This window comes from Pleurodeles waltl, chromosome 12 (assembly GCF_031143425.1).
Source record: "Pleurodeles waltl isolate 20211129_DDA chromosome 12, aPleWal1.hap1.20221129, whole genome shotgun sequence".
NCBI lineage: Eukaryota > Metazoa > Chordata > Amphibia > Caudata > Salamandridae > Pleurodeles > Pleurodeles waltl.
In genome coordinates, this window is record NC_090451.1 from 420,902,842 (window position 1) to 420,974,930 (window position 72,089).

General features: G+C 45.5%; 1 protein-coding gene across 1 annotated transcript; it reads right to left on the reverse strand.

The window, feature by feature from the left end:
* Positions 1-6,911: 6,911 nt before the first annotated feature.
* Positions 6,912-12,287, reverse strand: MAF (MAF bZIP transcription factor). The gene has a single exon (XM_069216861.1). It carries the CDS (start codon positions 11,821-11,823, stop codon positions 10,765-10,767), a length of 1,059 nt encoding a protein of 352 aa, XP_069072962.1. The 5' UTR covers positions 11,824-12,287; the 3' UTR covers positions 6,912-10,764.
* Positions 12,288-72,089: the final 59,802 nt, after the last annotated feature.

Here is a 72,089-nt window from a genome sequence, read left to right on the forward strand (position 1 = left end):
TGCGAATCAGAAATAGCGATTTCTTAAAAATCGCTTTTTCTGACTCGCAAAAGGCCTCTTTGATACATCTGGCCCATAATGACAGCTGCCATTTTTTTTATATGTGCGGAGGGGGCTTGAATAGAGTCCCCCTTCCCACCCTATTCTGGGACACAGAGACCCCATCCCCCAGGGCCATGTATATTATTGAATGAGAGGGGACTAACAGCACTCCTCCCAAAGCCAATGGTGTCCAAAGGGACCATTCCAATGGGGCCGAATTTGTGAAAAAGGGGAAGATGGCACCTCTCCTCAAGCCTCTGAAGGCCCTGAAGTCCCCATCCCTTGGGGCCAAGTAATAAAATGAAGGGATGGGGTGCATGGCCCCCTTCCTGGAGCCTTCTTAGGCCTTGGAGACCACGTACCCAAGTGCTGTTACTTAAATAAAAAAGGAGGGGTCCGTGCAGCCCCCCTCCCTGAGCCTCTATAGAACCCAGGGACTCCATCCATGGGACCCACTTGCTTACTGAGTACTAGGGAGTCCATTCCTAGGACACAGTAGTTTCCTTGCCCGCACTCGCGGGGATGAGGAAACATGTATTTACTCCCAGCTGGCTGGAGTATTTTTAAATATCCCACCAAATGGGAATAAACACTAAGGGCCTGATCTAGAGTTTGGTGGATGGGGTTTTTCAATCACAAACATGACGGATATTCTGTCTGCTGTATTAGGATTTCATAATATCCTATGGGAATCATATTATGGTGGACAGTATATCCATCACAAATGTTCCTGCCGGATGGAAGCAGACATATGTTCTGTTTCCCTGCTTGCACTAATACGAACAGGGAAACAGAACCGATATTGCTGTCTTGGTGGGAGCAATCTTGGCTCCCGCACTACATGGGGAACAAGCTGGGGCCAAAAGGACCCTCTGGCTCCTCCTTTGGCAGCCCAAGATGTGCTCTGGGGTGCCTGGGCAAACACCTCCCATCCCATGTGGCCCCCTCCCCATTGTATTTGGGACCGGAAGATGAAGTTCTCTAGGTCTAGTGAGCCTCTGGGAGCGGGACTGCATGTTTCCATCCACTTAGATTTTGGTCCTGGTGGATGGAGTCCCTGAGACCCAAGAAAGTTCAGTGAGGGGGGTTGCATGGCACCCATTCCTTTTTTAAGGTTTTGACCCAGAAGATGAGGTCCCTGTAGCCTAATAAGACTCAGGGAGAAGGGCTGCATTGCCTCTCCCTCTTTTTTTATAGTATTTGGCCCCAAGGTATCGAGTCCCCGGGCCTATTATGGCTGATGATGGAGGGCTGCATGCCCTTCTCCCCAAATGAATTGTATTTGGCCCTGAGGGATGGGATTCTCAGGCCTTTTAAGAATTGGAGGGCACTCACCCCCTCCACTGTTTATTGGAACTGGACCCTGGGACTTGGATGGGGTCCCTGGGACAAATTAATGTTTCAAGAAGGGGTTGAACATCCAGCTTCCCATATTACATATGATTTGACCTCAGAGTATGGTGTTCTCTGGCCCTGGGACACAAAGGCTAACCCTACTCTAACATGGGTTTGGCAGCCTGCTAGGGGTTTGGCCACAGGGTCTTTCAGGAGGCCAAGCACTGTGGCCAACCCCTGGCTGTACATGATCAAAGGTAGCCTGTGGGGAATTGGACACAAGAACTAGCTGCAAGACCAGAGTATTGCTTTAAATGTGTGTGTATGTGTATGTGTGTGTGCGTGCACATGTGTGAGAGAGAGTGAGAGTATGTATATCCGGTTACTACACTGTTGATTAATTTATATAATGGTTATGAGGGCTTAAGATAATCAGTATTTTCTTCTCTTTCCCTCTTGTCTTTTACGCAGAAATACACAACATCAGAAAGTTTAGTAAAAACCATCAAAGGGAAAATTATGCAAGTCCAACCCTTTTCAAGTGAGAAAATGTTGCATAATTTCTGAGTAACCTTTACTCTATAACAAAACAACAATTTATTTATGATTTCAATATAAATTACTGGGAAAGTCTGCTTTGTTTTCTCACTTGCAACCTATTTTGATGTACACCATGCATTCTAGTAACCTTCACAAACACACTTATTATCAATATAATTATACAACAAAGATGACTAAACTCTTGTTTCAAATCCATCATTTAGAATTGTATGAGCATATGTTTTGTTTGTCTTCTCATTATCAATTTAACGAAGTGCTGATATTTTGTAAAACCATTCACTGTGAATATTAAGGAACTCTGGCATGATTATAAGAGGGGGCATATCTTCATAATTGTTATGTGATTGATTATGACATTATATCAATTTTACAGAAGGCTGTTTTGCGCAGTTGTCAACAATGAAATATTCCATGATTCAAAAACACTGTATTTTCCTTTTAACTATGTATTGGTCTGCTAGGAGACTTCTATTTTTACTGCTGCCACACTTTCCTGATTCCAGATATGGAAATCCGCTGAAACACGTAGCAAAAAGACTCTTCCAGTTGTACACTTCTGGGGGCCAGAGAAATATTTTGATGGAATATGATCGTCCTGTTTACTCTGCTTTGACTTTGGTGCTAAAACCACTCAGAAAAAGCCTAAGAAAGGAAAGGCATTGTATTTTAGTTCATCTCTTTGCAAGTAAATCCTGATCGCAAGTGACCTCTAATTTTCTATTCATATTTCTATTTAGGGTAAATACCAATTATAACGCACAATAAAATACAAGGGTTGTTCCCAAAAACTATTTCTCTATTTTATGTGATGCTTTTATCCTTTTATTATATTTAGTGACAAATAAAATGTATCATACAATTTATATCAAAACAGGTTAGATGATTTTGGAGAAATTAATGCCTTCTTATTTACAATATAGGTAATTCGTGTAAAATAATTGCTTAGTTTCATATAATTGATCGGTTTTTGGTGCACTGCTAACGTTTATAGTAAACTCCTACAAGGCATATAGGTGAAAATTATTTTGCATGTCAAAAATATTTTGTAATGTAAGAGAGCAAGTATGCAATCTAAAGTCATGGTTGGAATAATGGTTTTGGATGCTTTGGTTCACCCTTTGTAATCAAGTGCTACAGCCTGCTATTGCTACATGAAATAAATAATACACCTAGCCAAACCAGATATATACGAAGGGCAATATATTTATAGATCCATTTTATAGATTATTAAAATAGGTGCATTTCACTAAGTGGTATTTGTGTCAGACATATTATGATGATGAGCCATACATCATATAAATTTACCAAGATTGAAAATCACTTATTCATCATTCAGACTCTCGGCCTGTGACCACTGCTGTGCTTTGCCTACTGCTTTCTGATATTCTTCAGGCTTTCTTGCCTAGTTCATCAGGTCACTCCTAAACACGTTGTACCATGACACGACTTGCACATGCAGCACCTGATACATTATGATGGATTTCTCATACTTTTACGTAGTGGGGAAACTAAAAAATGAAAACAGAAAATCACTTTTGAGATGAAATGTTGTACAAAGTGTGGTTAATATATGCATGTCTAGAGCACTGGGAATTTTAACTCTGTACTAACTGTATTTTGTTAGTCAAATGAAGATTAAAAGTTGAAGTGCATTGGTATTCTTACACTGGAAATCTCATATCATTAAATTTTAACAAAATCTAACTCTGTAAAAACCTTTTGGATTGCTTGGAAATATAATTAATTTCATTCTATTACAACATTACATTAATTGATTCAGGAACTAATGAGCACGTTTTTACTTGTTTTTGTCATTATATATATTGTATGTTAAATAGAACAGAAAATGTAACTTTCCATGGCAAAAGCAATACATTGTTCACAAACTACTAGAGCTCAATTAAGGACAGAGTTTTGCCCCCTCAAGAAAGTTTTAATTAGTTGTTTCTTTAGGAGTATAGTCTGGCACATATAGGTTTGAGTTAGGTGAAGTCTGGAATTTGTTTGACAATTGAGGTTATTTTAGTCCATGGACTAATCTACTGCATTTGAGTAAAAATCTATAATTGCATGCAAATAAGAAACATGAAAATACACCTTTGCTATATGATCTGTTCATCACAGTAATGTATTTTGTTTTCACAGCGTCAGAAGCTGCTCTCTTTCACAGACATGAGCTGTTGTTTTGGACTGCCATTATGTTGGAGAAACGGGGTCACATTGTGCAATGAGCAGAGCATCCAACTTTGTGGACATTGTCTACTCTGTTCACTAAAACAGAAAACATGCCTTTTTTTATTCCATAAAGGCATGGATCTGACAAATATGAGTGGCCTTTGATACTTAATAGTTGCCAAGATTACCCAGTGTTGTTGTTTTTCATTAAACCCCAATTTGCAAAGAGGCAACAAAGATCTGGACTGCACACTACTACTCAAGTGATGTGTCTTTATGCCTCCAGTCTGCCAAATTAACCTGGTCACCTTCTTCAAACTCGGTTTCTCAAAGTGCTCCTAAACTAAATTTTATAAATAGGTGAAATGTTACATAAGGTTTCTATTAAGTTCTAAAGGGTGGCAATATTGAGCTGGCACGTGGAAGTGATGTTGTGCAACCCAGAAAATTACTGAAACTAGTATACGAACCTGTATACTAAAGATTGTCAAGATACTACAAAAAGCCAGAACAGTGACACTAACAAGAACTACCTAATCTTCATATTTCCTCTCACAATACAATGTGGTTCATGCTGGACAAGCATGATGTAATATAACCTATACATGATGTATTAGTTTGGCCTGAAAAAAATGATTTTCTCAGACTTGGTTTTCAAAACAAATAGCACAAGCAGCAAGAATCAATGTTAAATAAGGCAACAAAAAATGATTATTTTGTTTATGATTATTATTCTTAAATTATACATAAAAATGTAGGTATCTTTACAGGTGATTGCACATCCCATGCACTGACCCTATATATTTTGACCTTTACTTGACAAGAGCCAGGGCATGGAATGTCCACATACAAAAAGACACCTACATTTCTAAGTACAAAACGCCAGTTAAACATATAAATATTAACAAAGTTATAAAACATTTTGCATCAAAATGTGTGTTTTAACTGCATGCCCTATTTTGGCTGACTTTACTTATAGTAATGGGAAATTCATATACATTGTGTAAGTGGTGTTCTTTCACAGCCCCAAGAGAAAGCGCTTGGCATAGCTGAAACACAGATTGAATTCTCTGCATCTACCAAGATGTTGCTTTCAAAATGCAAACTATGCATTTCGCCAAAGAAATTTGTTATAATGAAGAGGCATTTTTTCAGTCCAATGTACATAAAAGATCATTTTATCAACAGCAAAGAATTATCTAACATTAGAAACATATAAGGAGTTAAAGAGTGTTTCCTGTGAGATGCGCACACAATGAAATGAGAGTAATGTGGTTGTTAACTGGAGAAGATACCGCTCATATACAACATAAATCATTTCCGTGATGAATCCTACGATATTACCTACTCTACATTCGATTTTTATTCTATAATGACATTGAGAAAAGGCTATCACAAGTTATGAATCATCCTACTTCACAAAATTCCACATTCAACCATACCATGTAAAATTCAGTGTGGAATTTACAAAATGGTGAACTTTAGTAAATTTGTTGAGAAATGTTTTGAATTAAACGTACTTTCTTTCACTATTTAATTCTGCTCTCCTTTGCAGTAATTCATGCATAAATATTTTTAGAATGGACTATCAATAAACAACTGTTAGTCATGTATATGAAATCATATTGTCAGCGCATGTGAATCAATTTCAGACGGTCCTTAAACCTACTTGCATGACAAATTTATTGCGGATTCTTACAACTGCTTTTCTTAATTAGCAGATCATATTAAATCAGGGAGGCACCAAAAAAGTTAAACATTTACATTATTTTTTGAAAATACATTGTCTCCTGAACTTCTAATATGTACAACAAAAGCAGCATGGATGGAGAGTGGAAAACGTATAAAAAATATTACCTAGCTCATTTCAAGGTATGAGCCATAATAATTGGATAGATAAGACTACAAAAGAAGCTGCATATGTATACACATTTTTACTAACAGCACTTTGTTCTCAAGCTAGCTAATAAATTAGAACAACTAAATAGTAGCAGAAATAGGACATCATTACTGATGTGCAAATGAATCAATTGGTGTCACTCTCAGATATCAAGGGCCTTCACAAAAAAGTGGAACTAAGTCAAGGTACTAAACCGCAGAAATAAATTAATTTAACAATTGAACAATTTTACATATATATACAGCAATGATCTCTATTTGCCAATACAAATCACTCTGTTAACGAAAGAACCAACAGATTCCAGTAGATACTCATCTTATTCTTCAAGGAATGCTTAGAAATGTTACCAGTGCCATACAGAGATATCACTATGAATGCAAAAAACTCACAATTTTGCAAAGTCTTCAAATAAATAAACAAAATGACAATATATGTTGAGATGCCCATGTTCTTTGTAATTGATCTTTTTGGGAATTGCTAGTGACAAAATGTGCCATGTGATGCTGCTACCTGTCCATGAACTGCTGGATGCCGTTAAACCTACTTTCAAACAGTGTCCTGCAGAATGGGGAGCACAGATGACAGATTAGCGTTTAGAAACTTAAATGCAAAAACAGTATGTCACAATGCCTTCGGACATGACAAAGAGCAGCAAATGGACTTAGCATTTAAATGCTTTAAGAGTGGAATTCACTTTTAGGCCATGGCCCTTGCTGAGGCCCTGCAAGCTATTTTCCAGCTTTGAAAACTTATGGATCCAATCACACACTGAAAGGCTGTAGTTGGGGTTAACCACTATATAAGATGCATCACATGAGGGATGTCACTCTATAGTACACATTTTCATTTGTTATGTTTCTTTTAAGCCAGTGTTGTGAAATAAACACAGGAAACTTGATGACTGTCTTCACTTTCTTTTTATTAAAAGGTTAGATCTGCCTGTAAAAATGTTTAATTACACTGTACATCTGTATCACACGGTCAAAGCTGGTTGCTTTCCCTTTGCAGGTACAGAATCTTTGCTACAGAGATTAGCAGCACTTTCTCCAATACCACTATCCCTTTCACTTGAAAAATTCAATTCAATAAAAAATATCAACATTTCAATTTGAACTCCATGGAGAACAGACTTTTGAGAGTCAGAAAATGCTTTTGGCGTGTACATAGTTTTTCCTTTGTTTACATTAGATGATCCTGCTGTTTTTTTTTCTGTGCATATTTAATGGAAGACAAGATAAATTTACATGAGCAGGTAACTTTCTGATCAACCATGTGTAATCAGATTGCATTGTAATTATACATTACCTACAATGTAGGTTAAAGTGAACTGGAATATGGGATTGTGGGCCTTCATTTAGCATGTGGTGCAAAACGAATGATTAAATGTTAATGAGGAAAGCTTTTGCAGTGATCTAAAGTAGCAAAGTAAAAAACAATATTCCATAGCGATGGTTAGCCATATTAAACTTGCCTGCAGTGATGGGCTATCATTAGGCAACATTCTACCTATACTTGTGTCTAACCTTTTATACAAATTATACTCTAGGTTGTCTTCATCGAATTCCATAATATGCAAAAATTGACAGTGCAGAGGAAATTTAATTTTACAAGTTATTATATGGTTCAGGTTTGAAGGCGTGTCATTTGCGAAATCTCTGCAAATGGATTGTATTCCTGGATGTAACAGGCTAGGTTGGTGTTCATTGCTCGTTCTGTGTATGTTTAACTACAACAGCTAAAACCACCTTTTTTTAGTTTTGTGTGATTTATTTTCTAAGCCAACAAAGGCTAGCCACAGAAATTAGATAGTCACACTATTGCATCATGTCAATTGAATCCGAAAGGTAGACTTTGCCATCAATCGTCCTGGAGACCATAATGCGTCAAAGTAATTCACTTTGAACTGCCTGATTTTTAACTGATCACTGATGATCAGCGAAAGGGGTATTTTGCAAAGTACAAGAAATTTAAGTAAAAACTGTCAATAAAAAGCTGGGACGAAATATGTTATTGACATGTATAAAGGGCAGGTCATATTATACCCCAATTATTGCTTTATAAAATAAATTAATGTCTGAAAAATATTTCCAGTTATCATATGCTTGCAAGAGTGAGTCTTTTATTTGGGCATCTCTCTGGATGTTATCGATATGTGAACATATATGTTCACAAACAGATGACTTTTTAGATGGACATGTTCAAAAAAGTAGAATGTCTGAAATAGTCAAGGTTATGGGTACACAGGCAAGGAAATACACTCTGCCCTTGCTGTGTTACTATGGGATTTATTCAGCTCCACTGTCCGATGCCTGATGGCTTAAAATGTGGAGCAAAATAGAATATAAAGGTGCAGGTTGTACGCAGTGAAGACTCTTAAACTTTTCCACCTCATTAAATTACTCTGAGATATCTTCATATGTCATTTATGTGGCCTGTGGATTGGTCATGTTGTCACCAAACTAAGATTACAGTCTACATGCAATACATGTACAAATTATGTAATTTCGTTTTCCAGTCTGTATACATGTGAACCCAGTATAGATTCAAAACCTGCATTTTGCTTTTGTACGCTGGATGACCTTTTAATAAAACCATAAATTTGCAAGTAAGAGAAAGCACATAAAATCAACACCATATTAGTAACTCAACGTATAAAACAATTTTGCACAGCAAAATATTTGAGAAAAGAAAAAGATCTGTAAAGGTGGTTTTATATTTATTGTGGTATCCTTTGCTTTCCATTTTAAAATACAGAAAGGGTATAAATCCCTGAACATAATTTTTTACTGATTATTGCCTTTATGTATGTGGAATTTGTGAATTACAGAAAATCCAGTTCTGAACCACAATACAACTGTAAAAAAATCTGCATCATCTTAAACTGTGCAGTAATGCCATTTGTAACTGCATAAAACTGTGTTAGCGTTCTAAACATGTTTGCAATGGTTTATTGTATGCTTATAGGTTATATCTTAGTGCAATTCAGTCCCAAATACTTCAGTTTTGAAAAACAAAAAACATACATTTTGAATGTAAAATACCCCCATAAATATAAACTGGGGTGCCCCTTTTTTAATACTTTGGTTTTCAAATACAGTCAGTGGTATAGCAAGAACTACACATACCCAACTTATGTTTAGGTTGCAAGCACATGCTGCATAAACTACTTTTTTAACAGCCCGTTTCAAATTCTACCCCTTAACATCACAACAGTAAACGATTTAGTGCATCAATCTTAAAAAAAAGTCTACATCTAAACAGATCTAACGTTTTTCAAATGTTTCTATAACATTCCTTTATCTGTAGCATATACATTTTAAAATGGCCAACAGATTGTAAGAAAACTAAATTAAATTATGGCCTATGAGACAAACCCATAACATTCCACATTTGACAGAAACCAAATGCAAAAAAATGGGGCAGATCTTTAAAAAAATAAGTTTTAGACTGTTCAGGCAACATGATGGTGTGGGTGCCACAATGAGAACTTGTTCTTTTGAAACACGCTCCAAAGTTCTGTTTTTTGCCACATTAAATTATCAAAATCCATATTGGACATATTTTGATAAAACACTTTCAGTGCATTTACATGGAAGTCTGGGGATTTTGCATAACTCAAAACAGTTCAGAAAGACAGATGCAAAGTTTCACAGAGAGGATCTGAGCTGCACTTTTTTGCTTTTAAACCAAAAAAGTGGTGAGGCATTTAAAGAAAAAAGGATGGATGCCATGCCATACAAGTCTTTAAACAGTCAATTTCCCAAGCAAAATGAAAACAAAGAAAAAATCTCAATAATTAAACCGTACATGTCCAGCATGCAGGGCTTTTTAATAATATAATGTCTCCTTTGTCATAAAGTCTTTTCTTTCAAACATCTATAGTCCATTGCTGCTAAAAAAAAAATAGCAAGCATAATGCATGAGATGATTATGGTGTTGTAATTGGAAAATAAAGTCTTACTTTTGGCAGAACCAGGGCCAAAAACTCACATGTACATCGAAGGGTTGCTGCAAAGTTGAATTTGGCAGGTTGATCTAGTTTCTAGTTCTTTTAGCACACAAAGGGCTAGAAGGGTGTGAATTCATCAAGCGCAGTTTAAAATTTTCACATTCTGCTAGCTCAAAAATCTGTCAAGGAGAGCTCGGGAGGTCCACTTTGGGAGGTCGGGTTGGTCACACTGAGAGGTCTTGATGGTCACATATGATGTTCAGCGTAGCCCATAAAACAGCTCTGGATAGGTTCGCTGAGAGACCAGGTTGCCTGGATCAGGGTGGCCACATGAAGTGCTCAAAAGGTGGCCAGACCAAGGTGGCCAAATGAAGTGCTCAGGCTAGTAGGGTAGCAGTGTCAGAATGGTCAGGTGGAGAGATGAGGTGGTTCTCGCTGTGAAGGGAGTATTTTTTTTTTTTTTCTATTATTCTTTTTCATTAACAAAGTTAGCTCCAACTTTATGAACTTTAGCGGATGGCCAGTTTCAAAAAGAGCGTCAATTGACCAACTGAGTGCTGAGGCTGGTTCGATCATTACAAAGCAAGCCAAATTAAAAAAAAAATAAGTACGAAAACAAAAAGAACTGTCATGGTAAAAAAAATCAATATGAGAAGCTTTAAAAAAGCCCAACAACTCATAAAGTATATTAAGTTCTGTTTTTGTTTTATTTTAATTTTAAAAAATGGAAAAATTCAGAAGTGACAAGCTTGGTTCGGGATCAACCCCCAGCCAGGGTGCGAGGAGGGTGTGTACTGGGCACTCACATGAAATATTCGGGCGAGGAGGGGTTTTCGGTGCTGCTGGCCGAGCCGCGCTCCCGGAAGCCGTTGCTGAGCAGCTTCTCGTACTTGTCCTTGTAGGCGTCGCGCTCCCGCAGCAGCCGGGAGATCTCGGCCTTGAGGTGCTCCACCTGCTGCAGCAGCTGCGTCTTCTCCGACTCCAGGACGTGGCGCTGCTGGACTCGCTTGAAGCGGCAGGACTGCGCGTAGCCGCGGTTCTTCAGGGTGCGCCGCTTCTGCTTCAGCCGGATCACCTCCTCCTTGCTCACCCCGCGCAGCTGCCTGTTCAGCTCCCGCACAGACATGCTGACCAGCTGGTCGTCCGAGAAGCGGTCGTCCAGGTGCAGAGAGGATCCCCCGCCGCCGTGGTGGGAGTGGAGCCCAGCCAGCAGCGACCCCCCGCCGCCTCCAGGGGGCTGCTGCTGCCCGCTGCCCGGCTGGTGCTGGTGGTGGCCGCCACCGGGCAGGTGGTGGTGGTTGTGGTGATGGTGGTGGTGGTGCGGTGCCCCGTTCTGTGCTGCGGCGGCTGCGATCACCGCTGACACCACGGCGGCTGCCGAGCCCATCTCCTCTCCGGCCATGGGGGCGCCGGGGAATTGCTGCCCTCCCCGGCCGAATCCATCGTAGCCCTGGAGTTGCTGTTGCTGCTGGGGCGGCGGTGGTGGGTGGTGGTGGCCGCCGTTGCTGATTAGTGCCTCGACCGCGTCCTCCGGGCTGAATCCGAGAGCCTCGGGGTTGAGCTGCTGCGGGTAGCCGGTCATCCAGTAGTAGTCTTCGAGGGGACTCTTCTGGTCGCTGCCGGAGCCTGGGCTGGGCGCCGAGAAGCTCGGCGAGGGGGGCACCGAGCTGCAGGGCGTGCTCATCGGGGTGGACGAGAGCGATCCCCCGGCGATCAGACGGCCGCACTGGCTGATGATGCGATCGCTCTCCACCGGCTCCTTTTTCACTTCAAACTTCATCAGATCGAAGTCATTAACATATTCCATGGCCAGGGGACTAGTGGGCAGGTCGGAGCTGGCCATTGCCAGGTCTGATGCCATCCCCGCGCTGCTGACAGCCCTCCAGGAGGGGTGCAGGGGGGCAGCCACCACCGGCCCGCTCCACTAGCACTTTTGGGTGCTCGTTCCCCCTTTTTTCCTTCAGTCTTTACCGAGTCTTTGGAGGTCTCTCAGGAAAGGCTGGTCCCACCGCAGAGTCTTTCGCACAGAAGCATCAACGCTGCACTTTCTCTCCCAGTGCAGTGAAGGCTGCCTCGAGAGCTGCAGCTGGAAGTTCAGATTTAGTTAACACTTCATGCCGTTTTCACCCCCCTCTCTCCCAGGCTGCAAAAGTTGCCAGGAGAGATACAGTTGCAATAGGGGCGGGCAGAGGAGAGCAAAACAAGTTCACGAGGAGTGCGAAAAACAGCGAATTGCTACAAGAAAGCCCAGGGTTATTTTAAAGTGATCCCCCAACAGGAGAGTTTAAAAGCATTGCTGAGTTTTATAGCTGCTCTGACGTCGGGTTTCAAATGGGAAATTGACTCCGGCTCGGGGCCAATGGGCGGTCGGGATCTGGCCCGGTCATTAGCATAATGCTCGAGAAACAAGGAAACTTTCCGAGCTGTCGATCAGGGTCGATCAGCTGACTGTCAGCCGGGACCGGCACTTATTAACCCTTTCGGGGTGCAGCATCCGCACGCGTATTGTACCCAAGGACGCCGGGGGACAGGGGGAGCTGTTCTGCTGCAACCCAAAAGCCTGCGCACCATCCATCTTTACTACACTTTACAACGTGCTGCCAAAACGCGCTCATTTATCACTTTATATGGCAAAAATATCCTGTATTGTGTCTCTGTACACGTACTATCTGCACACGGTAACTGCATTCGGTTTATTTGCCATCATCTGTTTTTTTTTTTTTTGCTTCACGTTTTAGTGCACTCAGTCTCCCCGTTTGTCTTGGGGTATTATGTGCACATATCGGATTCTTTGCATCATAAATTGCAATGTAAACGTGGAAACACTTTACCGCCAAATTCCATTAGGAATACGAATAAACGGCTCGCGTGCTCCCTCCAAAAGATATCTTTTAAAACGGCTCCTTTATGTATCAACGTTTTGGCTGTGGGGTTCTGCGAGAGAGACCCCTAAAGGCATCATGTAAAGGAATTTTGCCAAGACAAGATCGGCAGCGCTCCTGTGCTGGTCGTGGCCATGTAGATATGGGGTTAATTCAAAGCTGAGCTGCCCGCGAAGCTCCCCTCTTGCCTACGGGGGAGGGTTCAAGGCGCTCTAAGCAGAGTGCATGGATTTATGGCGCACCCTGTCCACCTTACCCAATGAAGAATAGGGTAGCACTGCTAATGTTTTAATCACTCCCTGATCGGTACGTTTTATCGTCCCACGAAGCTGACGAACGTTTCCCTACCTACCAAGGATGACCTTGGCACTGTGACCCCTAAGGAAAGCTACTGTCAAGCACCACATGGCCAAGAAGTTAGTTCTTAGGGCCATGGTCATGCACTCTTCACGTCTAAACGCTATTAAGAAAGAAGAACAGAGCCTCTCTCTTTCATAAGCTTCAAACCGCTTTAATTGCGGCCTGGTAGTTTTTTTTTACTTAGATAAAGGTGTATATTGATATTTTGCTACAGGAATCTGCTGTTTGCGTGCTCCTTTGCAGACTATCTACTCTGGGTTTTGGAGCCCTTTACCCATTAGACAAACCCGTTCTGTGCACGCTTAAGGCGGTGTAAAGTCTGCTCCCTGTGTGTTTCCTGTGAGCTGATTTGCACGGACCTATGTTGCTGCTTATGTTACGAGCGAGAACAACCTTACTTTGTTTGGTGTGTTCACCTCCCAGACACACACCCCTCGTGGCACAAACACCTCCGGAACTCTTCTCAGTGCCCACCACCCACCACACTGACACGTGAATGCATGTTTCTCGGCTGCCTGAATTTTGGCTTTGGTTTTATTTGCTGAGGTGGGAGTTGTCATTGACAGAAGCACCCGACTTGTTGTTTTAAACAGAGTAAAGGGGTAACTGCTTAAATAACACTACCCTCTGATGAGCATATGCCGCATCAAAAGCTAGCTTTAGTTCTCGAGTTAAGACGCACCTTTGTGTGAGCAGCTGACACACGTGACAGGATCTAGAAGTGCACCCGGAGCGCGGTTTTAGGAGGGTTGTGGTACTGGCTCTGCTTAGTTAATTTCATACAGCACGGCTGAAAGTCGATTACCCTCCCCTCCCCCGTTTTCTTGTAAACCTTCACAGTATGAGATCCAGCGAAAGAGCGAGAAGACAATATTCTATTGTGTCCTAGCTGGTTCACGCCTCCACAGCGCCACCTATTGGCCGCTGGTGGTCTCTTGGTTCCAGTCCAGGCACGCAGCAACCCTGGAGTTAGTTAAAGGCTTCGGTTAGTGCACCTTGAAGACAATGGGACTTGCTGCTGTGTACCCTAATCTCTTTCTGTTGGTTAAAAAAAAAAAGAAACATTTATTCCAGGTACATGGAGACGAAGGCAGAAATAATTAGCACTCACCTTAAATGTTTAAGTGATATGTCAATGAAAAATGCAACTTTTATATATCAGACTTCAATAAAGAGAAGGAAATGTATTAATCTATCTGCCTGTTTTCTATTTTTCTTTTCTGGCATATCTTGCAGGCATATCAGAAGAGTTGAATTTGTGTACGTCAGCTCGGCAGTAAGAAGGCTTCGGTGTCGCGCTCTTTAGAGGGTTTTTGACTTGAAAAATAAATGTCCGTAGCTTGGCTTCTCACAGCCACTTGGTCACACATTAAACGGGCAACTTGGACATTGCACTTCAGCCAACCCCGTCGTCCCTTTCAGGTTTTCTAATTATAGCCGATCCTTTGAATCTGTCTTCAGGCGGAAGAGAAGCCCTCGCCTATGCAAGTTAATGCGGACGCCGCACGAGACTTGCATGCTCCGCTTTGTACGAAACAAAGATAGTTTGCGCCAAAACGAAGGCAGCGCCTTGATTTTGGAATACGGCGCACCGGCTTGACAAACAAACAGATGTGTTGTATCTTCTTTCGGTATGCAAAGAAGGCATTGACAGTGAGGTGGCGTGGGTTCATTTTAGTAAGCAAGTCATAAGCGTTTTTGTGTAGCCAGTCGTTGACGATAGTGACGTGTTTTATATAGTGCTGCATACCGCGCTGCCACGTGATGCGCTTTATATAGTGCTCCATACCGCACCGCCGTTTACGCTCTGTATGAACAGACCCTATTGTTGCCCTCTTTTCGGTAAACAATCAACCAAACTCGGAAGAACGAGATGGTCTTGCTAGCCTTTTACCTAGTGACCTGCAGATCACAGCAGTTGTCACTGCTAACCGTTCATCTCACTGAGCCATCTGCCATATTCTGAAGAATGACTGAAGCAGTGCAGATATATTTAGTAGGCCGAGCCCTGTATATGAGTTCGCACATGGATAAGTAGTAACGTGTTTTCAGCAGAGTTGTCACAATGGTCACAGTCAACAATGAGGCGCAAGTTATTTCCTCTGTGGTGTCACTTAGAGCGCGGAAGTGAGAAAACATCCCCTTCTCCATACTTAACACATGTTCTTTCTCCCGGGTGTGCTGTTCTTAACACAACCAAGGAAAGGAGCGACAAGGCATTTTATGGGGAATCTGCTCTGCGAATATGTGGAATGCACCTGCAGTGATGTTCTTGCAGTCAACAACCACATTAGAAAGAACTGCAACAATGTCACAGAAGTCAGCAAGAGCTGTAAAAAAGGTTTGCTTTGCACAAAAGCTTCCCAAAAAGCTTTACTCTCTGTATAGAGTTATAAACGACTAACAGTGAACACCAAGGACGTTTTTCACCCTCGGTTCTCAGGGACATCAAATATACAAAGAAAGGGAAGCTGGAGTTGTCTATGATGTCACTCTGAACTAAAAAGTGAAAAGCCTCCCTGTTCCTCACTGTTACCCATTTACAATTCTACGATATGCACGGACACCCCAAATCACTTGTCCCTACTTTTAGCAGCTAGACTGGGGTGAGGAGTCACGTGGGGCTACACATACAAAGACCTCACCTGCATCAGCTCCTTGCACCATGTAAAACCTGCTATTCCGAAAGCCACCCACTTAATTTTGGCTACCATTTGCCCTGCAACCAAAGCAAAAGAGTATCGGACATCCTTCAGCCCCCCCCACACCACCCTCAGTTTTATCCCCAAATAAGAAAAAAGTTCTCTGTGTCCTGCTCCCGTCCATCACCACCCTTTCCGTTTGCAGTCCTACCCTCATCCAGATGAAAAAATGGTGTTCTGCCACCCAAACTTCCCTCTCATGAATCCACACCCTCCCAGATATATAATAAGAATACCTAGTCTCCTGTCACTCACCACTATCTGTGCCCCCCAAATCTTTCATCTCTGCTCGACATCGGTGCAGAGTGCCAGGGTTGCATTGATGGGCTCTGAGAGCCCCGTCAGCATTGCGTAAAAGGCCTATATGACGTACAACAGTGGGGAGACAACATTTACCTCACTATTTCAATATCAAAACATAAAATAACCAGATTTATAATTTAGCATTTACTCTACTGGCGTTTAGTGACAGACTTACAGTTTTTCTTTTTCCAGTCGCCGTCTCTTTAATATAAGAAAGGTCTTTTATTTGCTTTATTTCTGTTGTTTGTCTCAAGTTGTCTGATACACGTAGCTTAGCTGGTGAACTTTGTTACATACGAGCTTCGCTTTTCACTTCTATGATGTATTTACACTGAAGAACCGTATTTTAAAAAGGCTTTTCACACTAGTAGATGCTTGAGGGATCCATCTATAATGTTACATTGGTTAACATATAGGTGCCATTTACATTTCCTCAATTTTGGGGTTTGTACAATAGCTTTTCTTTTTCTTTGTTATTGTTGCGAATGAAAACATCTAATTTGGTTTCAAGAGCTTAACAAAACCATCAATTGTTATTAATTGCTCTCTGTGTTGTAATGACATTTCTTACAATTTGAAATTACCTTTTTTTTATTTTGTTTTGATTACAGTCTATAAACCGAAACATAAAACACACAAATTTGGACATCAAGTTAAGGCTAAAATAATTAAGAATTCGATTTGCTAGAGTGCATGCGATCAAGCTGCAATAACATGAGGTAGAAACCAAAAATAACATTCTATACATGAACTGATTAGGCAGGGTTTTAATTTCTAAATGGTCAATAAGCTGTTTACACAACCTGTTAGTAAACTACTTTGCACGAATAGATGTGATCACCGAAAAACAATACTTATATGAACCCATTTAATTAAGGTTAATTAAACCTGACTCGATCCTAGGTTCTTTTATTAAAAAAAAGTCCTTAAAAGGGGCAGAATGCACATAGTAAATTCAAAAGTGAAAAGGGTGCGATACAGTAAAGACAGTTGTGCAGTATGTTGCTCATTTGTATAACATAATTCCCTCGGTGGTGGTGGTGGGGGGTGTGGTTGACCAGCAAGGTTGATGAAATGGGCCCTAGTCATGTTTTTTAGGGGTATCTGATGTACTTGCACATAATTATGTGAAAGGGTGGCAACATCATGGGCAAAGGTGCGAAATGCAAATCTGTCATTTGGTGCTATATTTGGTGAAATATCCGTTTCCCGTCAGTGTTTGATGCATGAATGATGATCCTGCTTAAATTAGGAGCAAAAACTAAAGCACAGCAAACAAACACCGCTCATATTCTGTTTGCATGTGTTTGTGCTCAATTCTTATTGTGAATGGTATATTTGCAGAATTAATACAAATGGCACATAATTATACAAAGAGGCATATTGGCAGAAATTCACCTTGCAAGTGTAAGAAGAAATTCCCAACATTATACGAATTCCTTTTATATAATTTACATTTTACCCAGGACTACTTTATGTATTTTTTATGGAAGAAGGTGAAAGGGAATTTCATTTCTTCAGAGTAGGTAAAATTATTGTATTTAGTTTTCAAATAAAAACATCATTTTCATTTGAAATGTCTTTCTGTTTGATCAATTGGCCTTGGTCTTTAGTTACAGCGTATTTCAGGACTTTTTAAATTGCCTCTTTTCTTTTATTATACATTTGGTAAACACTACCGTTTTTAGGAAAGAATGCCCAGTTAGAGGTTTTTCCTTTGAAATATTGTGAAGTCATAGCAGTGAAAATGTCCCATAGCTGTAGAAAGAATGTGAGTGGAAAAGTAAGTCAAAATTACTGTAATGTGCTGGACAAATAGAGAGAGGTTCATGGAGGTGTGGATGGATACAAGGGAGCAAGAAAATGAGGAGGTGGCACAAACCTATGAGGTCGTTGCTTGAACTAAATGCTCTTAGAGATTTCATTGCAAAGATGTTTGATCTACAATATATTTTTTACACTACAAGCAGCAGTGCTTAATTTCTAATGGAATGAGTGCCAGTGCCCAAATCTCTGCTCTGAAAGCAGCTGCCGCCAAAATTAAATGTTAGTCCACTGAATACCAAGGCTGCCTAGTCTTGAATTCACCTCATACATATTTAATCCACAACAGACACACTACACTGTCTCTCTGTCTCACTCTAACTGGTGCATGCTTTCTCTCCTTATAACTGGTTTTGCATCTTTCTCCAATTCAGTCTTTCTGCTCTATTTTGTTTTTCCATCTCTTGAAGAAAAATAAGTGACAGTCCGGCAAAATTAAGTGTTGGTGGCCCCTTCGGCAACCACCTTCTCAAATTAAGCACTGACATGCAGCAGTTTCTCACTTCTGGATAACTTGAAAAACATTTATTATAACTTATGGCCCATGTTGTATTGCACTTTTTCTGCATGAGAACAGTGCCGTAAATTCATTATTATTATTCTGCGGTCATCTTGAATCCCTGTCTTTTTTGTCTACCTCCACCTTCACCCCTGGTGCTCAAAAGGAGGATCAGTTACTTGGGGAATATGTTGAGGAAAAGGAAATGTTTAGCCTCTTTTTATATGAGCGAGCAAGTCGTTATCCTGATACTAGTTGTTAAATTATTCCAAAGTTTTACATCTATAAAAGAAAAGTAGTGGCCTTCAAGTGAATGCTGGAAATGCAATGAATGACTACTAAATTGGCTTAGGAGGGACAGTGAGAGTAGGCAGGGCAATGAGCAGAAAACAAATGTCTTCAGTAAATGGACTTGTGTTTGCATAGGTGTAATGAACTTTGCAAAGGGTCTTTAAAATTATACGTCTCTGAATAGGAAGCCAGTGAAGATCTTTTAGATATAAGGAGATCGAAGCACCTGGAGGAAGAATCAGAATCAGATGAGTGGCAAAGATTTCTACCTTTAGACTTTGGCCCTCATTATGACAATGGTGGTAAATCCCACTTACCGCCGTGGTGACGGCTGCCAACATACCGCATGGTGGCAAACATCTGTTCACCATATTATGACACACACACAACAAACGAACAAAATACTGCCACAAACACATATCCGCCAGACCAAAGGTCAGTGTTAAACTGTCGGTACAAACAACCATACCATTATGCCAACAAGACAACGCCCACCACATTATGACCCATGAATCACCACGGGGGACATTCAATGGTGGTACACACCGGCACGCTCAGAATGGCCACCCAAATACAAAACCACACAACATTGTCCAAAATTAAAATCACACACCTGACAATTATACACACACCACACCCACCCACAGCACTATAAACACAAACCCTCATTACTCACAACCCTTTACGGACAACAAAAATTGCCAGGAGACAGACATGAAAATCACTGAGACAACCATACAAACTCACCACAAACACCCATTCATCTGTCACGCACCCAACACCCCACCACATTACTCAACACCCCCTGCACAACACAAACCACACAACACCCAAGTTCCCACTAAGGCACCCCGTTTCACAGATGAAGAGTTGTGGGTTATGGTAGAGGAAACAGTCAGGATAGAGCGGCAGCTGTTTGGAGCACAGGTACAGCAAATATCCATTGCCAGGAAGATGGAGCTCTGACGAAGGATCGTGGACAGGGTGAACGCCATGGGACAGCATCCAAGAACAAGGGACATCATCAGGAAGAGGTGGAATGACCTTCGGGGGAAGGTACATTCCATGGCAGCAAGGCACCAACTCAACATCCAGAGGACAGGCGGTGGACCCCCATCTCCTCTCCCACAGGTCACAACATGGGAGGAGCAAGTCTTGGCAATACTGCATCCTGAGGGACTCACTGGAGTAGACTGAGGACTGCACACTGGTGAGTCAACTTTTGCTACTTATCACCCCCCATACCTCCATGCCATCTCACCCCCTCACTCCCATCACTCCACTCCATCCCACACAGTGCACCTACACATCTGACTAATCCCAATGCCAAGCCCTACATGCAATACCAATGCATGTACAGCCCTCCCAGCCCTGCATGTACACCCATCACAAAAGTATGCACAGCATGGAGAACTAACAAGTCGCCAATACATCACCATACACAAACAAAGTTGGCAAGGAAACAGCAACGATATAGGGGAAGCTAGGGGTGTAGAATATGTCACAGACATGAAGCATAATACATCACTTACATCCCCACAGGTGCCCCAGCCACCCCCACCAGCGAGGAGGTGCCATGACTAACCAGTCCCCCATCAGAAGGTGCCCCCAGTGATGACAGTAACTCTGGACTTCAGGATCTGGATGAACAACCTGGTCCATCAGGGACCACTGGTCAGTCAGACACCCCAGCCCACTCGCAGACCACCACAGAGCCGCCCCCTTAGTATCTAACACCACAGCACCCACCCAACATCCCCACACCTCTGTCCCTAGGACACGTCAATCAGCAGTGTGCCCACCTGTACAGGGACACCAGGCCACACCTCATACCCAAGACATTCAGGGTCCTGGGGTCAGTGGCAGTGGGCACACCGTTCAGGGGACAGAGGCACAGGGGAACAGGGATGCTGGGAGGACAGCTGTGCAAAAGGGGGAGGACAGGCCCAGGGAACTGACTCTCCAGAAGGCACTCACTAATGTTCTGGGGGCTTACCAACCCTCCCAGGACAAGATGGGCCAGATCCTTACCAACGTGCAGGAGAACAAGCAGCTGCAGGAGGTACACCATCAGGCGAGCAGGGAAGATGTTCAGGCCCTCAACACCACCATGGTCTCCATAGCAGGGGTGCTGGCTGACATGGCCAACATCATGAGGGAACAGACAGCACACCAGCGGGCCCTAACCACTATCCAGTCCACTGACCAGCCCTCCACATCTGCTGCATCTAGTGGACAGGAGGCCCTGCCACAGGACCAACAGGCAACCAGCACCCCTCCCCCTGCAGAAGGTGAACCACCCCACAAAGGGTCACCCAGGCAGAAGCCAGACCCACTTGCCAAGACCACCACCAGGAAATGAGACCGTCCTAAATGTCCCCCTTGTGTCCCACCCTGTCACCTTATCCACTCTGAACTGCCTTTGCTCCCTTTTCTATGGACCTTTGGACACTGGACCTATTGTAAGGAAATGCCTCCCTGGCATGGTTACTCCCTGACTTTTTGCCTTTGCTGATGCCAAGTTATGATTTGAAAGTGTGCTGAGGCCTGCTAACCAGGCCCCAGCACCAGTGTTCTTTCCCTAACCTGTACCTTTGTTTCCACAATTGACACACCCTGGCATCCAGGTAAGTCTCTTGTAACTGGTACCTCTGGTACCAAGGGCCCTGATGCCAGGGAAGGTCTCTAAGGGCTGCAGCATGTCTTATGCCACCCTGGGGACCCCTCACTCAGCACAGACACACTGCTTGCCAGCTTGTGTGTGCTAGTGGGGATAAAAATACTAAGTCGACATGGCACTCCCCTCAGGGTGCCATGCCAACCTCACACTGCCTATAGGTATAGATAAGTCACCCCTCTAGCAGGCCTTACAGCCCTAAGGCAGGGTGCACTATACCATAGGTGAGGGCATAAGTGCATGAGCACTATGCCCCTACAGTGTCTAAGCAAAACCTTAGACATTGTAAGTGCAGGGTAGCCATAAGAGTATATGGTCTGGGAGTCTGTCATGCACGAACTCCACAGCACCATAATGGCTACACTGAAAACTGTGAAGTTTGGTATCAAACTTCTCAGCGCAATAAATGCACACTGATGCCAGTGTACATTTTATTGTAACATACACCCCAGAGGGCACCTTAGAGGTGCCCCCTGAAACCCTAACCGACTGCCCGTGTAGGCTGACTAGTTTTAGCAGCCTGCCACACACCAGACATGTTGCTGGCCACATGGGGAGAGTGCCTTTGTCACTCTGTGGCTATTAACAAAGCCTGTACTGGGTGGAGGTGCTTCTCACCTCCCCCTGCAGGAACTGTAACACCTGGCGGTGAGCCTCAAAGGCTCACCCCCTTTGTTACAGCACCCCAGGGAACTCCAGCAGGTGGAGTTGCCCGCCCCCTCCGGCCACGGCCCCACTTTTGGCGGCAAGGCCGGAGGAGATAATGAGAAAAACAAGGAGGAGTCACTGGCCAGTCAGGACAGCCCCTAAGGTGTCCTGAGCTGAGGTGACTCTGACTTTTAGAAATCCTTCATCTTGCAGATGGAGGATTCCCCCAATAGGATTAGGGATGTGCCCCCCTCCCCTCAGGGAGGAGGCACAAAAAGGGTGTAGCCACCCTCAGGGCTAGTAGCCATTGGCTACTAACCCCCCAGACCTAAACACACCCCTAAATTGAGTATTTAGGGGCTCCCAGAACATAGCAAGATAGATTCCTGCAACCTAAGACGAAGAAGGACAGCTGAGCTGAAAACCTGCAGAGAAGACGGAGACACCAACTGCTTTGGCCCCAGCTCTACCGGCCTGTCTCCCCACTTCTAAAGACACTGCTCCAGCGATGCGTTCCACAGGGTCCAGCGACCTCTGAAGCCTCAGAGGACTACCCTGCATCTAGAAGGACCAAGAACTCCTGAGGACAGCGGCTCTGTTCCCCAAAGACTGCAACATTGCAACAAAGAAGCAATTTTGAAACAACACACGTTTCCCGCCGGAAGCGTGAGACTTTGCACTCTGCACCCGACGCCCCCGGCTCGACTTGTGGAGAACAAACACCACATGGAGGACTCCCCGGCGACTACGAGACCGTGAGTAGCCAGAGTTGACCCCCCTGAGCCCCCACAGCGACGCCTGCAGAGGGAATCCCGAGGCTCCCCCTGACCGCGACTGCCTGCTTCAAAGACCCGACGCCTGGTAAAGACACTGCACCCGCAGCCCCCAGGACCTGAAGGATCCGACCTCCAGTGCAGGAGCGACCCCCAGGTGGCCCTCTCCCTTGCCTAGGTGGTGGCTACCCCGAGGAGCCCCCCTCCTTGCCTGCCTGCATCGCTGAAGAGACCCCTTGGTCTCCTATTGAAACCTATTGCGAACCCGACGCCTGTTTTGTGCACTGCACCCGGCTGCCCCCGTGCCGCTGAGGGTGTACTTTTTGTGCTGACTTGTGTCCCCCCCAGTGCCCTACAAAACCCGCCTGGTCTGCCCTCCTAAGATGCGGGTACTTACCTCCTGGCAGACTGGAACCGGGGCACCCCCTTCTCCATTGAAGCCTATGCGTTTTGGGCACCACTTTGACCTCTGCACCTGACCGGCCCTGAGCTGCTGGTGTGGTAACTTTGGGGTTGCCCTGAACCCCCAACGGTGGGCTACCTTGGACTCAACTTTGAACCCCGTAGGTGGTTTACTTACCTGCAAAACTAATAAACACATACCTCCCCCAGGAACTGTTGAAAATTGCACTGTCTAGTTTTAAAATAGCTTATTGCCATTTGAGTGAAAACTGTATATGCTATTTTGCTAATTCAAAGTTCCTAAAGTTCCTAAGTGAAATACCTTTCATTTAAAGTATTGTTTGTAAATCTTGAACCTGTGGTTCTTAAAATAAACTAAGAAAATATATTTTTCTATACAAAAACCTATTGGCCTGGAATTGTCACTGAGTGTGTGTTCCTCATTTATTGCCTGTGTGTGTACAACAAATGCTTAACACTACCCTCTGATAAGCCTACTGCTCGACCACACTACCACAAAATAGAGCATTAGAATGATCTCTTTTTGCCACTATCTTACCTCTAAGGGTAACCCTTGGACTCTGTACATGCTATTTCTTACTATGCAATAGTACATACAGAGCCAACTTCCTACATTGGTGGATCAGCGGTGGGGTACAAGACTTTGCATTTGCTGGACTACTCAGCCAATACCTGATCACACGACTAAATTCCAAAAATTGTCATTAGAAACTGATTTTTGAAATTTGAGCTATTTTTCTAAAATTTAAAAAGTCCTGCTAGGGCCTTGTGTTAGTCCGTGTTAGCATTTCTTTTAGAGTTTAAAAGTCTTATAAAAGTTTGAATTAAGTTCTAGAGATATTTTTAGATTCTTAAAAAGTATTCCAACTTTTAGAAACATAGGGGGTCATTCTAACTTCGGCGGGCGGCGGAGGCCGCCCGCCAAAGTTCCCCCGCCAGAATACCGCAGCGCGGTCAAATGACCGCCGCGGTAATTCTGACTTTCCCGCTGGGCGGGCGACCGCCAAAAGGCCGCCCGCCCGCCCGCCCAGCGGGAAAGCATCAGCAACGAGGAAGCCGGCTCCGAATGGAGCCGGCGGAGTTGCTGGTGTGCGACGGGTGCAGTTGCACCCGTCGCGATTTTGAGTGTCTGCCAAGCAGACACTGAAAATCAATGTGGGGCCCTGTTAGGGGGCCCCTGCAGTGCCCATGCCAGTGGCATGGGCACTGCAGGGGCCCCCAGGGGCCCCACGACACCCTTTCCCGCCAGCCTGGTTCTGGCGGTGAAAACCGCCAGAACCAGGCTGGCGGGAAGGGGGTCGGAATCACCATGGCGGCGCTGCTTGCAGCGCTGCCGTGGAGGATTCCCTGGGGCAGCGGGAAACCGGCGGGAAACCGCCGGCTTCCCTTTTCTGACCGCGGCTTCACCGCCGCGGTCAGAATAGCCCCAGAAGCACCGCCAGCCTGTTGGCGGTGCTTCCTCCGTCCCCTACCCTGGCGGTCTCGGACCGCCAGGGTAGGAATGACCCCCATAATGTCTAATGCAGAAGAGAATGTGATGGAACTCAACGTCACCCCTTACCTGAAGGTTGGGATGTCAGAGTTAAGGTCTCTCTGCAAAATAAAAAAATTAGAACTGGTTCAAACCCTACCAAAATACAGCTCCAGGAGCTTTTGGCAGAGTTTGCCAAGAACAACCCCTCTGAGGATGACCTCCCAGAGGGGGAAGCTAGTGATGTGGAGGAAGTCCCACCTCCAGTCCTAGTTAGGGAGGCCAGGGCTCCTCAAACCCTGACTCCAAATGTGATAGTCAGAGATGCTGCTTCTCTCACAGGAGAGTCCAGCACCTCTGGAATCACTGAGGATAGCCTCAGTGAAGATGACCTACTGTTAGCCAGGATGGTCAAAAGATTGGCTTTAGAGAGACAGCTCCTAGCCATAGAAAGGGAAAGACAAGAGATGGGTTTTGGTCGCATCCATGGTGGCAGCAACATAAATAGGGTCAGAGATCCTCCTGACATGTTGAAAATCCCAAAAGGCATTGTAACTAAATATGAAGATGGAGATGACATCACCAAATGGTTCACAGCTTTTGAGAGGGCTTGTGCAACCAGAAAAGTAAACAGATCTCACTGGGGTGCTCTCCTTTGGGAAATGTTCACTGGAAAGTGTAGGGATAGACTCCTCACACTCTCTGGAAAAGATGCAGAATCCTATGACCTCATGAAGGCTACCCTGATTGAGGGCTTTGGATTCTCCACTGAGGAGTATAGAATTAGGTTCAGGGGGCTCAAAAATCCTCGAGCCAGATCTGGGTTGATTTTGTTGACTACTCAGTAAAAACACTGGATGGTTGAATTCAAGGCAGTGGTGTAAATGATTATGATGGGCTGTACAATTTATTTGTGAAAGAACACCTGTTAAGTAATTGTTTCAATGATAAACTGCATCAGCATCTGGTAGACCTAGGACCAATTTCTCCCCAAGAATTGGGAAAGAAGGCGGACCATTGGGTCAAGACTAGGGTGACCAAGACTTCCACAGGGGGTGACCAAAAGAAAGGGGTCACAAAGACTCCCCAGGGGAAGAGTGTTGAGACATCCAAAGGGAAAAATAGTAAAGAGTCTTCTATAGGGCCCAAAAACCTGCTCAGGAGGGAGGGCCCAGAGCCTCTTCACAATCCAATTTTGGGTACAAGGGTAAAAACTTTGATCCCAAAAAGGCCTGGTGTCGTAGCTGTAATCAGCCAGGACACCAAACTGGAGACAAGGCCTGTCCCAAGAAAGGTTCCACTTCTAACTCTACTCCAGCTAACACTGGAATGGTCAGTCTCCAAGTGGGATCAACAGTGTGCCCAGAGCAAATCAGGGTCCACACTGAAGCTACATTAGTCTCTGAGGGTGGGGTGGATTTAGCCACACTGGCTGCCTGGCCCCCTAACATGCAAAAATACAGGCAGCAGCTCTTAATTAATGGGACAAGTGTAGAAGGCCTGAGGGATACAGGTGCCAGTGTCACCATGGTGAAAGAGAAACTGGTTTCCCCTGGTCAATACCTGGCTGGACAAACTTATCCAGTCACCAACGCTCACAATCAGACTAAAGTACATCCTATGGCTATGGTAACTTTAGAATGGGGAGGGGTCAATGGCCTGAAACAGGTGGTGGTCTCCTCAAATATCCCCGTAGACTGTTTGCTTGGAAATGACCTGGAGTCCTCAGCATGGGCTGAGGTAGAACTCAAAACCCATGCAGCCATGCTGGGTATCCCTGAACAGGTGTGTGTCAAGACAAGGGCACAATGCAAGGCTCAGGGTGAAAAAGTGGTGTTGGAGCCTGGGAAAAGGGCCCAACCCTCCAAGAGGATAGGAAAGAAAACTGGGGAACCATTTTCAACACAACAAGAAAAAGAGAACCTCTCTTCCCAGGAAGAAGTTCTGCCCTCTGATGGAACTGAGCCCCTGGAGTTAGAACTTTATCAGGTTGAGCTCCTAGGCCCATGGGGACCCTCAAAGGAACAGTTGTGTAAGGGGCAAGAAACCTGTCCCTCTCTTGAAGGCCTTAGGCAGCAAGCTGCTGAAGAGTCCAATGGCAAAATAACAGGAACACATAGAGTCTATTGGGAAGATGGACTCCTTTACACTGAGGCAAGAGATCCCAAACCTGGTGCCACTAGGAGAGTGGTAGTGCCTCAGGAGTTTAGGAAGTTCATTCTGCCCTTAGCTCATGACATTCCTCTTGCTGGGCATTTGGGACAGACCCAGATGTGGGAGAGACTAGTCAACCACTTCTATTGGCCCAACATGTCCCAGAAGGTCAAGGAGTTTTGTGTCTCCTGTGCAACCTGTCAAGCCAGTGGTAAGACAGGTGGACACCCAAAGGCCCAACTCATTCCACTTCCAGTGGTGGGGGTCCCCTTTGAAAGAGTAGGTGTGGACATAGTGGGTCCACTTGAACCTCCCACAGCCTCAGGGACCCAATACATACTAGTAGTAGTGGATCATGCTACTAGATACCCTGAAGCAATTCCCCTTAGGTCGACTACTGCCCCTGCAGTAGCCAAAGCACTCATTGGTATTTTTACCAGAGTGGGATTTCCTAAGGAGGTGGTGTCTGACAGAGGTACCAACTTCATGTCAGCATACCTGAAACACATGTGGAATGAGTGTGGGGTGACTTACAAATTCACCATACCATACCATCCACAAACCAATGGTCTTGTTGAAAGATTTAACAAGACATTGAAAGGCATGATCATGGGGCTCCCTGAAAAACTCGAAAGGAGATGGGATGTCCTCTTGCCATGTCTGATTTTCGCCTACAGAGAGGTACCTCAGAAGGGAGTAGGGTTTCCCCCTTTGAACTTCTGTTTGGCCATCCTGTAAGGGGACCACTAGCTCTTGTAAAAGAAGGCTGGGAGAGACCTCTTCATGAGCATAAACAAGATATAGTGGACTATGTACTAGGCCTACGTTCAAGGATGGCAGAGTATATGGAAAAGGCAAGCACAAACCTTGAGGCCAGCCAACAACTCCAGAAGTTTTGGTATGACCAAAAGGCTGCTATGGTTGAGTTTCAGCCAGGGCAGAAAGTCTGGGTTCTGGAGCCTGTGGCTAACAGGGCACTTCAGGACAGATGGAGTGGCCCTTACCCAGTGCTAGAAAGGAAGAGTCAGGTCACCTACCTGGTAGACCTAGGCACTAGCAGGACCCCCAAAAGGGTGATCCATGTGAACTGCCTCAAACTCTTCCATGACAGGGCAGATGTCAATCTGTTGATGGTAACAGATGAGGAAAAAGGAAGCTGAGAGTGAACCTCTCCCTGATCTCCTCTCCATAGATCCAAAAGATGGCTCAGTTGATGGAGTGATCTATTCAGACACCCTCTCTGTCCAACAGCAATCTGACTATAGGAAGGTCCTGCAACAGTTTGCTGAGCTCTTTTCCGTAACCCCTGTCAGACACACCTGTGTACCCATGATGTGGACACAGGAGACAGCATGCCTGTCAAAAACAAAATTTTCAGACAGTCTGACCAAGTTAAGGAAAGCATCAAGGTGGAAGTCCACAAGATGCTGGAATTGGGAGTCATTGAGCACTCTGACAGCCCCTGGGCTAGCCCAGTGGTCTTAGTCCCCAAACCTCACACCAAAGATGGAAAGAGAGAGATGAGATTTTGTGTGGACTACAGAGGACTTAATTCTGTCACCAAGACAGATGCCCATCCCATTCCAAGGGCAGACAAATTGATAGACAAACTAGGTGCTGCCAAATACTTAACTACCTTTGACTTGACAGCAGGGTACTGGCAAATCAAAATGGCACCAGGAGCAAAAGAAAAGACAGTATTCTCCACACCTGATGGGCATTATCAGTTTACTGTTATGCCCTTTGGTTTAAAGAATGCATCTGCCACCTTCCAAAGGTTAGTGAATCAAGTCCTTGCTGGCTTGGAGTCCTTTAGTGCAGCTTATCTTGATGATATTGCTGTCTTTGGCTCCAGCTGGCAGGATCACCTGGTCCACCTGAAGAAGGTTTTGAAGGCTCTGCAAGCAGCAGGCCTCTCTATCAAGGCATCCAAATGCCAGATAGGGCAGGGAACTGTGGTTTACTTGGGACACCTTGTAGGTGGAGGCCAAGTTCATCCACTCCAGCCTAAGATCCAGACTATTCTGGACTGGGCAGCTCCAAAAACCCAGACTCAAGTCAGGGCATTGCTTGGCTTGACTGGGTACTACAGGAGGTTTGTGAAGGGATATGGATCTATAGTGACAGCCCTCACAGAACTTACCTCTAAGAAAATGCCCAAGAAGGTAAACTGGACTGTAGAATGCCAACAGGCCTGACACCCTGAAACAAGCAATGTGCACAGCACCAGTTCTCAAAGCTCCAGATTACTCCAAGCAGTTCATTGTGCAGACTGATGCCTCTGAACATGGGATAGGGGCAGTTTTGTCCCAAACAAATGATGATGGCCTTGACCAGCCTGTTGCTTTCATTAGCAGGAGGTTACTCCCCAGGGAGCAGCGTTGAAGTGCCATTGAGAGGGAGGCCTTTGCTGTGGTTTGGTCCCTGAAGAAGCTGAGACCATACCTCTTTGGTACTCACTTTTTAGTTCAAACTGACCACCGACCTCTCAGATGGCTAATGCAAATGAAAGGTGAAAATCCAAAACTGTTGAGGTGGTCTATCTCCCTATAGGGAATGGACTTAATAGTGGAACACAGACCTGGGACTGCCCATGCCAATACAGATGGCCATTCCAGGTTCTTCCACTTAGAAAATGAAGACTCTCTTGGGAAAGGTTAGTCTCATCCTCTTTCGTTTGGGGGGGGGGGTTGTGTAAGGAAATGCCTATTTGGCATGGTTACCCCCTGACTTTTTGCCTTTGCTGATGCCAAGTTATGATTTGAAAGTGTGCTGAGGCCTGCTAACCAGGCCCCAGCACCAGTGTTCTTTCCCTAACCTGTACCTTTGTTTCCACAATTGACACACCCTGGCATCCAGGTAAGTCTCTTGTAACTGGTACCTCTGGTACCAAGGGCCCTGATGCCAGGGAAGGTCTCTAAGGGCTGCAGCATGTCTTATGCCACCCTGGGGACCCCTCACTCAGCACAGACACACTGCTTGCCAGCTTGTGTGTGCTAGTGGGGATAAAAATACTAAGTCGACATGGCACTCCCCTCAGGGTGCCATGCCAACCTCACACTGCCTATAGGTATAGATAAGTCACCCCTCTAGCAGGCCTTACAGCCCTAAGGCAGGGTGCCCTATACCATAGGTGAGTGCATAAGTGCATGAGCACTGTGCCCCTACAGTGTCTAAGCAAAACCTTAGACATTGTAAGTGCAGGGTAGCCATAAGAGTACATGGTCTGGGAGTCTGTCATGCACGAACTCCACAGCACCATAATGGCTACACTGAAAACTGTGAAGTTTGGTATCAAACTTCTCAGTGCAATAAATGCACACTGATGCCAGTGTACATTTTATTGTAACATACACCCCAGAGGGCACCTTAGAGGTGCCCCCTGAAACCTTAACCGACTACCCGTGTAGGCTGACTAGTTTTAGCAGCCTGCCACACACCAGACATGTTGCTGGCCACATGGGGAGAGTGCCTTTGTCACTCTGTGGCTAGTAACAAAGCCTGTACTGGGTGGAGGTGCTTCTCACCTCCCCCCTGCAGAAACTGTAACACCTGGCGGTGAGCCTCAAAGGCTCACCCCCTTTGTTACAGCACCCCAGGGAACTCCAGCTAGTGGAGTTGCCCGTCCCCTCCGGCCACGGCCCCACTTTTGGCGGCAAGGCCAGAGGTGATAATGAGAATAACAAGGAGGAGTCACTGGCCAGTCAGGACAGCCCCTAAGGTGTCCTGAGCTGAGGTGACTCTGACTTTTAGAAATCCTCCATCTTGCAGATGGAGGATTCCCCCAATAGGATTAGGGATGTGCCCCCCTCCCATCAGCGAGGAGGCACAAAGAGGGTGTAGCCACCCTCAGGGCTAGTAGCCATTGGCTACTAACCCCCCAGACCTAAACACACCCCTAAATTGAGTATTTAGGGGCTCCCACAACACAGCAAGATAGATTCCTGCAACCTAAGATGAAGAAGGACTGCTGAGCTGAAAACCTACAGAGAAGACGGAGACACCAACTGCTTTGGCCCTAAAGACACTGCTCCAGCGACGCGTTCCACAGGGTCCAGCGACCTCTGAAGACTCAGAGGACTACCCTGCATCTAGAAGGACCAAGAACTCCCGAGGACAGCGGCTCTGTTCCCCAAAGACTGCAACTTTGCAACAAAGAAGAAACTTTGAAACAACACACGTTTCCCGCCGGAAGCGTGAGACTTTGCACTCTGCACCCGACGCCCCCGGCTCGACTTGTGGAGAACAAACACCACATGGAGGACTCCCCGGCGACTACAAGACCGTGAGTAGCCAGAGTTGACCCCCCTGAGCCCCCACAGCGACACCTGCAGAGGGAATCCCAAGGCTCCCCCTGACCGCGACTGCCTGCTACAAAGACCCGACGCCTGGTAAAGACACTGCACCTGCAGCCCCCAGGACCTGAAGGATCCGACCTCCAGTGCAGGAGCGACCCCCAAGTGGCCCTCTCCCTTGCCTAGGTGGTGGCTACCCCGAGGAGCCCCCCCTTGCCTGCCTGCATCGCTGAAGAGACCCCTTGGTCTCCCATTGAAACCTATTGCGAACCCGACGCCTGTTTGTGCACTGCACCCGGCCGCCCCAATGCCGTTGAGGGTGTACTTTTTGTGCTGACTTGTCCCCCCCCCGGTGCCCTACAAACCCCCCCTGGTCTGCCCTCCGAAGACGCGGGTACTTTCCTGCTGGCAGATTGGAACCGGGGCAATACCTTCTCCATTGAAGCCTATGCGTTTTGGGCACCACTTTGACCTCTGCACCTGACCGGCCCTGAGCTGCTGGTGTGGTAACTTTGGGGTTGCCCTGAACCCCCAACGGTGGGCTACCTTGGACTCAACTTTGAACCCCGTAGGTGGTTTACTTACCTGCAAAACTAACAAACACTTACCTCCCCCAGGAACTGTTGAAAATTGCACTGTGTCTAGTTTTAAAATAGCTTATTGCCATTTGTGTGAAAACTGTATATGCCATTTTGCTAATTCAAAGTTCCTAAAGTTCCTAAGTGAAATACCTTTCATTTAAAGTATTATTTGTAAATCTTGAACCTGTGGTTTTTAAAATAAACTAAGAAAATATATTTTTCTATACAAAAACCTATTGGCCTGGAATTGTCTCTGAGTGTGTGTTCCTCATTTATTGCCTGTGTGTGTACAACAAACGCTTAACACTACCCTCTGATAAGCCTACTGCTCGACCACAGTACCACAAAATAGAGCATTAGAATTATCTCTTTTTGCCACTATCTTACCTCTAAGGGGAACCTTGGACTCTGTGCATGCTATTTCTTACTTTGCAATAGTACATACAGAGCCAACTTCCTACACCTATGCTACAAACAGACTGGAACTATACCTTGGACTTACCTCTACCATCACTCCATTCCATTGCACTTTTCCGTCTATATTTTGCACTACTATAAATACCCTTGAACACAACTTGAGTGATAGTGTTTTATGTAATGAAAATGAGCAATTATGGAAACAGTCAAATCTTGTGCAAATGATCTGAAGACTGTGATAGCATACAAATAATGACCTTTCGCTGTCTGTAGTCACCTAATCAGTACATAGTTATTACAACACCAAATCTGCAAAATGAGAAGCCATAGGTGACTGTAAGTTGAGATGCAAAGGAAGTTAATGCCATCCTGCTACAGCCACACAGATAACATCAATAGTCAGAGGAATGGTCAGTTCCACAGACTCACCTGTGTGTCATTGGAAGTATTGACGTAGAACTGATGTTCTGTTGTCCTCATCCTTGTCCTCTGCCTCCTCATCCTCACTGTCCTCAGGGTCCACTGCTGCCACAGGGGCATCTCCAATCTCCTCCTCCTCCTCATCAAGATAAGGCACATATCGTCTGAGGGTCAGGTTGTGCAACATGCAGCATGCTACTACTACCTGGTAGACCTTCTCGGGTGAGTAGCACAGGGATCCACCTGTCAGATGGAGGCATCTGGAGCTGGCCTTCAGGAGGGTGAAGGTTCATTTGATGATCCGCCTAGTTCACCCATGTGTATCATTATACTGATTCTCAGCCCCTGTCCTAGCATTCCTCACAGGGGTCATGAGCAACAATAGGTTTGGGTAGCCAGAGTCACCTGCAAGTATTGAGGGACAAACATCAGCCTCACACAATGCTATGGGGATAACTCCTGAAGGCATACACTGACATACATTGGGTTGGGACTTAGGCTCACCTTTTAGCCACACCCTGTGCCTCTGTAGTTGTGCTGTCACATTGGGATGCTGCTATTCCTCAGGACAAAGGCTTCATGCACCAACTCAGGATATTTTGCAGTGATGTGGGAGATGTATTGGTCCGCCAGGCACACCATTTGGACATTTAGTGAGTGAAAACTCTTCTGATTTCTCAACACTTGTTCATTCTGGCAGGGGTTGGGGGCAAACACAATTTGTGTTCCATCAGTCATCCCAATAATATTAGGTATATGTCCCATTGCATAGAATCCAGTTTTCACAGTGGCCGAGTCTTCCACCTGGGGGAAAGCAATATAGCTGCACACATGTTTGACCAAGGCAGACAAAACGATTGCCAGCACTATTGAGAACATTGGCTGTGACATTCCTGCTGCCAAGCCCACTGTCACTTGGAAAGAACCAGTTGCCATGAACTGAAGCACAGATAGAACTTGTACAAGAGGGGGGATCGCAGTGGGATGACGGATAGCTGATATCAGATCGGGCTCCAATTGAGCATACAGCTCTGTGACTGTGGCCCTGTCCAGTCTATAGGTCAGTATAATGTGCCTGTCCTCCAGTGTAGCCAAGTCCACAAGGGGTCTGTACATGGGTGCTTGCCTCCTCCTCCTATTAATTAGAAGTGGTAGGTATCTAAGGGACACACAAGTGAGTAGGCTGTCACAATTTGAGCAATGGAACCACTACCTCAGTGTACATAGAGCATTTATGTGACAGGTGGAAGTGAGGTAAATCCACAGACGTTGGGCGTCATGGTTGAAAGTGGTCTTGCACCGCCGTGCAATTCCTCATTGGCTAATATGCAGTACAGTGATCAATGGGGATCACCAGCTGTGGTGACGGTGTACACCACCATGGACGTGACCGCCATTTTCTATCTTTTACCTCCCTTGATTCCTGACTTTCCACAGGACAAAACCTACACTGCGTGTGCTGCTGTGACCTGTGTCTTGATCCTGCCATGTCGTTTCTGTCCGGGAAAAGGGCCCCTGCCTTCACTTCGGAAAAGTTGGAGTGCTTGGTGGATGGGGTCCTACCCCAGTATGGACAGCTGTACGGGCCCCCAGACCAACAGGTTAGTACACGTTGGGCACAATTCACGTGACAAGTTTGCATGGAGATGTGTGTGCAAGCATTGTGTCATTTGGGGGGGTATGTCTGGGGGTAGTGCACCTGTTGGGCACCGGGTGATGTGTTTGCCAATGGAGATGGAAATGGGATTGGTGGGCCATATGTGTGACAGGCTGGTTTGTATGGTTAATGGTGTCATCCTGTCTGTGTTTCCTCTGCAGGTCAGCACCCATCAGAAGACAGGATTGTGGTGTGCCGTCGCCAAGGGCATGCGGACCCTGGGGGTCTACAGCAGGCTGAGCACCCACTGTCGGAAAAGGTGGGAGGACCTGAGATGCTGGGCCCGGAAGATAACGAAGGCCCAGGTGGGGTTGGCCTCCCAACAAGGGTGGGGTGCCAGTCGGAACCTGACCCCACTGAAGGCTTGCATAATGGCAGTGGCCTACCCAGAGCTGGATGGGCGCTTAAGGGCAGCACAGCAGACATAAGGGGGTGAGTACAGTGGGTGTACAACAATGTTCTGTGGGTGGCATGGGATCCTGGTGGTGGGTGTCAGTTAGTGGGTGTCCCTTTATGCCAAATCAGACATTGCAGCATGATCCAGCTCAAGGGTAATGGGAGTATTGCTAAATCTGTTAACCTAGCTAGGTTGCATTTCCATGTCAGACAGGGCTAAGAGGGTCCCAGAAGGGGTGCAGTTGGTGGTGTTTGGCCCTCATCTTACCGTGGCACCTAGCCAATTGAATGCCTGTGCGGTGCATAGTGCACAATCCTGATCCCTGTGTGTGATGGTAATGTGTATGCTAACTGTGTTGTTTGTGCTGAGATTAATCTATAGCTCCCTTTCTCTCTCCCCTCCTTGTTTCTTCTGTCATCCTGTCCATGTGTGCATTAGCATCATCTGGTGGAGGAGCAGCTGCACCCACAGGGCCCAGGAGGCAGAGTCCACCGACCAGAAGGAACCATAAGGACGGAGTGCGAGGGGAGCACCAATACAGAGACAGGAGGTGACAAAACTGACTCTCATTCTTCTTCCGATGGATGCTCCCTGGTCGTGGCAGACACCTGCGGGACCACCCCAGCTACAGGTACAGCTGCTACCCCGTACCTGCACCGCCCTCCAAGTAGCCCCTCACAGAGTTGCCAGTGCTTGCTCACCCAGGAGGGTGGGCATCTCCTTTGCCCCAAGCACCTCAGGCCCTGCCCCAGTGAGTCCTGCTGCCCTCAGTGAGGAGGCTATTGACCTCCTGAGGTCCACCTCTGTAAGGCAGTCATCTAGGGGATGGCATCCCAGATGCAGCAATCCAATGCCTTCGTGGAGGGCATACACAGGGGATTGGCGGCACAACAGAGATCGTTTCAGGCTCTGGCCTCCTCTCTGATGGCAGCCATTGTCCCTGTTCCCACCGTTCCCCCTCCAACTACCACTTCCCATCCCCAGTCTCCTCTACCCCAAACCATCCCATGCACACATACAGACAAGCAGGCATACAAAACATCAGACAAGAGTGACACAGACAAACACGGGCAGCACACTTCAGGCCACAAGCACTCACACACACAGACAGTTGCACACACAACCACATCCACTGCCTCCACTGTCTCCCCCCTCCTTCTCCGTCAGTCACATCCTCACTCACACCTGCGTGCACTGCATCAACAACCACCATCACTACACCAAGCAGCACACACATCTCACTTGCAGACAATTCCACAACATCCATCCACGCGTCCCCTGTGTCCTCGCCAACCCTGTCTGCCCCCCTCCTAAGATATACAAACCGACACACTCAGACTCCCAACAGCCATCCACCTCACACATGCACACTGCCCATGCACCTGCACCCAAGTCCAGCAGACGTACACCTCCAACAACCATTCCCTTACCTCCACTCCCATCCCTCATCCCACCCCACGTCCCTAATAAGCTTTTCATTGCCCAACTTGACCTCTTCCCTCCCCCCAACACCCTCACCCCGCCCATCAGAGCAGGGTCCCAACGACCCAGCCCGGCACCTCAGCCAAACAGTCTGCCAATGCTCCCATCATGTCAGCAGCTGTTGGCACAAAGGGGCCCCAGAGTGTGACAGCTGCCACTCCTACTGTGAGCACACCTCCGCCTCAGAAAGGGAGGACTAGGGTGGTGAAACCCAAAGGGCATGAAATGAGGACAGTGGAGGCACCTCATAGTTGTGGAGGGAAGAAAGGAAAGGTTCCCACTCCACCACCCAAGAAGGAGAAGGATCCCACTCCATCACCCAAGAACGGGAAGGATCCCACTCCTACACCCAAAAAGGAAAGGTTCCCACTCCACCAACTAAGAGAGACACGAGGCCCCCTCCACCAGCAGTGGGCAAGGAGCCCTCACCTGCAGCTGAGACACAGCTGCCCTCACCTGCAGCTGAGACACAGCAGGCCTCACCTGCAGCTGAGACACAACAGCCCTCACCTGCAGCCGAGGCACAGCAGCCCTCACCTGCAGCTGAGACACAGCAGGCCTCACCTGCAGCTGAGACACAACAGCCCTCACCTGCAGCTGAGACACAGCAGCCCTCACCTGCAGCTGAGGCACAGCGGCCCTCACCTGCAGCTGAGGCACAGCGGCCCTCACCTGCAGCTGAGACACTGCAGCCATCACCTGCAGCTGAGACACTGCAGCCATAACCTGCAGCTGAGACACTGCAGCCATCACCTGCAGCTGAGTCACAGCAGCCATCACCTGCAGCAGAGGGCATATAGGCCACCCTCCAGGGACTGATGTGCAAGGAACCCCCTCCAGAACAAGTGGGCAAGTTCCCCACCTCAGAGACTGTGACCTTGCACTCCCCAACAATGAGAAATGGTCATGGTGCCCCCTCGAGAACCAGTGGGCAAGTTCCCCACCTCAGAGACTGTGACCTTGCACTCCCCAGCAATGTGAAATGGGCATGGTGCCCCCTCCAGAACCAGTGGGCAAGTTCCCCACCTCAGAGACTGTGACCTTGCACTCCCCAGCAATGAGAAATGGGCATGTTGCCCCCTCCAGAACCAGTGGGCAAGTTCCACACCTCAGAGACTATGACCTTGCACTCCCCACCAATGAGAAATGGGCATAGTGCCCCCTCCAGAACCAGTGGGCAAGTTCCCCCCTTCGTCTGAGGTGCCCTCCCACCCCGCTTCTCCCTGAGATGCCTGCCCACTTCCAACATGATGCCCCTGCAGTTTTGTGCGGATATTGTCAGGTAACAAGTTGGGGTTTGGAATGTGACCTGTGGCAATGTGGGCCTGTTGTACTTTGGACTGGCCATTGGCCCTTCCTGGACATTTACTCTTTTCATTTATTTTATCACATGGACAGTATGATGGCTGTTGGCATCAAATTACAATATCATTTAGACCTAATAATTCTCCTTGCATTATTATGACGTGTTCCCTGTGACATTGTTTTTCCACTGCAGCTGGGTGTGTGTATGGTATGTGTGTGAATGGTGCGTGTTGTGCATGTGTGTGTCACTCTCCTTTTCCTCCCTCCCTCCATTGTATGCTAGGCAGCTGTACTCACCGTTGTCGTCTTAGTCGGCGTTGGTATTCCAGGTGGAACATGGCACTGAAGAGCATCAGGAAGACTTCTAGTTCCGGTTATTGCGGTGCTCATCTCTGTGTCTCTCTTTTGTGAGTCTTTCGTCTTCTGTGTTCTGTTTCCGCCAGGCTTTTAATGGCATTGGTACTACCCTGGAAATCGTGGTGGATTGCTCTGTCATAATGTGTTGGGCGATACCTTGTCTTCCGCTTGGCTGTTGATCGCTGCCTCTGTGGCCAGTGGTGATAACGCCCTGGTGGTTGGTGTGGTACATTGGCTGTCTATGGAAGTTCCAACCGCCATGGTCATTATTTGGCAGTAATTACCACCAGCCTGTTGGCGGTTTTACCGCCTCTTTAACAGTCACTGCCTTTGTCATAATGACCACCTTAGTCTCTTTTTTTGGAGCTTAGGTTCTTCCATTTGAGCAATGTTGTAGCCAAAGAGGGTTTCATAAGGCCAAATTCCTTCTTAGTGAGGTCTTGCTGAATTGGATTTGCTAGTGCAGACAGTAACATAGTGGTAGTAACCTAAATTTTTGGCCCAGTGGCAACACACCTTCTTGGGATCAACTTGGCAGGTTGGTCCCAGTTTCCCATAGTTCCTATAGAAAAACATTTCTGAGCCCCCTGTCCTTTGAGGAGGAATACCCTTTGATACCAGCTAGTGACCGAGGACCTTGGGGACAGCACTGGAGGGGCAAAACTCACTCCAGCAGCAGGGTCCATGGCTGGTCCAGGTGATACTGGTCAGCTGGGGGAGCAGAAAAAGGTATTTTGTAGCTCCAACAGGTTAAGCGTATAACCCATGGATTCCACTTCTTTATCTTGGAAACAAGAGGGAGGGAAGGCTCAGTCTTTAATGCTCTTCTCTAGTCACAGACTGCATGTCCAGTCCTTTTCTGTTCTTCCACAGGTCCAAAAGCGATCTGAGAAGGATACTGTGGGTGCCACATTTATGCCCAGTGCCAGCCTATGATTGGGGGACTCTAGGCAACTCCCTAACCAAATGGGGTAAAAGATTCCAGGGGGTGACACTACCCACTTTTGCAGCACTTCCTGTGTGTCTTACCGTACAGAATCCCGCAATGCCCCTCTCTGCTTAAAAAACAACATGGTAGAACCCTTCATACCTTATGCAGAGCTCCTATGCACACTGTAGTGGTGTGGTCAGGGAAATGAACAACCTCCTCTTTGTGGCAACTCAAAACCAAAACTAGGGGCAGCTCCCCTTTAATTGGGCCTAGTGCCTGACTGACTAGGTAGATAAAGGAATGAGGCAGGTCAAAGTGTTAGCTGCATCTGCCTGTGACAGGTTTGGCCCCTTCAAAGTTAATTAGGATCCTTAGCACAGACCAGATGACCAGTCTGTCAAGGAAAAAGAACATCTCCCCACACACAAAGCCTTTGTATTAGCTCTGAGAGCATGTTTGCACTTCATTAGGGGAGCTATGCAGCTCCTAGGGGACAGTTACAAGCTTGTGTAAATGTGCTTCTAGAAGCATTAGGCAGACAATAGGTATCTTTCTAAAAGTATCTATTTTAAAATATTTATTACAAACCCAAACTTGCAGTTTCACTGGGCTTATGGGAAATATTTTTAAAAGTCTAAACATGATCTCTGAAGCTGCTTCATAAGTGGAGATAACCAATAATGAATGTAATATTGTATCCCTATGCTTTCCTATGGGACTGCTAACCCTGGTACAGTGAAAATAGTGTGACTTACATTAAACCGTTACATGTCCTACTGTTAAATATCATGAGCCCCCCCTTATGGACATGGAAGGCCAACAAGAGGTGACTTATGAATATTGAAAAGGAGTGTTTAGGCCTGTGAAAGTCATTTTTTTGTGACAGGTTGAATCTGCAAATTCAATCAATATATCCAGATTACTGATGGCAGGCCTGCAGTCAGTTTTACATTGCCACTGTGGTGGGTGGTACAATGAATGTTGCAGCCCACTTGTGTCATTTAATTTACAGGCCGTGGGTACCCTGTGGTAGCATATACTAGGGGCTTATAGGTAAGTTAAATATGCCAGTCAGGGATATGTCAATTTAAGCATGTTGAAAGAGAGACTACAGACACTTTACAGCTGGTTAGCAGAAGTGCAAAGAGTTCAACAGCCAGCAAAAACAGTCAAGGCAAATATCTTAAGTGGTCCATTTAGAGGTGGTCATTTGTACCTGACATAATTTGAAATCTGAATGAGTGCTCCAGTGAGGCCACGGAGAGATGTAGTAGTTGAATAATGTCAGGCTAAGACATGATCCCTGTTTGACCCTACAGTGAATGGAAATCTCGGATAATGAAAATTTGAGAAGAGACCGATTGAGATCTAGTTGCTGTAAAATAACTAAGCCATACTATTGGACTCTTAAGAGATTAGAGGTAATTAAAGGGTGCAATATAGTATTGAAGGCTGCAGATGGATTGAGAAGGGCCAGGGTAGTTAAACTGTCTTGGTTTGCGATCACTGTGAGATCCTCGATGCATACTGATGGGAGAATTTGGTACTGTCTGCAGGGCAGAAGACCGGTTTACTTGGGTCAAACAATTGACTAGAATGTAGATAGTTTGAGAGCTACTGATTTATTTCCTTTTCCAAACGTTTTGATGGTATGGACATCAAGGAGATGGTGTGATAGTTGCTAGGTATGGAGGAGTCAGCAGCATGTTTTTTTAATGGACTGACCAGAGTGTGTTTCCAGTTATCTGGAACAGTAAAAGAAGTGAGATCTATTACAAAGAATTTCTAGAGCAGGATAAAGGACATCTGTAATGAGTGAGTAAATTGAAAAAGAAAATGGGTCTAGTGGAGAGCCTGACTTAATTGAAGCAAAGAAAGTGTACTTTTAAGGACTGCTGCAATAATTTATCAGGATAAGATCCATTGGATGCAGTAGAATCCGGAAAAGCAGGAAATTCTGTTTGTGGCTGAAGGCCAAAACAAGACTGTATTTTATTTACTTTATCTTGAAAAAAAGTTAAACGAGATTAGTGCTGAATTCCTGGAAGGGGTAATATTGTTATTGTGAGCCGGGTGGGAGGTGGGGTGAAAAAAACATTTGCCAATGGAAAACATTTCTCAAGCATTGCTGCTAATTAAAAATCCAATTTTTCTTCAAAAATAGGCTATGCATGTGGAATGGATAGTGAGCTGGTATTTTTATACTACTGCTTTATAACTCCTTTTAGCATCTGAGTTGAATGATTACTTCCAGAGGTGCCTAAGGGATTTTTTTAGAGGTGCTTTTACTCAAGTAGTACCCCTGAATGCCAGGGGACAGAGGGAGCTGTACGATGAGAGCCCCATGGTAGGTTAGAGGAGCAAGATCACTGATGGCGTCGGAGAGGTATTTAAGTTAGTAGCAGATAAGTTGACATTGGCTGCTTCTATTACAGGTGTTGAGTCCTAAATAATAGTATTAATCTTGAACGTGGCATGCTTGGTGCACACCAATATAGGAGACATTTGCCAATTCAATGTGCATGTGAGGAAATGTGAATGGTACAAAAAGTGGTCAGTCCATGTGAGAGGAAGCAGGGTAGAGGAATTAAGTGTGTGCAAATTGGTGACGGTGGGGTCTAGGATGCGTCCCACCAAATGAGGAGGAGAGACAACCATTTATGATAGACCCAGGGAAGTAAAGGTGTTAGTAAAGTTCTAGAACTACCTTGGGATGTATTTAAATGGAAATTGAGGTTGTCAAGTGCTTTAAATGTGGTTGCTTTGAGGATTTATATAGAGAGAAGGTTACTAATAGTATTGACAAAATTGTTCCTTGTGCCTGGTAAATAAGGGCACCTGAAATGGAACAGGTTGGGCTAATTGTAAGAGTTAACAGGCGATAGGCCCCATAAGGCAACACAGGAGATTGGCATACATGCACAAGAATGCAGACTTAAAGATGATGGCAAGACTACCACAAGACTGAGAAGGATGGTAAACACATAGGACAAAATAGCCCAAAGGAGTGGCTTGTGAGATAGCAATGACAGAGCTGTTGTGTAGCCAGGTTTTGGTGTGAGAACAGGGTGCCCAGATTATAGGACAAAACAAAGTTTAAACAATGTTTAGAAAATGATGGCATATTCGACATGAGAGGACATCCATGACAAAAACCTTTACTTACATACTAGAGGTAATGTTTGACATAGGGTCATATATGATATATGGAAAGAACATCAGTGTTAGAAATGGGGTCTTTGCTTGATAGTCAGGTTACCCCCTGTTCAAGCATGGACCCTCACTCCAGTCAGGGTAAAAGAGAATCACCCTCAGCTAACCCCTGCTTACCCCCTTGGTAGCTTGACAGAGCAGTAGGCTTAACTTCAGAGTGCTAGGTGTAAAGTATTTGTACCAACACACACAGTAACTTAATGAAAACACTACAAAATGTCACAACACCAGTTTAGGAAAATAGGAAATATTTATCTAAACAAAACAAGACAAAAATGACAAACTTCTGACATACACAAGTCAAGTTATGAATTTTTAAAGATTGAACTCAAAAATAGCGCTTAGAAACACAAAATACTTCGAAGAGGTGTTAACACAGTGTCGTAACGGAGTCCTTCCCAACAATCTGACACCAGCAGCGCCAGACATGGATTTGCGTAGACCCCCAGGTACAGTACCTTTGGTGAAGAGTGAAAACAAGCCAATGTGCACAGTCGGGGATCGCAGCGTCTGTGCGAAACGTTGAATCTGCGCACTTCGAGTGGCGTTGGTCACGACGTGGTGCAGCGACTTCCACGGAGTCGCGGACTTCGGCAGGGCTGCAGTGATGTTCTGCCTGTGAAGGTCGTCGCTTTCCAGCGAAGATCACAGAGTCGGGTACAGGTGGCATCACCGGATTCAGCAGCGACGTCGGTCTGAGGTCGTCCGAAGTCGATTTCCTTGAATTTTCACAAGTTTCCTTTCAAGGGCCCAGGGACTGGATAGGGCACCACTTGTCAGGGCAGGCATCTCTCCAGAGACTCCAGGTGCTGGCAGAGAGAAGTCTTTGCTGTCCCTGAGACTTCAAACAACAGGAGGCAAACTCTAAATCAAGCCCTTGGAGAGTTTTTCTCAAGATGGAAGTCACACAAAGTCCAGTCTTCGCCCACATACTGCACACACAGACGCTGCAGTGGCAGGTCTGAGACATGATTACAGAGCTACGTATGTGGGTGGCACAACCAGTGCTGCAGGCCCACTAGTAGCATTTGATTTACAGGCCCTGGCACCTCTAGTGCACTTTAATAGGGACTTACTGGTAAATCAGATATGCCAATCATGGCTAAACCAATTACATACACATTTTGTAAAGGAACACTTGCACTTTAGCACTTGTTAGCAGTGGTAAAGTGCCCAGAGTAACGAAAACAGCAAAATCAGAGTCCAGCACACATCAACAACCTGGGGAACAGAGGCAAAAAGTTAAGGGAGACCACGCCAAGGATGAAAAAGTCTAACAATCAGGCATCATTGACTTAGCACACAATGAAAGTACCTTTATGTTTATTGAGTTTCTGTTGAGAACCTAGAGCTTATGAGTGCATTAATGTGAAAATTCAGCTTTAAAATACACTATTTGACTGATTTCTTTTCAGAACATTTTCAGTGGAAAACACCAAAACCCTGCTAGAAAAAGCCTCTCTCACTTGAATTCTGAGCAATTATTATACCTTCACACTTTCATAGGCCACTAGCCACCATTAACAGTGTGATTTGCCATATTGCCCTGTTTACAATTCAAGAAACTGAACTTTCCTAGCACAAGTGTTTGCATATCTCCTGCAAAGAAGACAAAAACACCTTATATTTCTGTGAAATATTACATGATGTCAACAAACAGATGAGGATCAGGCAACATGTTTTTAGACTCATTTGATGAAGAAGAAGTCTATAGTGACAACATTGTCATGCAATGTGAATTTTGGCATATTTTATAAAGCTAACGATTATTAATTACATTTTTTTTTTTAATGAAGATAATATTGTTTTTAGGTTTGCTTTCAACCTTTGTTCATCAATATCCTATAAGTCCTTTGGAAAGGTTATGTTTTCCTCTACTTATTTGCACCCCTTCTAATCTTCACTCCTGTTTACAGCTATGCTGTGCCATCTAGAGGTAACTAGAGATTTCCAGTGTGGACACTCTAGTCTAAACTGCAGTCACACCACCCCTCAGCTGATTATCAGCTCTCACGGATGCTTCAGCCTAGCCCATGTTCTCAAAAGCACACAAGGCACAGCTGGAGAGAGCTTCTTCTGAGATCATTGTTTTAAAGCTCTCCAGCTTTAAACAGTGAAATGGATACACATGTCCACTGTCACTCACAGATACAGAGACACGTGGTAAATATAAACAGACACATGGCACTTCATAGATGTGCCCCATCTCTGAGGCATTTCTGTCAGTAATCCATATGAATGATACTTCTGAAGGAAGTTTAAACCAACAGCATTATGTGAACTAGGAAAACTCCCACTGATGCAATTCCTGAAGGCAGTTCATGCAGAGGTCAGCTGCGTAGATGAATGACCCTAAGATCACTTATGGTGGAAACTCACAGAGAGGATACCAAGGCAGTAGCTTTAAGAAGCTCAAACTAAATACACATTTGGAGACCTTTTACCCCAAATAAGGGTGGTGTTGGGAAGTACTACACACAGGAAATATCTCAATTTGAGGGCACTTCTGGAGGAAGGTCACTCTGCGAACACTGCCCGTGGAAGCACATTCAGGGTATCTTTGAACTAGGATGACACTGAATAATGCTGGTAAAAACTCAAAGAGTTAAAACCTGACCTATCAGCAGGAGAATGATCGAAAGGGATTATAACTAGTTTACCTGGTCTGGATCATTGGAATTGTTTACAACTTCCTACAGTTTGATAACAGACTGATGATTAGGAGGGCACTACCATATACATGACCTGAAAAGGATAACCCTACTCCTTGTAAAGATTTTCAGAATAGGGGTTTGGGGTAGGTCCGATAACAATTTGGTGAGGCTCCTACATGTTCAGGAAGGTGGGTCTTCCTTATTGGAATTTAGGTACAACACCTAAAATAATCAGAGCAATTAGATTTTTTATTTTAATAAAAGGATAAATCCACTTCACGTGGATAATAGAAGGCAGACCATGTGTGTGACCAAAAAATACCATAAGTAGATTGAATCCTGGAAATCATGGGAAGCCCCCTTTGATAGTAAGTGAGTTTACGGCAGGGTGTTTGATAGGAAGTGTCATAAAAAAAGAATGGTAGTATGAATATAGATTTTGAGGAACAATGAAATATCTAATAAAAGAATTACCCTGTTGTGACATGGAAAATTCCTAGACGGAGCCGCACAGTGTTTGTTAGTAGGTGACGGTTTGTTAAATTTTAGAGGGACTTATGACAAGGCGATGGGGTAAATGTCCACAGGTTTTTGGGAGAGTCTAACATCTCCTTTTTTCATTAAATTTCAGGTACTTCAAAGAGTGGAGGAGTCATAAGATTAGGTTAGAGCAATAGGCCTCACATGTATGAATGACACTTTGGTGTGCAAGGCAGGGAAAGTGGTTATTGGCCCTGACAAAGGCCCTTTGACCCTACTGGGCTCTTAGGGAGAACCAAAACATGTGGGCCTTCGATTAATGTTTCCAGGGAACATCGTTGACCCATAAGAAACAAAGAATAACTTGGTTTTATCTATAACTTTGGTACCCTGCAATAAAGGAGAAATTCTTGGGGTATACCAATAGGTATTTTTAAGTATGATCTGTACTCCTGCTGTTGTCCAGTTATATAGTACTCCCAAGAGTTTTTGGTTGAGTCTGCCCCGGTAGTATCATCTTACTGGGATGTGGATAGACAGACAATGATGAAGCATGCCACTATATAGTGGGTGAGGCCTCTATTCCAATTCTTGGAAGAATCCGACCAGTGAATCTAATGAGAGGTTAGGCTCAATAATAAATATAACAAAAACCCACTTGGACAAATGGTCCTGATTGTTTTTCCCTCAACCTAGTTACTACAGTGTGATATAGTTCTCTGTTTGGGAGAACGTGGCAAGGTGATTTTCTCTCTCTCTCTCTCTCTCTTGATTAGTGATAGCAAAACTCAAGAGGACCAAAGAAGCTCAGGGGGCATAACTGGGGTAAGGTATGCAGGAAATTGCAGGAGAAGGGCACTGGTAGCAGGACCTGTCAACAAAGTTGCTGATGGATAGTTTTAACTGTTGGTCCTGCAGGAGAAACCTTTCACTCAGCACCATTGGAGGAAGCCCACACATGTGACCCTACTGGGGCACTCTCAGACAGAAGGCAGCAATGGAGGAAACTCAAACAGAGGGTAGTACTGGAGGCAGTTCAAACAGAAGGGACACCTTGAGTAAGATACAGAATTGGCGCTGATGTGAGACGTTCACTATGATGGAACTCCTGCAGGAAATTCTTATAAAGTGTTGAAGGATGAAGTTGAAACAGAGCAATGCGAAAGAAACCACACAGGAGCAATATACTGTTAGAGGCTGTTTACTCGGGGTACTACTGGCTGCGGCATGGTAAGGACTCTGAAGTATAACATGACTCACTGAAACAGCTTTCCAGCAGTATCCGGTGCGATTTATTTTTACCTGAGATATATCTTTGGAGAGAAACGCCACTTAAGATTGCAGCAAAATATTTTTTGCAATACATCAGAAAAACATAGCATATTAGAAGATAAAAAAACAAATCTGATTTTGTCCATCAATATTATAAGGCAGAGGGCCTGGCAAGATGGCATTCAGGAAATGCTTTAGGTAGAGGTCATGAAAGGAACACTTGATACGGATCTCATAGAGAACCCAATATGTCATGTGGTGACAGTCTGAAGAGGGCCTGATGGTGAATGGAATTGGGGTGGGGAATTAGGCAGAGATCAAGATATAGGATTCAGTTGGAAATCATACGATGAAGACAGTCAGGCACTTGGTGGTGAGCGATAAGGTTCCAGAGGGACCTCTGATGGAACATTGGTCAAGTGAGTCCAAGAGAGTCACTCAGAAAAAAAACACAAGTAGCGGTGCTTACAGGACATAATGAAAAGGATTTCTGATAAGGGTGCAACCATAACAAACAAAGCACTTGGAAGAATTTTTTCAGGTGAAAAGAAACAATAACTTTCTAGGTAACGTTTTAACTTCTCTTCCTGCCTGGCGCTACCATAGCGTTCAGTCAATGATTGAACCAAGTGGTGAAAAATGGCCAATACAATAGATCCCCATGAATACACTGAACCCCAAATCATCTACCTTGTAGGGTAAAATAAATGTTATATCATAAAACTGACTCAACACCCGGCCCCCAACACCCTGAGAAACACTTGCACTTCTCGGCTGGATAACTGGAAAGAGCTGGTGTTTAGTTGAAACTGTCCTAGACATATTCAGGCGCTGAAGGCCACCCCTTGTTAGACTAAATAATAAATATACTGCCTGAGCTGTGATGCCCTGAGCACCTAGATGCCTACATCCACGTCTGCCAGTGCCTGTACTGTTAACACTTCATACCACCACAAACTCTTAAGAGGGGCACCTTTTGCCATTTCCTGCCTGCCAAGGGGCAGAGGGGGCACTCAAGAGCCAGACGCCATGTGTGCACACGTCACCTTTGAATTAAGCAACCCTAGTATAAAGGAATGTGCTCTAAAATTGTTTTTCAAGGCAGTTAGGGCCTGATTTATAAAAGGTTAGCGCCACCTGAACGTCATTTCTTGACGCAAAACCGCCGCAACTTTTGCGTCCTAAAATGACGTTCAGACAGCGCTAACTTTTCATAAATCAGGCCCTTAGTTTATTGATCTAAAAAGATGGCTAAGGTACCACCTGTGTTTTATAAACACGTGACAACATTTAAAGGGAGTATGTGATTTAAAACCATTAAGCTCCTTGGCCGAGATACGAAGTAAAGTTGTATTTTTTCCGCGTGAGTACATCCAGTAACATTTTTAGGATGACAATGACGTTGTCCTATATTCTCTGTTTAAGCTCCAATTTGTGACACGCGTTAGTGTAGCTGAAACACTGGCATGGCGGGGATGCCGTAGGCTCTGGCTCAAGCAAAGAATTGTCCCATTTGACTACTGTTTGGTAATAAAATAGAGCATTTTCAGGCTTCAGTGGGCCCCTCTGACGTCTGGGCCCGGTGCCACTGCACCAATGGTAGATGCCCCCCGGCTTAAAAGTAAAAAATTAACCACTTTCTGCTTTGCACTCATCTTTTGTGAATGCTCGTTTTTCACAAGTTTTTTGCACATTCAATATGACGGACGGCTAAAGAGCTATTTAAAAAAAAAATACAATTAATCTGTCTAAAAAAACTGAACACATGCGATTTGTTTACCCACACCTAGGGTTTAAGACGTCTTCCATGTGAATATAGTTGTATGTTTGCAGATCCCGTGTTCCTGTTACTCGTCCGCAGTGCTTTTCACAAGCACGAGATATGCATTGTGTTAACGAGATTTTAGGAAAAATCGAAGGATATTCTACCTAAGCCTGGAGTTACTTTTAAAGGAGCACTCATTTTTTAGTTGGACACAGCGTGGGGACTGCAGGACAATCTGGTGTATTTGTGGACAGGGAGAAGCGTTGAAGCAGTGTTAATTGCTGTTCCCAGACACGTGCAGAATATTCATCTTATGTTGTTTTACAAACACAAATAAATCTACGTTTGCTGTTTTTGGTCTCCTAACTTTTGTGACCGGCATGCATCGTTTTGTGTTCCTCTGTGTGCCGTGGACTGGACCCTTTGCTTGTTTCCCTTATATAACTGGTTGCGTCTTTCGTTTTCTCATTAGCCAGGAGAGGATCTTAATTAGATACCAGTTCCCTAATGCGTGCAAAATGAAGTGCCTTTGTGTTTCTTAGTTTTTTTTAATTATTATTATTTGTTTTAAATAATGTGTGTGTGTTGTGTGTCTAATGCCAGTGTAGGCAGATCACAGTTGTCTCCCATTCTGAAACTTCACACATGGTTCCCACAAAGAAGATGGTACAGAAGATGCCCAGTACAAATTTTGAAGAAAGAAGGGTACCTTAAAAGCAGTGCAATAAGTCTCCCTTATGGGAGGCCTGACGCCGTGTGAGTTGAGCGTGGCATTAAGAAAAGTGAGAAGTTTTCACTGGTGGCATCTCAAGGTGCACACCTACATATCGTATCAGTAAGACATTAAGGAAGCCAGTGCTCTAAAAATGAATGAAATAAATGGGGTATCTAAAGGAGACATGCCAAAGAAGGTAAAACTCCGGATTCCTTAAAAATGAGGAGGACGAGACACTGAAAGCTCGAATCAGGCTCGAGCCAGTCACAAGGCTTTTGTTCAGCTCGAGGTCCTTGGAAACTCCAACCCAAAACGAGCAGCTGCTTCCCATGCCTTCTGTCTGCCAGCCACAAGGTAACCTCATGCACCAAGAATTAAAGACAAAACATTAACATTTATTGTAAAAAAAAGAAGTAGTGGCTGAGTTGTGAAAAGTGGGACCAGAAAACCTAGAATTCTTCCAACCTTCCACGCTTAACCAAATTGTATGGTCCTGGACAAATATTTTCCTTCACTGAGCCTCCTTTTTCTTCATTATCACATATGAGAGCTTATTCAAATACATGAATTCAATATCCAAACTATACAATAAAGTTCTGTTTTTGGATTGAAGAGCTTGATAAGCTGTTCCATTTATAAGAACAATTTAGCCAACATACAGGGTGCACATGAAAACTTACTTGCCTCATAGTTCACTAATCACATTGTCATCAGGATGCAGGGGTATGGAAGTTTCAAAGTTCATTTTTAAAATTATCACTTTTAATAGGTACCTATCAGATCAGGGGTTAAATATGATGTACTAAGATGAAACACGTCTGCCTGATAAAGAAATACATTTTTTTTTAATGTAAAGATTTGATTATACTTTACATGATTGTTGCATGAGTAAGTTACATGCAAACATTTTGAGGGCTCAACTGGTGCATGGGTTCTTGGAGCCAAGCAAGACTATTGGCGTGACCAGCTCTCAAAAGCATGTGGGCTAAAATCTTGTGCTTGCTATAGTACTAAGGATAACCACAATTTAAAGAGAAAATGTCTAAAATGAACACCAGCACACCTTTTATTGGAGAGCGTGTGAACCTGTCATGTCAAGTGTCACAGTCCCTCAAGTCTATTCCAGCTGCCTGTGTCACTTCACACCTGGCAAATTCTAAAGTGGGAAAATATTCTTATGGAAGAAAGACATTATATGTACCTCGTTCCATCACGTGGCATTTGTGTGCATTGTTTTCCTCAGGGCAGAAGGCTGTTTGCCGATGGAAGCATAAAGTTGAATTTTGCTCCCAAAAAGGTAGATTGTTCAGGTTCTCAAAGAGGGACCTTTCGTGGTCCTTTGCTATCTCATTCACTCTTTTCGTTCTTCCCTTTTGCGCCTCTATATATGAAAGTGCACTTGCTTCCAGCTCCTTTTTACTGTGAGTAATGCATATCGGGCAGGGTGGAGCTTAGATCAGGCAATCTGATGTGTGTCTACACAATTCTTCATTCCGTGCTAACACAGGATTGATGAACTTCAGCACCGAGTACACAACTTGCTGCATAAACATAACCAATGATAAATCCAGAGTGTGGATCATTGAACCGAAAACGTTTCCAACTCACCTGTTGCACCACAGTCCACTTCAAAGGTTTTATTATTACTTCCATAATTTGTCCAAGCTTCTGAGGAGCAATGGACATGCTGCATTAATCAAGCATAAAATACTAAAACTACAGACTGTACACTTATAGGCTTGTTAAAAAAACTGCATAATTGGAAATCTGAACAATGTGTTGCTTATTTAAAACAATATAACAATTCTGCTAATAATTTATTGAAAATATAAGCAGCCACCGTTATCGATAAATGTAACATTTGGTAAATAATTTCACCTCAGTGAACAATAATAATGTTTTATTTAATCGATTAGAATATTTGTACATTCTATTGTGAAATAAAAAGTGTTAATGGCATAATCGTGTGTTAACAGCCTGCCAAATGGCCAATTTACAAGTTTGATTCAAATACTTTTTTTAACACTTAAAATTGACAAAACTAATCTGTTTTAATGACCTTTTAACATTTTGGTTTACAGATCAAGGATTTAGGGAATATTTCAATGTGAAATTGCATTCACAACAGTTGTAGATCTACAATGTGACATATGCACAGCGTTGATCAATTATGGGGCAGAAAATGAGGATGAGAAGTAGTAGGCAAAATTAAGTGAAGACATACATAAATGTAAATTAATGGACATTCACAAATACTTTACAAGCAGTGTCTTTAACTTGGAAATGTACAATAATTTTCTCCTATGAAAGGCAGTAGTAATTATCATTCAATAATGTCACAAGGGAGAGAACACCCATATTTCATTGAGTTTACACCCCTAAGTTCATCAGGTTGTTTGGAAATTAGTTCTTTATACGTAAATAAAATATTTAATGAAATAAATATATCATGAAAAAGCTGCATGTGTAAATGCACATTTTCCCATTATTTTTTCTTGTGAAATTTTCAACTATTACAAAACGTGCATCAATACGTTTCTCACAATAGTTTTTCTATAAATCTATGTCTGCTATATATTTCCATAACCACTCCTCGTGTTTATTCAAAATCTCCCTGTACTACCCTTTGTCTGATGAAATTTGTTGTTCTTTTACGTTGCCATTTGATGACTCTGGCCCTCATTACAACCCTGGCAGTAAATCCCACTTACTGCAGTGCAGAAGACCGCCAACATACCGCTCCTGCTGCGGAGTTCCGCTACAGGTATTACGACCCACAGCCCGGAATCTGCCACTGTACAGACACCCACACAAGTCTGCCACACCAAAGGCCAGTGATAAACTGTCGATAACAAAACCGACACCGTCAAGCCAACAGGAATACGCCCACAGTATCACGACCCACAAATCAACGCGGCGGTCTTTCAACCGTGGTAATCCATTGGCGGTACACACCGCCGCGCTCAAAATATACACACATATACAAAACACAACCACATTGGACAATTTGAAATACACACACCTGATACACATACACACACCACACCCACACACCCAATCCAATATAAAGCACACACCCACATCACCCACAAACCCTTACTACCAGAATTTTGAAAGCACGCCAGAGAGAGACACTACCTAAAACAACACCAGCATCCACAGACACACAACACCATCACTTACTCAACATCCACGCACCTCAAAACAACACACACTAACACACCCCCTCACACATCACAACAGACAGCACCTCACACATCACCCACACCACATCATGGCACCTCAACAACACCCCAGGTTTTCTGAGGAGGAGCTCAGGGTCATGGTGGAGGAAATCGTCCGGGTAGAGCCACAGCTATTCGGATCACAGGTGCAGCAGACCTCCATTGCAAGGAAGATGGAGCTATGGTGCAAAATTGTCGACAGGGTCAACGCAGTGGGACAGCATCCAAGAACTAGGGATGACATCAGAAAGAGGTGGAACGACCTACGGGGGAAGGTGCGTTCCGTGGTCTCCAGACACCAGATTGCAGTACATAGGACTGGCGGTGGACCCCCACCTCCTCCCCCACAACTAACAACATGGGAGGAGCAAGGCTTGGCAATACTGCATCCTGAAGGCCTCGCAGGAGTAGCAGGAGGACTGGGCTCTGGTAAGGCAAATCTTTACTACCTTATCCCCAGCCCACCTGCATGCCATCACATACTCCCACCCTTACCCTCACACCCATCACCACAACAACCCACAGATACCCCACCAACACAACCCACACATCCCAAAACCAAGCCCTGCATGTGACACCAATGCATGGACACCCATCATCCAAGCATGTCCACTACAGAGACTCACTCATGGCCAAAAATCACCAATCACACAAGGACCAAGCCAATAATGCAAGCACTGGAGTAGAGGGTCAACCACCCATTGCACAGATGGCACACACAGATACAATAATTATGCATTTACACCCCAACAGGACCCCTATCCAACGTCACCGGACAGGAGGTGCCGTACATATCCAGTCCCCCCACAGAAGAGGCCCACAGTGATGACAGCAGCTCTGCACAACTGGATCAAGATGCCCGGCCCATCTGGGACCTCAGGACAGTCGGTTCCCCTGACACTGAGACAAGCCACCACAGAGCCTCCCCCCTCAGGAAACACCAGCACAGCACCCACCGAGCGGGCCCATCCCTCTGTCCCCAGGACACGTCAATCACCAGTGTGTCCACTACAGGGAACCCAGGCAAACCCACCAACCCAAGAAAATTAGGGACCTGGGGGCAGTGGCAGTGGGCACACAGTTCAGGGGACAGAGGCACAGGATAACAGGGAAACTGGGAGGACTGCTGTGCGACAGGGGGAGGACAGGCCCAGGGAACCCACTCTCCACGAGGCACTCTCCAACATCATGGGAGCTTACCATCATTTCCAGGAGACGATGGTAACGGTACTAGCCAAGTTTCAGGAGACCCAGCGGCTGCAGGAGGAACACTACCTTGGAATTAGGAAGGACTTGAAGTCCATTAACACCACCCTTGTCACCATTGCAGGGGTGCTGACAGACCTGGTCAACACCAGGAGGGACACAGTGGCACAACAAGGGGCCCCTGACACTAGCCTGGACGATGAACAGCCCTTCACCTCCGCCGGCGCTAGTGGACAGGAGGCACCGCCACAGGAACAACAGGACACCAGCACCCCACCCCCTGCAGATGGAGAACCACCTCACAAATGGCCCCTGAGATCCAGGAACAAGACAGAGAACATTGCCAAGACCCCCGCCAGGAAATGAGACCCCCCTGAATGTCACCCTTCTGTCCCACTATGTCACCCTGTCCATCCTTAAACTGCCATTGCTCCACTTCCTATGCCCCTTTGGACAATGCACCTGTGAAACAAATAGACTGGACTCTGCCATGGACAATCCTCCACCATCACCCCTGCCCATTTTACAACCCCCTCCACTGATTAGCACAGGAATAAACACACTTCAATCACAAAACAATCTGGAGTCAGTCTGTGCTTTCACCAATGTGTACTTTCATTAACTATGGAATATAGCAATGTCAATTTACTTGTTCACATACCAATGTAACACAGCTGTAGGCCAGCAGTAAACATAGCGGAGGGCACAAAGTGGGACCCACATCTGTGAAATGGAAAGTCAAAGTGACAAGTCAGGGTCCATACACTAAATGAAAATGACACACTTATGCTAGTTCCAACAATAGAATGAGATGTGGGATGCAGTGGAATCTTCTTACCTGTGTCTCACTGGAAGTATTGCATGATGATGTTGTTCTGGTTGTCGATATCCTCTTCTTCTGCCTCCTCTTCTTCACTGACCACAGGCTCTACAGCTGCCACAAGACCAACATCTGGCCCATCCTCCTGCAGAAACGGCACCTGGCATCGCAAAGCCAGGTTGAGCAGCATACAGCAGGCCACTATTATCTGGCACACCTTCTTTGGTGAGTAGTATAGTTAGACACCTGTCAGATGGAGGCACCGGAATCTGGCCTTCAGGAGGCCGAAGGTGCATTCGATTACCCTCCTAGTTCGCCCATGTGCCTCATAGTAGCGTTCCTCCGCCCTTGTCCTGGGATTCCTTACTGGGGTCAGTAGCCATGACAGGTTGGAGTAACCAGAGTCACCTGCAAATGTCGAGGGACAACTGTTAGACACACACTAACCCTTAGGGAGAGCCCCATACCCAGAAACCTATGTCAACTGTATTGGGACCATGGCCTCACCTATTAGCCATACACAGTGCCTCTGGAGTTGGCCCATCACATAAGGGATGCTGCTATTCTTCAAAATGTAAGCATCATGCACAGAGCCAGGATACTTGGCATTGACATGGGAGATGTACTGGTCTGCCAAACACACCATCTGCACATTCATAGAATGGTAGCTCTTCCGGTTTCTGTACACCTGTTCATTTCTGCGGGGGGGGGGGTACAAATGCCACATGTGTACCATCAATGGCACCAAAGATGTTGGGGATATGTCCCAGGGCATATAAGTCACCTTTCACTGTGGGCAAATCCTCCAGCTGAGGGAAAACAATGTAGCTGTGCATGTGTTTCAGCAGGGCAGACAAGACTCTGGACAACACGTTAGAGAACATTGGGTGGGACATCCCTGATGCCATGGCAACTGTTGTTTGAAAAGACCCACTGGCCAGGAAATGGAGTACAGACAGGACCTCCACTAGAGGGGGATTCCTGTGGGATGGCTGATAGCTGACATCAGGTCTGGCTCCAACTGGGCACACAGTTCCTGGATTGTTGTACGATCAAGTCTGTGTGTGACCAGGATGTGTCTCTGTTCCATTCTCGACAGGTCCACAATCTGTACACCGGAGGATGCCGCCATCTCATCACCTGCTGCAGCGGACGTGCCCTATGGAGGAGAACAGCGAGCAGAGAGTCATCCAACACTGAGGTATCACAATGTCTTATTTTCAAAAACGTAATTAATCCGCAATGCACCAGTATCTGTCTATATTCCCGGCCTAGATTGGTGTGACGCAGTTAACATCCATCCCATGTGGCCTTCTGAAATGGCGGCTGCCTGACTTGTAAGGTGGGACAAGGGGATATGAGGTAACTGCGCTGGCGTTGTACACCGTCGCAGTGGGCGGTCGATGACCGCGGCGCAATTCTGCATTGGATAACATTGGGCCCTATGGGTCCCAGGAGCCAATGACGATGTACGCCAGCGGTGAAGGTATGCACCGCCGCGGACGTGACCGCCATTTTCTGTCTGTTCAGTCACTTGATACCTGACCTTCAACAGGAGAGGACCTACACTGCAAGTGCTGCTGTGACCTCAGTCTGGAAGCGACAATGGCTCATGTGTCTTGGGAAAGGGCCCCTGCCTTCACTTCGGAGGAGCTGGAGAAACTAGTGGATGGGGTCCTCCGCCAGTACACGCAACTGTACGGTCCTCCAGACAAACAGGTGAGTACACTGTGAGCATGCTGCATGGGCAATGCCTGTTTTGAGAGGTGTGGATGGAAGATGCATGGGGGGGCTGAGGCCTGCATGTGGGGATGGGGAGTGTATGTGCGTCAGGGCAAGGGTGGGAACTGGGGGACAATGAGTATGACGGTCCGGACGGGTTAGTAATTTCCTTTCCCCCGTACCATTCCTCTAGGTCAGCACACACCAGAAGAAGGGTATTTGGCGTGCCATTGCCAAGGACGTCCGGACGCTGGGGGTCTTTCACAGACGGAGCACCCACTGCCATAAAAGATGGGAGGACCTGTGCCGCTGGACCAAGAAGACGGCGGAGGCCCACCTGGGGATGGCCTCCCAATGTGGGAGGGGTGCCCGTCGCACCATGAACCCCCTGATGTTCCGGATCCTGGCGGTGGCCTATCCGGAGTTGGATGGGCACTTGAGGGCATCACAGCAGCCACAAGGGGGTGAGTACACTCTCATTCAGCTGACTCTGCATGCATAACGAGGTGTCTGGGTGGGGGAGGTGGGCAGTGGGTTCCCCTAGGCCAGGGCGAAGTTGGTAGGCAAGGTCCCTTGTGAGGCAGGCTATGTGGCACCCCAACCCCACCAGTGGTAAGAGCCATCTACACCTAGTCAGGCTCCTGTGACTTCCAGGTGTCCAGCAATTGGTCTTAGGCATCGTACCCCATGGTCAGCTGAAACTTCTAGGAACTGTTAGTGCATGGAGTAGTGCAGAGTGCTGCTCCCTTTGTGTTGTGTCCGCCAACGGTAGTGGTGCTGCAGGCACTGAACATGTCTTTCTTCTGTCTTCCCCCCCTTTTTGTGGTCTCCCTGTTCTTGTGTGCAATAGCATCATCAGGCGGAGGAGCATTGGCACCGGAGCAGGAGGGAGCTGCAACCCACTTGGCCCTGGAGGGTGAAACAACAGAGTCTGAAGCCACCAGTGGGACGGAGGGCGAGGGGAGCTCCACGGCGGGAACAGGAGCAGACAGCAGGGACAGCGACTCCTCCTCTGATGGGAGCTCCCTTGCGGTGGCGGGCACCTCTGTGCCCACCGCATCAACAGGTACAGCCGCCACCCCCCTACCAGCACCGCCCTCCCAGCAGCCCCTCAGCGTGTGTCCCGTGCCCGCTCACCCAGGAGGGTGGGTATCTCCTTTGCCCCAGGCACCTCAGGCCCTGCCCCAGTCAGCCCTGCTGCCCTCAGTGAGGTGGCTATTGACCTCCTGAGATCCCTCACTGTTGGGCAATCTACCATTGTGAATGCCATCCAGGGTGTAGAGAGGCATTTGCAACAAACAAATGCATACATGGAGGGCATTCATTCTGGGCAGGCAGCCCAACAGAGAGCATTTCAGGCTCTGGCCTCAGCACTGATGGCAGCCATTGTCCCTGTGTCCAGCCTCCCCCCTCTAACTTCCTCCACCCAGACCCAATCCCCTGTACCTCAGCCTATCCCAAGCACACCATCAGACCAGCATGCACACTCATCAACACCTAAGAGTGGACATGGCAAACATAAGCACCACACATCCCACAGGCACTCACACTAGCACCATCCCCATGCAGACACAGCAACATCCACTGCCTCCACTGTGTCCCCCTCCTCCACATCTTCCTTCTCCCTCCCTGTCTCATCTCCACTCACACTTGCATGCAGTACATTCTCAGCCACTGCCTCCATCACCAGCACACCCATCACCACACACCGCTCACATGCACTCACCACCCCCACTACCACTCACACATCCCCAGTGTCCACTCCCAGTGTGTCTGTGAGCCCTCCTCCCAAAGTACACAAACGCAGGCACACACCCACCCAACAGCCATCCATCTCACAACAGCCTCCGGCCCAAGCACCTTCACCCAAAATCAGCAGACGTACACCTCCTACAACCACTACCTCTACCTCCACTCCCAAACCCCCTCCATCTTCCCGTCCCATTGTGTCTAAAAAACTCTTCCTGGCTAACATTGACCTCTTCCCTACACCTAACCCCCCGTCCTTCCCCTAGGGCCAGGCTTTCCAGGTACCAGCCCAGCACCTCAGCCACCAAATCCCCAGGCACAGTGGTGCCAGCAACTGCAGGGTCATGGAGTGCGACACCCATCAGGGCTGCCAGTGTGCCACATAGTGAGGGCAAGGACATTCAGCTACCTGCCAAGGTGAAACAGGTGCCCACATCCTGGAGGGAGAAGTGGAAAGTACCAGCCACCAAGGGCTCAGTAAAAACCAAAGGGGATAGTGGCAAAACAACTGCGGCACTATCAAAGCTGGGGAAGGGCCACAAGCTGAAGAGCAGGTCAGGAGAGGGCATGATGGCACCGACTGAGGGACCAGTGTCACACTTTCTGTCCACGACCACGCCAACCTGTACGGCAGCGAACACCGCTAGCTGCCCCGCCACCTGCCGCCACCTGCACCGCCCCAGCACGTCTACAGCCTCAGCGACCATCTACAGCCTCAGCGACCGTCTACAGCCTCAGCGACAGTCCCTAGCCTCTTCCCCAGTGGGCAGCTGTCCGAGGCGGCAGGAAACATTCTGCTGTGTCCCTCTCCAGGTGCTGACCCATGCACTGCCACCAGCACCGCTGCCAGCACCGCCAAAAGCACAGTCGAAACAGACACCGCCGCAAGCACCGCCGCAACAGACACTGCGGCAAGTATCGCCACCTGCACCGGCACGTCTCCAGCCTTAGCGACAGTCCCCAGCCTCTTCCCCAGTGGGCAGCCATCCGAGGCTACAGGAAACCTCCTGCTGTGTCCCTCTGCAGGTGCTGACCCAAGCACCGCCACCTGCCCCAGGGCATCCTCGGACACAGGCACCACCGCTGACATGGCTACCATCTCCAGTGGTCAGTCGTCTGAGGCTGGAGGAGGGTTCCTGGACCATGGGTAGCTTCCATGAGGCATTTCTTCCATCACTGTTTACACCTGCAGGTGGAAGGCGCAGCCGCAGCAGTGTGGGGTATGTCGCTTACTCCATGGCGTATCATGCTACCTGAACCTCGCAATTCTCATGGCACGCACCCCCAGGTGAGGGAATTGTACCAGCCACAATGCATGTGGAGCACTCTGGGCACCAGGCCCCCTCCAGAACCAGTGGAGAATGACATCCACTACCTCAATCCTTGGCAGGATGAAGCACTCTGGGCACCAGGCCCCCTCCAGATCCAGGGGAGAATCACATCCACTTGAGAGACTGTGGCTTTGCACTCCCCAGGATAAAGCAGTGGGCAAACCACCCACTGGAGAGACTTGAGATACTGTGGCTTTGCACTCCCCAGGATGAAGCAGTGGGCAAAGCACCCACTGCAGAGACTTGAGAGACTGTGGCTTTGCACTCCCCAGGATGAAGCAGTGGGCAAACCACCCACTGGAGAGACTTGAGAGACTGTGGCTTTGCACTCCCCAGGATACATCAATGGGCATGGAGCCCCCTCGTGCAGCAGTGGCATTGTGTGTTCATCAGGCTGAGGTGATCCCCTCCCCCTCCCCCTGAGGTGCCTGTATATTTTCGATCTGATGCCCCAGCAGTGTTCTCTCCGTTTCCAGTCAAGTATCATGTGTGGGCCTCGCCCATGCATTTTGGTCCCAGTGGTCCACGGACAATGATTAGTACACTATTCGGACTTGTGTAGTTGGGGTACATATTTGTATATACTGAATTTTGACTTTGGAATAAAGGATTTTTCTTGATTACAATGGTTACAATCATTTCCTTTTGTCCTTGCGTTCTTCCAGGGGGTGGGGGGTGTAAATGTAATGTTGCTGCATGTATTTGTGTGTCTGTTGTGGGTGAGGGTGGGGTGTTGTGTGTGTGTGTCACTCTCTCCCCCGTGTTGTAGTTGCAGTACTCACGGTGGTCACCGCTGCCGCCGTTCGTACTCCTGGTAGAAGAGGAGGTAAACCAACATGGGCAGTAAGTGTAGTTTGGGCTCCATGGCGTCCTGGTTCCTCGTTGGGTGTCAAGAGGTGAGTGTTTTCCCTTCTGTATACTGTTTCTGCCATGCTTTGGATAGCGTTGGTTCCGCCCCGGAAAAGGGGGCGGATAGGCCTCTGGTAATAGGGTGGGCGATACTTTGTCTCCCTCCTGTCTGTTGGTGGTGACCGCCGCGCTGTTTGTTTCTACCGCCGTGGCGGTTGGAGTGTTAAAGTGGCTGTCTATGTTGGCGGTTTCCGTCACAGTCGTAATCCCATTTCTTTTCCGCTGGCCTGTTTGCGGTATTACCGCCACTTTAACACCGACCGCCAGGGTTGTAATGAGGGCCTCTGTGTTTGCCCTGGATTTGTTTAGGCCTACGCAAAAGTGTGCAAAAACTATGTAAAATTAGATTAACTTTCACAAACAGAATGTAGTGGTAACTGGAATGTGAACATTGAATATGTGCCCATCGCTCACATTCTATAATGTTACATGAGATATCAGCAAAGGGGACTGGTTCAAGGACAAAATGTCTCCTGTGAGATATTTTCAGTTCCTCAAAGGGATTTCATGCTGGAAACATTCTGCAAAGGAGAACAAATGTGCACCATTTTGTAATAAAGAAATTTGTGAAATTTCACAAATTCTCCATCACTTGAAATTCAAAAACGTTGTATGCATAATTAACATTTTGCAAAGGCCTACTTTTTCCTTTTAATTGATAGAATGCTTGGAGTCAATGCTAGAATTAGAGGTCCCACTAGAGCCCCAAATCTCTTTGCAGGAGCTAGTATCACCAGTACCTAGCCCACTGTAGGAAGTTGGCTCTGTATGTACTATTTCAAAGTAAGAAATAGCATGCACAGAGTCCAATGGTTCCCCTTAGAGGTAAGATAGTGGAAAAAAGAGATAATTCTAATGCTCTATTTTGTGGTAGTGTGGTCGAGCATTAGGCTTATCAGAGGGTAGTGTTAAGCATTTGTTGTACACAAACAGGCAATAAATGAGGAACACACACTCAAAGACAATTCCCGGCCAATAGATTTTTATATAGAAAAATATATTTTCTTAGTTTATTTTATGAACCACAGGTTCAAGATTTACAATCAATACTTCAAATGAAAGGTACTTCACTTAGGTATCATAGGAACTTTGAATCAGCAAAATAGCATGTACAGTTTTGGCAAAAATGGCAATAAGCTATATTAAAACTAGACACTGCAAATTTCAACAGTTCCTGGGGGAGGTAAGTGTTTGTTAGTTTTGCAGGTAAGTAAATCGCCTACAGGGTACAACGTTGGGTCCAAGGTAGCCCAGCGTTGGGGGTTCAGGGCAACCCCAAAGTTACCACACCAGCAGCTCAGGACAGGTCAGGTGCAGAGGTCAAAGTGCGCCCAAAACACATAGGCTTCAATGGAGAAGGGGGTGCCCCGGTTCCAGTCTGCCAGCAGGTAAGTATCCGCGCCTTCGGAGGGCAGACCAGTGGGGTTTTGTAGGGCACCGGGGGGGACACAAGTCAGCACAAAAAGTACACCCTCAGCGGCACGGGGGTGGCCGGGTGCAGAGCGCAAACAGGCGTCGGGTTTGAAATAGGTTTCAATGGGAGACCCAGGGGTCTCTTCAGCGAAGCAGGCAAGCAAGGGGGGGCTCCTCGGGGTAGCCACCACCTGGGCAAGGGAGAGGGCCACCTGGGGGTCGCTCCTGCACTGGAGGTCGGATCCTTCAGGTCCTGGGGGCTGCGGGTGCATTGTCTTTACCAGGCGTTGGAATCTTAGAAGCAGGCAGTCGAGGTCAGGGGGAGCCTCTGGATTCCCTCTGCAGGCGTCACTGGGGGGGCTCAGGGGAGTCAACTCTGGCTACTCACAGGGTCGCAGTCGCCGGGGAGTCCTCCCTGTAGTGTTGTTTCTCCGCAGGTCGAGCTGGGGGCATCGGGTGCAGAGTGGAAAGTCTCACGCTTCCGGCGGGAAACATGGAGTCCTTTTAAGGTTGTTATTTTGTTGCAAGTTTTGGTTTCTTTGGAACAGGGCCGCTGTCCTCGGGAGTTCTTGGTCCTTTTAGATGCAGGGTAGTCCTCTGAGGCTTCAGAGGTCGCTGGACCCTGAGGAGCGCGTCACTGTTGCAGTTTCTCTTGAAGTGGGGAGACAGGCCGGTAGGGCTGGGGCCAAAGCAGTTGGTGTCTCCATCTTCTCTGCAGGGCTTCAGGTCAGCAGTCCTTCTTCGTCTTAGGTTGCTGGAATCTAGTTTCCTCACTTCTGGGGGCCCCTAAATACTCAATTTAGGGGTGTGTTTAGGTCTGGGGGGTTAGTAGCCAATGGCTACTAGCCCTGAGGGTGGCTACACCCTCTTTGTGCCTCCTCCCTGAGGTGAGGGGGGCACATCCCTAATCCTAATGGGGGAATCCTCCATCTGCAAGATGGAGGATTTCTAAAAGTCAGAGTCATCTCAGCTCAGGACACCTTAGGGCAGTGGTTCCCAAACTTTTTCATCCGGCGGCTCCCTTCACCTACATTGGCCATTGCCCGCGGCTCCCCATTATGTTACTTTTTTTTCGGGTGGGCGATGTAAGCCCAGCCTCAGGAGTACTTCAAATTTTCTCCCTGCAAATAATTGGGATGTAGGCGATGAAGGTATATTGGTAACAAAATAAAAATACAAGTTGTTTACTTTTTTTTTTATTCAGTTAAGTCAGAAACAATACAATATCAAGAGCCAAAAATGTTTCCACGAATTAGCAACCTTTTTTGAACACATGTAAGATTAACCACACAACAAAGTTCTGTAGTAAATGTTTTTTAATTAACAAGAAAAACCAGGGAGTCTGAATGTGAACAAAATAGAAAGGCCTATGTTTGGAAAATCCTAGTGAGATGGATGTGCTTGTTTTTCTTTACAAAGCTCCTCAAATCTTGGTGTTATTTTTGAGATCGCAACACACATTTCTTTTTCAAGGTGAATTTTTGCCCTATATTTTGACTTTATCACTGCAACTGCTGAGAAACCAGCTTCACAAAGGTAGGAAGTAGCAAACGGGATCAAAACACGCAGGGCAATCTTGCTAATCACTGGGTATTCATCTTGAGTTTGGCAACAAAACTCAAGCAGTGACAGAGACTGGAATTGTACTTTCAATGTTGAGTCACTTGAAATGTCAATGAGCTGTTCTGCTTCCTCGTTATTGAAATGCTGAGGTATCTCAGCATTGAAGGGATCTCTCACCCATTTTATTGGCTCCACTTCATCCTCTGGGAAATATTTCTGAAGGTGAAAATGCAGTTGTGACAAATACAGAACAAAAACTGTCCTCAGTTCCTCCTTTAATGCCATCTCATTGTCTTGCAGAAACTTGTCCAATGAAGGAAAACATTTATAGTCACCTTTGCTTACACTGCCTTTCCAAAGGATGATTTTTTTCTTAAACCCTGAAACTTTGTCTGAGAGCTGCAAGATGTTAGTATTATTACCTTGCAAGGACTTGTTCAGTGTGTTCAGTTTTTCAAAAAGATCCGAAAGAAAAGCCATTTGTATTAGAAAGTCTGCATCAATAAATTTGTCAGCAAAACAATGTTCATCATCGTGTAGATATGAGTATATTTCATTCCTAAGCTCATACACCCTAAGCAGGGAGTTACCGAGAGACAGCCATCGAGAACTGCTGTAGAACAAGAGGCATGAGTGTTCGGCACCCATGTCTTCACACAGCTTAGCAAAAAATCTTGCTTTCATTGGTCTTGTTTTAATCAAATTTATCACTTTGGTGACTATTTTCAGAATATTATGCAGTTCTTCACTGAGGTTTCCTGCTGCTAGTGCTTCTCTGTGTATTATACAGTGTGTCCAAATAGCATTAGGTGCTTTAGACCGTATGCGAGCTTGAAGTCCTTGGTAGCATCCAGCCATTGAACGACCCCCGTCTGTACAAACTCCAACACATCTCTCCCAGCCAATCTGATTCTGTACCATAAAATCATCCACAACCGCAAACAAATCTTGACCGGTAGTTCCACCTTTCATTTCCTTACAGAACAACAAATCCTCAACTATTTTCTTTTCAATAACAAACCTGACATAGCAAATAAGATGGGTGTCTTTTTGGTTGTCTGTTGCCTCGTCCAGTTGGAGTGCAAAGTCTTTGCCTTTTAAGTTACAGATGAGCTGATTGTTAATATCGTCAGCCATATCGTTTATCCTCCGGCTGATAGTATTATTAGAAAGAGGCACTTTGAGCAGCTGTTTACCAGCATCTTCGCCAAGCATGATGGTTACCATATCAACAGCATCAGGCAAAATCAGCTCTTCTGCAATTGTGTGTGGTTTTTTACACTGTGCAACACGATAGGCCACTTTATAAGAAGACAAGAGGGCGTTACTGTTAACTTTGGCTTGTTTTGAGAAAGTGGTCTTTTGTAACTTGGCTTCTGTTAGTTTTCTTTGGAAAAATTCCCTTGGCTTTCCAACCACATTTGGGTGAAGACTTTCAAGATGACGCTTTAGTTTACTTGGAAGCATGGATTCTAAAGCCAAAACTTTTAAACAGATTACACATTGAGGACGCTCCTCATTATTAACCTGTACACATGTGAAACCATAATCTAGATACCTGTCATCATACTTTCTGTACTTGGTTTTTCGCTTCCCATCCTCTTTTTTCTCTGAAGAACCTGAGACTTCACTTTGCTCAGACGAACTTGAACTCGGTATTAAAAATCTCTTCATTGTCAATCATAAAGATGCCAATCAGTTCACACGTAGAAGAGAAGAGAAGAAAGGGAAAGACTGAGGAAGAGAAAAACGAAATAGTGTAACAATGGTAGAAAACAGAAAGCTGCAAGAGTGAGCTGAAGGGGAAGGAAGTGGTTTTAAAATCATTGAAGAGGCCTGAGATGGATTTAGTATTACACTGCCTCAGTATTCCGTTTTCCCACATTTAATTTCAGCAGCCCATGTTTAAGAGGAGGACCTTGGGCACTGGCACATTCTTATTTACAAATTGAGCACTGAGGTTCACTCTCCCACTCTGCAGTTTCTTGAGAAAAGGGGTGGTTTCTGCAGGGTGCAATTCTTAACATCAAGATAGGACAGATCGGGGAAGGCATTAACAACTATGGTGCAAGGCAAAGTTGTTACCCAACAACAAACGCACAAAAACACAAACACAATACTAAAAATCACAGCATACTGCCCAATTACAAACTACAAACCATGTTTACCGCTCGATCAGCTCCACTACTTATCCACCAACACCACCACCAGAATTAACTTAAAATGTAAGTCTTAAATGAACGGCATTTAGTATTCTAAACTACGCTGCAGTATAAAGTGTGCAGCTATTTCTTCATGAAAAAATGTACATTTTGGAGTTTCAGAAATATAGTGAGGATCGAGCTTTTCTGCCATATATTGGATCTCTCTGGAAGCCTCTTAAGGCCACTGTGCTCATACAGCACACCCACATATTGAGGTGCACTATGTATCTCAAATGCAGTCCTTATTTCAGTCAGCTATACATATTGGTATATCCTTCCCCTTCAGCTCACTCAGCTCGGTAATAAAATAAGAGCTCTGTTTCCTTAGCCTCCCTATAACAGAAACTATTGAAAATTATAGATATCCATTTTCATTGTGAAATGTATTATCTTCAAAGTTTCCTTAGGAGCAGTCACCTTGTTTATATTCTGACCCGAGGCCAGGATTAGTGCTAATATGTGGTATTTGTACAGTGCCCGAGTTTAGAGAGATGGCCGGATTCTGAGAGTAGGCGTAGATCGTGACCTTGATATAATCATTGTAATTCTTCAAATATGTGTGTCTTTAGCTGTTTCCTAATTTGAAGGAGGGTTCTAGTGCCGATACAGGAATGTTGTTCCACATTCTGTTTGCATTGGTGGAGAAAGTCTGTTTCCTTTCCTTTTTTCCTTTTTTAATGAATTCTTAACCGATTCACTCATTAATTTATTAATTTTACTGTATATTAACCTGCTTTTAATGTTAGACAGGAGTCATCAAGAAATGAAACTCAATATACATCAGCGATTCACTCATTAATTTATTAATTTTACTGTATATTAACCTGCATTTAATGTTAGACAGGAGTCATCAAGAAATGAAACTCAATATACATGAACAATAATAACACAAAGTATTATATTTGTGGAAAAAAGATTGCCGGTGATAATAATTACCTGTCCTAACGAGCCGAAATTCAACAAGGAACGGCAACGGCGCAACGCTGAGGATCGCAGGGGCAATAACACCCCAGTCCCAGTGCTCTCTTCTGAATTGCCGCGCCTGTAAATGCCGAAGGTTTGAAGAACGTAATCACGCTGGGACCGGGTGAAACCATATGCAAGGCGTTGGCAGGTGGGGCTCATGTAATCCCCCCCAACATGAAATGCTGCTAATCATGCTTTACTCGGCCGGCTGGAAAAAAAAATGTATGCGCGCGTAAGGTAACGTCCGCGCGCATAAATCTTTTTCTGAAGTGCGGCATTTAATGTTGTCCAAAATGCGCGCGGCGCCCCCGGCAACTTGTAATGGCGCACCGGGGTGCCGCGGCGCACAGTTTGGGAACCACTGCCTTAGGGGTTGTCCTGACTGGCCAGTGACTCCTCCTTGTTTTTCTCATTATCTCCTCCGGCCTTGCTGCCAAAAGTGGGGCCGTGGCCGGAGGGGGATGGCATCTCCACTAGCTGGGATGCCCTGTGGTGCTGTAACAAAGGGGGTGAGCCTTTGAGGCTCACCGCCAGGTGTTACAGTTCCTGCAGGGGGAGGTGAGAAGCACCTCCACCCAGTACAGGCTTTGTTACTAGCCACAGAGTGACAAAGGCACTCTCCCCATGTGGCCAGCAACATGTCTGGTGTGTGGCAGGCTGGCAAAACTAGTCAGCCCACACTGGAAGTTGGTATGTTTTCAGGGGGCATCGCTAAGATGCCCTCTGGGTGTATTTCACAATAAAATGTAAACTGGCATCAATGTGCATTTATTGAGCTGAGAAGTTTAATACCAAACTTCCCAGTTTTCAGTGTAGCCATTATGGTGCTGTGGAGCTCGTGTATGACAGACTCCCAGACCATATACTCTTATGGCTACCCTGCACTTACAATGTCTAAGGTTTTGCTTAGACACTGTAGGGGCATAGTGCTCATGCACTTATGCCCTCACCTATGGTATGGTGCACCCTGCCTTAGGGCTGTAAGGCCTGCTAGAGGGGTGACTTATCTATACCTATAGGCAGTGTGAGGTTGGCATAGCAACCTGAGGGGAGTGCCATGTCGACTTAGTCTTTTTATCCCCACTAGCACACACAAGCTGGCAAGCAGTGTGTCTGTGCTGAGTGAGGGGTCCCCAGGGTGGGATAAGACATGCTGCAGCCCTTAGAGACCTTCCCTGGCATCAGGGCCCTTGGTACCAGGGGTACCAGTTACAAGGGACTTACCTGGATGCCAGGGTGTGCCAATTGTGGAGACAAAGGTACAGGTTAGGGAAAGAACACTGGTTCTGGGGCCTGGTTAGCAGGCCTCAGCACACTTTCAAATCATAACTTGGCATCAGCAAAGGCAAAAAGTCAGGGGGTAACCATGCCAAGGAGGCATTTCCTTACACCCACCTAAAGCCCTAAAGTGTCCACACCGTAAACAACACTGAAACACACCCCTTAAACTTTGTCACCCACTGAAACTGCCATCCATAGATTAAAAGCTAAGGCTGTTATCATCAGGACTGAATATTTTCTGAAAAGTACACTTCTGTGTTTACCAAAGGACTAACAAAAATTAAGAGGGGTTACTTTGCATTTTGTGTACAACTAGAACGTTTTCGTTAATGGATATGTCACCTAGTTCCATTAGCAACCCATTTGTAATCATGGTGTGACTGTTACCTGCATCATTGCTAAATTTGTTATGATTTATAATTGATTGATCTGACCAAGCCAGCCAGTCCACCCTAACCTCCGCCTGATCCTCTTGAATACCTGGTTTACAATTTCATAAATAAAGTCCTTAAGGTATGCCCTAATCGGAGATTTCTTCAAACTCCGACCCAAAACCCAGTTCTTTTATAGGCCACTTTATAAATATGTAAAGGTGACATAAATGAATTAATAGTTTATATTTTTGACGCAGTTCACTAGCACGTTCCACAATGTTCAACACTTTATGCAACATGGACCACAGAAAATATGTTTTTCCTTTCTGTCGGTGCACAAGCAGCAAGTGGTTCTGAATAAATGTGTTCTTCTTTCTACAAATAGACACATGGGCGTAATGCAGGCCCCCGAAGCACAGCTGTGCAGCAGCACCCCAGCTGCATGGGGGCATGTCGGCCTCATTCAGCCCAAGGTCAATGAATATCTTTGAAATATGTGACACTCAGCAGCCCCTCTTCGCATTCAGCAGGGGGCCTCATCATTGTATGTTATGTCACTAAATGAACAATTATATTTCATAATCAGCATAAAATAGTGCCTCATTTATCTGTTTTCCCTATAAAGTTTTTACAGATTACTTGGTTCACACATCTCACAGTAGAAAAGCAAGTGTTCTAAAACCCAACTTTAGGTAGACTTGTAGAATGTGATCTTTAATCCCTTGTTCAGAGTTGGGCGAAGTATGTTCAGTTGTGGAGAAAAATGTGGATCTCTGATCTGTGTCACATAAAATTATGATACGAATTGTGGCGGACCTTTCCATTCATGAGTTTGTCAATATGGCCACAGGAAAGTTATTCCCTTTATAAACCACTCCAACATCATTGGACGTTACACGTCACTAAATGTGATGGACAGGTTGAGAAGCATGCAAATGCCTCCCTCTCTAAAATCTTCCAGAAATCACCATAGTGTAGCTTGGATTGATGCAAATTAAAAACAATCTAGTCCGCCGATTTGAATGAGACTTTTTCTTGTCTGTCTTTTTAACCTTTCAATTTAACTGTCAGTGAATACAAAGCAAACAGGGGTCGCCATAGCTATGCTATTTTGAAGGGCAACGTAATGCATTTCAGGTTAAAGTATGGTAAGAACAGCTTAGAAGGAAAGGCACTTCGTCATGTGGTGCATTTATTATTCAAACAATGCAGGATTCTTTACATCTAGGGACTCCCCTCCGATGCTTGGGTGTTACTGGCCAGCGTTTGTGGAGCACCACCCAGAAGTAGTTAAGCTTACTAATGAAATCACCGGTATCTGGAATCTGGATTACAGTTATCTGTGTGTGAGTATTACAATTTATAATCTGCACTAATTTAGGGAAATTAACCTTCTGATCGTGTCTGAGGGAACCCGTTTGCTATTAATTATTTTCTAAGAAATAGATATTGAATTCAGTGAACCATAACCTACTCATGCCCTTGATACCCACAGCATCATGTTCCATAAGGATAAAGATATACTAAACAGTTTAAAAGAGGTGGCCGCCATTCAGGTAGGAGAAAGCAGGAGGTAATCAAGCCCCATCCAAGGAATCTGAGGATTTGCGTTGGGAAAAAGTAAATACCAAAATGGGTGCCCTGAGGAGAAATTTCAGTAAAAAGTATTGTGCTCTGTAGAGTTATTAGAGCACAGATTGCTTAATAGTTTGATACTAGAATAACAAGAGAGCTGAATTTGGAAGGTGTTTTTTCTTTTGCACAAAACAGGCACAGGTGATTACTTGTCTAGCACAACACAAGTATGGCAGGCCAGATCGTTTAAATCTCAGGCAATCGAAGGCACGGATTCGGGGGGCAGCGGGTAGTAAAAGACAACAAGAGTGATAACTATGTATCTGAGCTGCTTTTACTTCAAAATTAGGTTGTTGTTATAAGGACTTAGAACATGGTGATGGTGACGAAGAGCCCTGGATTTGTGGGACAGTCCTGGTTTTTCACCATCTGTCCTGGGAAATTTCAGCAAATTAAACTGATGTATTGGCTTTCAGAGAGGGTGGATCAAACGCAGGGGGAGGCAAGTTTACAAGCGTTCCAATACAGAAAAAAATTAGCAGCCCTTAATAGAAAGATATTTAGTTAATGCATATGATATTGTGCTTACACGTTGCATCGACTGTGTTGTGTTTTCTTTGTTGCAGTGTGTCAATTATTATATTTTTTGTCCCTTTCTTGTCCTGCTTCTATGTTAGTGGAAAGTCTATGTTCTTGTTTTCTTTTCAAAATTTGGTCACCCTATGCATGGTCATATACACTGACAGTTAATGTAGTGGCCTTTTATACATCTGTGGATAACAAGGAATATGTTAGTTTGCTCGAGGCTTTTCCTACAAATATACCAGGGAGGAAGTATGGCATATGAAGTTCAGTCAAGGAAAACTGGTGACATTGGTTAATTTAAATATACATTATTTACCGAAGAATTAAATAGTTGTCTTTGCAGATTTATATTGATAATTTCCTTCTTGCGTGTTTTTATGCCTGAGTCTGAGTATTTTCTGGGTCATAAACCATATATGAATTTCATTGTGAAAAGGTTCTGATATCTCAAGCCATCGCTAACTAGGGTCACTGTTATCATTAGAGTTCCCCAATTATATGTTACAATTAAGCCCCCACGAGCTGGGCAATCACCCTTGGGGCACATAATAGACGATTTACTCCAATTAGTAATATCTTGAAGCACCTTAGTTCAACACACAATTGACACAGAAGGTGTGGAGTGGAGCAAGTGAATCTCATATTAAAAGCAGAGGTCTGGCAATTAGTCAGCGTCCCCAATTAAATTAGTATGTCCTTGAGTGAGCAAAGACATTTTAAACACTAAATGTGTTTATGTTTCTAACTAATCCCGGATCATATTGCCCTGATGGAGGCAGGGCAGAAGTTGAGATGCCAGTTCCTCCTGGTGTCAGGTGGAGCAATATTTGTATTAGGAAACAACAGAAACCAGCCTGTTAGGACTCACAGTGGCACTTTTAAAACCCAGAGGCAACATGGTTATTGATCATGTGCAAATCTTTTTGTTACCACTGTAAAGACCAGTTGAAAGATGTTAGAGTTAATTTAAGATGTGTGAAAAGAAAAACTTTTGAAAGAATTTGCAGTAGGACATGTGTAGTGTAACTGTGAATTACCACAAAGAATATTTTAGGATTTAATTACAGAGTCTATCTGTAAACATACCAAAGAAACCTGTCAGGGTGGTGGTTAAGAATTAAATATTTAGTGGACAATAGCATATGGATAAATATCATTTAACCTATTGTAATGCAGCAGTGGTTATTTATAGAACTATACAAGTCTCATTTGCCTGTTAGCATTTATCATAGCTGATCATATGCTGAATAAGGGGTCCCCAGCATTACAAACCTGAGATTTTTGCTATACTGAGATACTCCGATTTCAAAAATATCTGGATCACGTTTTATCAATCCAATTATTGTGAATAGATATGTGTTGTAAGTTGGCTTCCAGTAAACATTTGGCCAAATCTTGGACACAGGTCAGACACTAAACACCAGCTTCATTTTTTAAATTAGCTAATAAAATCTAAATAGTAAATACCTGTCAAATGATGGTTCATGAAGTACAATCATGTTATTTCATAAATATCCATTTTTTAACTCGTTATGGATGAGTACTGAAGAATCTGGAACCCCACCCCCATCTATAATGGCTCAGCGTTATAAACAGAAGCTAGCAAAGTACTAATAAAGACATTTACTGGCGTAGTTGTAGTCCATACAACGCACTGACAGAAAAGATGCCCCATGAGGTACTTTGCATTTCCATCCTGTAAGAAATGGGGTCTTTGGTTGGCAGTCAGGTTACCCCCATCCAAGCCAGGATCCTCACTCTAGTCAGGGTAAAAGAGAATCATCCTTAGCAAGCCCCTGCTTACCCCCTTGGTAGCTTGGCACAAGCAGTAGGCTTAACTTCAGAATGCTAGGTGTAAAGTATTTGTACCAACACACAGTAACTTAATGAAAACACTACAAAATGACACAACACATGTTTAGAAAAATAGAGAATATTTATCTAAACAAAACAAGACCAAAACGACAAAAATCCCCAATACACAAGTCAAGTTATCACTAAGAATGCAAAAAGAGACTTCCTGTAATTTTAAAAACAAAGCTCACGCTGTTAGCTTGAAAATGTACATTGGGTGCGTAAAAAATAATCCTGCACAGGCGAGTGTGCATCAAAAAGGGCTTGCAAAGCGTAAATTTCACTCACGAGCGAGACCTTGTGTCATTTCTCTTTTCATCGCGTCGGGCGCCTTGTTTCTTCCCTCCGCAGGAGACCGATGTGTCAATCCGGTCAGCACTCTCAGATCCGGGCAGGCCTTGGT

Bases quoted from the DNA above. Each gene is read 5' to 3' on its own strand.
- MAF (XM_069216861.1), bottom strand. From the start codon at position 11,823: ATGGCATCAGACCTGGCAATGGCCAGCTCCGACCTGCCCACTAGTCCC.